Here is a 72,089-nt window from a genome sequence, read left to right as displayed (position 1 = left end):
CAACCATCCAATGATCGACCAAATTTAGAGCCACTATCAATCCTTATTAGAACTCTAAACTCCATGTAGTAAATTCAACGAATCCAACATACTTAGATAAAATAGGAAAACAATCATCTCGTTTAAATAGGAAGCACAAACCTACTCAAACAAACCTATTAACTTGGATCAATCCAAACAATACGGGTCAATGGTCTAAAAGAATTCAAAGAAATATTTGACATAAACAGTTAAACGTACCGGAACCAGGCTTAATACAACTCTAATCACGATATTCTAAATTAAAGAAACCCATCAAATTTAAAAAAATAGGAAATTTACTCAACTCTTTTAAAAAATGAAACCAGTCCTACTCAAATCAAAACAAAGCCCAGAAACAAGGATCAATACAAACAATCACACCGTTTAAACAACCTAAAACAACTCAACGCAGAAACCTGACATAGTAAAATCAACCGATAAGAATCATGCTTATTTCAACTCTAAAGTCACTATTCTACCTTAAAACAAACCCATCATATCTAGACAAGATATATCCAACCACTCATACTTATAACAGAAGCTTGGTAAGAAGTTATCCACATTATTTAACAAATCCATTGTAAACTATCGAGACATTAACTAAAAATCAACAACTACGCAAAGCGTCTCTGAAATCAACATAAAACAACCCAAGATAATCCAAACAAATGCAACCTATCAAGAAAAACCAAATTAAAGGCAACAAAGTTGAAAGTAGAAGCAGAAATTTTTTACGATTCATTTTCAAACGAACCAATCCAGATACAAGTGAAACCAACTCAACAAAGATAAACTCATCTGGTGAACATTGACTATACCTAAGGTTAATCAAACCATTCGATCAAATCCCACAAAACTGATTCTAGCCAAAGCAGGTAGAACCAACTAAACATTTTCCAAAATTGACCAAACCCTCACCAACCATCCAATGATCGACATAATCTATACCCACTAACAATCCTTATTAGAACTGTAAACTCCTTGTAGTAAATTCAAAGAATCCAACATACATAGATAAAGTAAGAATACAATAATCTCGTTTAAATAGCAAACCCAGACCAACTCAAACAAACCAATGAATTTGGATCAATCCCTACAGTACCTTGTCAACGGTCTCAAAGAATTCAAAGGAAATATTTTACCTAAACAATTTAACCTATAGGAACTGGGCTTAATACAATTAAACATTTTCCAAAACTGACCAAGCCCTCACCAACCATCCAATGATCGACGAAACTTTGTCACCATGTTAAAGTTTGCTACCATGTGAAAGGAAAATAGAGCTTCCTCGTTTTATGGGGAAATAAAACCTATTATGCACGCGAGAACTGAATATCATCGCATTCAGAAAATAATTCATTGCAGTTGGGCTTGTTAAGTTCCAATGTAGTTGAGAAAGTTAGATCCCTCCACATTAGCAGAAGTCGGGTTTTGTCGTGTTTGGGCCTACTAAAGTGTCATTGCATATGCATAATCAGTCGTATAAGTTTCATTGTTTACGTGAAAGTTAATCGCTATATTTCATGCGCTCTCGAAGAGGGCGCATTTGCATATACCGATAAATATAGATGATGTTCAACAAGTATGCGGGGTATAGATCAAGTCGTTCCTGGATTTTCTAGGGTAGTTTATCGCACATAAGAAAGTTGTATTGTTAAGATGCCTTATCATGTACAATGCGGTTAGATTTCTCCTATTTTAAGGGTAATCATATGTATTCACAAGGGTAATATACTCATAATTTATCATCATACCTGTGTCTGACATGCTTTTTCTTAGGAGTGCCAGGATGACTCATCACAAGGTGTAATGTACCTATCTTTCTTTGCCATTACTCCTGCATTTGCTTGGGTACATGAGTGTGCACCTGGGTTTGTTTGGGCCTTCGCATAGAGCATGCGACATCGTGTAACTGACCACGAGATCCTAGAACCATCCAGGGTAAGTATATATGTGCGACCAGGGTTTCCAGGGCCATCGCATGGTGCATACGACATCGTAGAACTGGCTATGACATCTTGGAATTGGCTAGGGTAAGTATATGTGTGCCTGGAGTTGCTAGCCTTCGCATGGAGCATGCGACATCATGGACCTGGCCACGACATACTGAAATTGCCAAGGTAAGTATGTGTGCACTTGGGGTTGCTAGGGCCTTTGCATGGAGCATGCAGCATCGTGGAACTAGCCACAACATCCTAGAACTATCTAGCATAAGTGTAAGTAGGAGGTGGTCAAGCTAGGTGGGGGATGGTCTCCTTGAAGGACAAAGGAAGACCGGGAGTAGAGGATCAACCGGGAAGGCTAAGGCAAGAGAGGGGAGTGACGAGACAGCTGAACAGGGAGTCCAATGATTGAGTGAATCAATGGTCGAATGAATCATCTCTCATTATGGGGAGAATCTCTATTTATAAGAAGGGATCCCAAGGTCCTAGAAGGGAGGAGCAAAAAGTGCTTGATTCCTAACAAGAAAGAGAATATTAGATTCGTTGTTGGTCATTAAGGAGCACTACTAGGGTTTCGCCACATGTCTTATGAGATCTCTCAAAGGTTGACTTCCCTTTCACCCGAGGATCCTCATAATCCACGCGTGCTACTTCCTTTCGCATCCTACTTAACCGACATGGTGCCAATGACGTCATTGCATAGCGGGTGGCCCCTTTACTAATCCTAAATGGCGCTTCACCATGTGTGTAATTTGAGGTTGTACGTGCAGTCGATGTTTGAGTTCGGTTCTTAGCGATTCGCAGCTCTGTAATGGTCTCGGGTTTATCGCAAGACCGCGCTCATTCAAAGTTCATCGCAGAACCGCCTGTATATGAGGTTTATCTTAAAGTCATGCACGACCAAGGTTCATCGCTGAAACACGTGCATATAAAATTCATCGCGGGTTCAACTAAAACCTGTTTTTGGGTTTATATCAGACACAAGTCCATTGCAAATGTGTGATTTACTATGTATTCATCGTGAGTTTGCGATGAATTATAAGTTCATCGCAGACGATCGATGAACTATGAACTGATCACAAGCGTTCATATGGTATCAATTTAGTGTCTTCTGTGCTCTAAAGGATTGACCGAGCACTATGTACCTACATTAGCCCCTTGCTATCAGTAAGTGGAACCTTATCGATAAGCATTTTTGTCCTAAGATTTGCCTTGAGGTTGATATGAATTGAAGTGTGAATTGGTCTATTTGGTCAGGAGATTGACCCTAATTGTTGGTTTGTTTTTTTGGGTCTTGGTTGGGTGGGAAGAGAAGTCTGTTTAGATCTTAGTCAACCCCCTACTTGTTGACAAGCTGAGAGTTGGTCAGTTTGGCAGCCATGTGTCTAGCCTATTAATGGATTTTGGGCAAAAGTTGGATGTTTCATCTCTATGTTTTTACCCATTGTATGATTTTTCCCCCTTGTCTTTTGATAATTTGTTTTCCTCCAGTGGGTAAACCGTCATCGAATTTGTGAATCTCAGCCTCCTACCCACTAGCAGGAAGGGAATTATCAAAAGACAAACAAGGTGCTCTTTAGGTGTGGGCGTTCAGCCCCCTTGTGTATAGGGGCACTGTTTCTATACCCGGTTTACTCCTATTCGAGTGCTCGGTGTCCTTACATATGCTGTCACTATTGAGGGATGGGAAGGATAATCAGGCGCTGATTATGTGGCAGCTATCATTAGCGCCTCTTTTAACTGTCGTATCTTATTAAATGCGATCCGTTCGCATGTGTGGCCCTGACATGATATCTGATATTTAAAGTGGCGGTTGATGTCATAGCACTATGTTTAAATTAATGCGTTGTTTTGTCCCGCCTTTTGGAGGGCATATTTGTAAATTTCATTATATTGCTTTCTTGTTAAGCGTTGGCTGAAGACCTGTACTCATGCCTACTCATCTTCCCTTGCGCTGTTTGTCATTCCCGACATGTGAGAGGCATGTATAAAAAGACAGCGAGCCCCCTTCAAATCTCTACTTCATCTTCTTGCCATCATCTTTCTGTTCACTCTCTGTGTCTGCTTTGTCTGTCCTACAACCCTTTTTGTGCTTTCATTCTTGTTTTCCAGTCCAGTCTAGCTATTGTCCTACAACCCTTCATCTACTTTGTCAGAGAGGTCAATAAAATAGAGCTGTTGTCAATGCACGAATTGGCCATAGCGGCTGATGGAGGACGGGGTTTCTGGCCTCCGATGCTCGTGACTAGGGGTAAAGGTGGTCCATTCAACGTTGTCGATGACACCGAGTTGATGTGTCTTTGTGGCCGGCCAGATCGGTTAGTTTCGTATAAATGTTAGGAACCTAGGATTGACAACTCGAAGTCCCCTAACAGTTATACCGCATAGACACAACACATATTGGAAAATCCAATGTATTGTCAAATGCTACAGGACTCTGGTCTTCTTCGGTTCATGGACTGCTACACGGGTCTTTGCAGTAGAAAAGGGGTAAAGTATGTAAAAACCCTTTTGGAACACTGGTGTTGTCGTACCCACACATTCGTGGGTGTGTTTGGTGAGTTCACCGTCATCGTGGAGGATGTCGTTGCCTTGCTAGCGTTGCCCATAGGTGGGTCTGTGTCTGCTCAGCATCTCCAACACCTAGAGTCTATTCTTGCCGAAAGTAGGCAGCTCTGTGATGAGATTGCCGTGTTGAAAGCACTAGTGGACCAATCGTTTGCCTGGGGTAAAATGCCATTGGAAGCGTGGTTGGAATATTGGTTCGAGTCCCATGGTAGGATGGATGTAATGGTGCGGGGACCTGATAGCCAATGTCACCTCTCCACTTTCATTCTCTATGTAGTCTCCCATTTCCTCTTCTCGGGGTTACCAGATTTTGGATTGTGCACCATTTTGGTGCCCCTCACCGTCCTTGTTGCCAGTGGCCACCAACTGCCCTTAGCTTTTATGTTCTTGGGTTATTTGTATGAGCAAATGGATGACACCATCTAGCAGATAATGGACCCAAGTTGCAAGAGGCATATTAGCTACATCTGTGTCCCCTTCCTGTGGGGATGGTTTTGTGTGAGCACTTTGACCTCAGCGTCACATCTTGCACTCTTTCCCCGATGCACGTTGTTGTTTCCACCATGGAGGGAGATGAGTCTAAAAATAAAGTGATCGAGGTCTACAAGGGGAAACGCTGGCTTCCTGCTAATAGGCATAACCAATTCAAAACAAGTGAAATTGACTAGAAGATGGCTTCCCTCGATAGGTTTGTTTGGAGGCCGTATGCTCAAGCTATGCATCATGCAATGCCGTCATGTATTGGCATTTTGGTTCCAAAAGGCGGTGATTAGCATTGCACCGTGGGGGTCAATAGTCCTGCTGCAGGCGTAACACGACTAATAACCTAGCCTAGTGTCATAGCGTACCTTGGTTACAAGGAGTCCCATCCCTTAACTATTGAAGCTTCAAAAGAGATTCGTCAGTGCCTCAAGGTTGTCGAATCGAATCTAGCGAAGGCCACAGAAAAGTTAGACGCCCTACTTGACGAGTGTGCTCGCCAAAGGAAGGTAGTATCGTAGTATGAAATGGAGCAAAAGGAGCTTTTAGAGAATGAAATGCAAAGGCAAAGTTTGGCGAAGATCGCCCGTATGAGGAGCAAGTGGTATGTTGATTGAGATGTATATGTAACATTATATCATGTAAAAAAACATTGAGATTTTTTAATGAAAGAGAATTTGGTTTTATTCTTGTGTGATTTGATTTCTCCTTAAATTTTTGCTAATTGTGGCCCCTTTTGGTTTTTATAACGCATGAGGCAAGAGCAGCAGTGTTAATGGGTCTATTAGGCTGAATGCAACACCAGTAGACCCTTTTGGGCAGAGAGCGTGATGCCAGTAGGCCATTTGGGCTATGTGTATGCTTAGAGGATTTGGGCTCCTATTTAGTGATGATGAGGCCCATGGATTCGCTTTGTGTGTGAGCTTGAGACGTTTTGTATTTGTGATGAGTAAAGTGCGCACCGTTTATTGGATGTGTAGTATATTTAGGGTAGCAGTTTGGTGTCTCTACCTAGTTTGTATTTGTTTGACTGTAGCAGTAAGTTGAGCGTTGAAGCTATCTTGTAGTAGGTTGTTGCTTGGAGTATTGTCATTTTGCTGTCGACAATTTACTACCTTGGCACAGCAGGTAGCTTAGCTTATCATCACAATTGCGAGTCATAATCAAGTTATTTTCATCGCATTTTGGGAATACTAGGTTTGTAATATTCCATTTCCCTTGGGTTTGCTAAGGGCTTTCTTTTACCGATATTCATGTGTAATTGTAGTGGTGAGACTACGTATGAGGGTCTCCTTGAAGGACAAAGGAAGACCAGATGCAGGAGGTGGGATAAAGGCTAGGGAAAACGTGGATGATAAGATGATCCCATTGTTATGAGATGGACCCCTATTTATAGGGAGAGATCCCAAGGTCCTAAAAGCAAGGAGCCAAAAGCATTTTATTCCAACTAGGAAAGGGAATATTGGATTTCCTGTCAATTGTTAGAGTTTCACCACATGTACTACGCGATATCCTTGGAATGAACTTTCCTTTTGTCTGAGGATTCTCATAATCCACGTGTGTTACTTCCTTTCATGATCCATTTAACCAATGTGGCACGAGTGACATCATCATTTAGTGGGTGCGCCTTTACTAGATCCATGGGGCATCCTGTTATGTGCGTAATTTAAAGATGCACGTGTAACTAATATTTATTCCCTGTCTACAGTGATTCTACATTTGTCACGACTTTGTAATGGCTTTGAATTCATCGCATCCCTGCATGTGTCTAAAGATCATCGCAAATCTGTGTCTAAGGTTCTTCATAGATTTATGCATGTCTAAAGTTCATCGCAAATTTATGTGTGTCTAAAGTTCATCGTAGGTTTATGCTAACCAAAGTTCATCACGACCCGTTTTGGGTACGAGTTTGTCGCAGTCATGCGATGAGTCATATATTCATCGCAGATGTCTGATGAGTTGTGAACTCATCACAAACGTCCGTATGGTATTAATTCGGTACCCTCTGCACTCTGATGGAGCCTGGACTCTAGTAGATCCGCCCTCCGGGGTAAAAGCAATTGATTGCAAATGGATCTATAAGAGAAAGAAGGGCCCCGATGGCAAGATCGAGACCTACAAAGCTCGTTTGGTGGCGAAAGGGTATACTCAAACAAGATGCAACTGATTATGGTATACTCTAAAAGCCTTCCTCCAAACCTTCTTAGTTTTCTTCCTCTCTTCTCTAAAGACTTAGCACTCATGGCTTCTTCAAGCAACGTCGGACGCACCACGAAGATGAATACCGCCAGGGAACAACCCCAGGTTCCTACCATCTGCATTGGGCAGTTCACCATTCCCCTCTCGGTGAACGGGGTCCCCAGCCTGAACGCGCCACGAGCAACGGCGCCTATGGGTGCCCCCCTTCCTCCCTTTGTTGAGACGACCTTCGTTGAACCGACCGTCGTCCCCCTGGCGGCCAGCCAAAACCAGTTTGAAGATCTGATGCAGTGCAAGCAAACCATGCAAGCACAGGTGCAGCAACTCCAGCAATACCAGCTCTACCAGCAACTTCACAATGTAGACACCTATACAGCACTATCTATACAAATCGGCGCCCTCAGCAAGAAGATAGATGAAATACAGTTGGCAGTCATGCATGTTCAAACCGTAGCCTGTGAATGGTGTGGGGGAGGTCATATCAGCACCGAATGCCAAGTTGGAAATTAGTTCGTGCAGTCCCCTGAGCAAGTAGATTTCGTAGGGAATCTTCAAAGGCATCAAGGTAATCATTACCCTCGTACATTTAACCCCGGATGGAGGAACCACCCCAATCTGTCTTTGGTCAAATGAAAATGCGGTGAAGCCCCTCTCTCAAAACTTTGCTCAGCTAGAAAAGAAATCTAATCTAGAGGAGCTGATGACCAAGTTCATATCAAGTGCGGAAATGAGATTTCAGAACCAAGAGGCATCGATCAAGAACTTAGAAACTCAAATGGGGCAGTTGGCACAGATGATATCCTTTAGAGTCCAAGGCACCTTACCCAGCAACACAGAAGCAAATCCAAGAGAACAGGTGCAAGCCATTACCTTGAGGAGCAGTAAGGAGCTATAAGAGGTGGAGAAGACAGCAAAGGAAGAAGGTAAGATGGGCACAACCCGAGAACCCGAAAGGAAGGAGGAAGAGCAGTCTAATTCCAGGAAAGAGACAAGTCAACTACCACAAGTACCATTTTCCAATAGGCTTAAGCGACACAAAATGGAAAAGGAATTCGGTAAGTTTCTTGAAATTTTTAAGAGTTTACATATTAACATTCCTTTTGCAGATGCCTTAGCCCAGATGCCGCATTATGCAAAGTTCCTTTAGGAAATCTTGGTGAACAAAAGGAAATTGGGAGACATGGCTACAGTTGCACTAAATGAAGAATGCTCAGCCATCCTCCTCAACAAGCTGCCTCAGAAACTGAAACATCCAAGGAGTTTTATTATTCCTTGCACTATAAATTGTTTATGTCAAATATTTGTTTTGAATTCATTCTTTTAGATCATTGACACGGTATTATTTGGATTGATCCAAGTTAATTGGTTTGTTTGAGTAGGTCTGGGCTTCCAATTTAGATGAGATGATTGTTTTCCTACTTTATCCAAGTATGTTGGATTCGTTGAATTTACTACATGGAATTTAGAGTTCTAATAAGGATTGTTAGTGGGTCTAGATTTGGTCGATCATTGGATGGTTGGTGAGGACTTGGTCAGTTTTGGAAAATGTTTAATTGGTTCTACCTAGTTTGGCTGGAATAATTTATGTGAGATTTGATTCAATGGTTTTATTTGTTTTAGGTTGTTTAAACGGTGGATTGTTTGGATTGATGCTTGTTTCTTGGTTTTGTTCTGATTTGAGTAGAAATGGTTTCGTTTTTTAAAGGAGATGAGTTGATTTCATAATTTCTCAAAATATGAAAGGTTTTTTTAATTTAGAATATCGTGATTAGAATTGTATTAAGCCCAGTTCCAGTAGGTTAAATTGTTTAGGTCAAATATTTTTTTGAATTCTTTGAGACAGTTGACAAGGTGCTGTATGGATTGATCCAAGTTCATTGGTTTGTTTGAGTAGGCCTGGGTTTGCTATTTAATCGAGATTATTGTATTCATACTTTATCTATGCATGTTGCATTCTTTGAATTTACTACAAGGAGTTTACAGTTCTAATAAGGATTGTTAGTAGGTGTAGATTATGTCGATCATTGGATGGTTGGTGAGGGCTTGGTCAATTTTGGAAAATGTTTAATTGGTTCTACCTGCTTTGGCTAGAATCATTTATGTGGGATTTGATTCAATTGTTTGATTAACATAAGGTATAGTCGATGTTTACCAGATGAGTTAATCTATGTTGAGTTGGTTTCACGTGTATCTGAATCGGTTCTTTTGAAAATGTGTCATCAAAAATTGTCTACTTCTACTTTCAACTTTTTTGTCTTTAATTTGGATTTTTCTTGATAGGTTGCATTTGTTTGGATTATCTTGGGTTGTTTTAAGTTGATTTCAGCTACGCTTTGCGTAGTTGGTCTTTTTTAGTTAATGCCTCGATAGTTTAAAATGGATTTGTTAAATAATGTGGATAATTCTTACCAGGCTTCTGTTATAAGTGTGAGTGGTTAGATTTATATTTTCTATATATGATGGGTTTGTTTAAGGTAGAATAGTGACTTTAGAGTTGAAATAAGCATGATTATCATCGGTTGATTTTATTATATCAGGTTTCTGATTTGAGTTGTTTTAGGTTGTTTAAACGGTGCGATTGATTTTATTGAAGTTGGGCTTCAATATATTCTATTAATATAAAGACAAAGCCCTTCCCAGACATGCCACTACCTGTGAATAGGTTTAATCCCAACTCAGACCCTAACCTGTTCATAAATTATTAATTAATGGAATAAATTAGTAAATTAAATAAATAGAAATCTATGGATAATAATTTACATAATTTTGTAAAATATATAAATGAATAATTTAATTTAATAAAATAAATAAAATATTCAAGCTACGTAGAACAAACCCCACCCATTGACAAACTTTAAATGTAGGACACAGAGCGGTAATAGAGAGAGGGAAATAATTAAATAATCTGGCACGCTCTAAATCTCAGTTTGATGGTTGGTCTAGGCTTAGACTTGGGCTTTAATAAGTTATGTTGATATAAAGGCAAAGCCCAAACTAAATGTGGCCCGACCAACCGATACCTATCCTATTGATAACCCAAAATATTGGGCTCAGGTTGGGGGGGGAGAGAGAGAGAAAGGGAGAAATAACATATTAGTTAAATGATTTATTAAGTATTTGAATAGTTTAATAAATTAAATAAATAAGAATCTGTGGATACTAATTTACTTAATTTTGAAAAATAGATAAATCAATAATTAACTTTAGCAAAAAATAAATAAATATTCACTTCTGATTGGTGTAAGACTTGTCCAAGCTATCGAAATCCAAACCCGCACCATTGACAACCGTAAATATTGGTCATGGATAGAATTAAATAAAAAAATTATGGAGAATAATTTATTTAATCTTATTAAAACAAATAATAAATAATTTAATTTAGTAAAATAAGTAAATAAAATTTCAGTTATTATTGTGACAAGACATGCATAGCCTATCCAAAATAAGAACTAATCCATTGATAGTCTTAAAAAGGGAGAGATAAAGAGAAATACTTTGTTAATAAATTAAATCATTAATTAGTTTAATAATTTAGTTAAGTAATAAAATAAATTCTATGGATAATAATTTACTAACTTTTGGTAAAATAAATAAATATCCAATCTGTCTAGATCTAACCCCAATCCATTGACAACCCTAAATATGTAACTCGCAAAGAAAGAGAGCGAGCAAGAGAGAGAGAACCCAAAGACATCCTCAAATTTGTTCACATGCTTTGGTGGGCTTCCTTTATGGCCACCATACTGTGGCCACTGTTGGGGAGGGACATAACCAACAGGAAATAAAGTTTATAGAGGATCCTGTTAGAGTAGGGCTTTTGTAGGACAAGTGAGGACTGGGCTCGGGTTTGACTCTCCGCCACCAGTCCTTGGACATACTCCTTTAATTCGTCGCGACTAAGTGGTGACTCTGCTACTGGGTCAACCTGAAGAGTGACCCGAGACTGTCTGATGGTGGGTTGACTGGTCTGTACGGGTATAGGGTGAAAGTGGTTTTAATTGGTGGAATGGTGGCTGGTGGGGACAGATGCAGGAGGAGTGGCTAGGGTGAAAGGGGACTGTTCAGTTCTGGCATTTGCTGGAGGAGAAGTTGCAGAGTGGCCATCATCTCTTGTTGCATCTGCTCTAAGTGATCAAAATGGGTCTCAAACTCGTAGACCTTGTTTGAGAGTATTTCGACGTCAACCTATTTGGTTGACTGCACACCATACAGGTCCTTAACTTTTGGGTTATCATTCTCCATAGTGTTGTCATGCTCTTCAGGGATGGGAGAGAGGTTAATCCTATAAGCAACCATCCTCTGTGATTAAGGAACTAACCAAAGATTCTAGTGTCTTCTAACCTGTCCGCACTCGAGCTGGTCGCCCCGCGCTATCCCTACACCGAAGTCTGTAGGGAACTTCATGGCCAAATAATAAGTGGAAACCACCGCCCGCAGGACATGAGTGATCGGCTGCCCTATTATGGCATTGTATGGGGAGGGGGTCACAACCACCAGGAAGTCGTGGTTGAGTCTGACCGCACGGGGCCATGTGCCGACTTCCACAGGTACTGTCACTTTTCCGAGGGGCCTGGCTTCTTCTCCACTGAAGCCCACCAGAGGAGTGTTTGCAGACTGTGTTCTACTATTTATTTTAGTAATATGATTACTGTTAAACGGAAAAATAAATTCATTGCATGTGGGGAACTAGAGAATGGTCTCTATGTTCTACATCTATCTCTAGAAACTAACTTAACCGAAACTACGTCGGTCGAAAATCCCAAGAAAAGAACTCGTGACACAATAAGTCCCACGTGTCTGTGGCATTACCTACTTGGTCATATCGGTGTTGACCGAATCACAAGGTTGGTAAAGGATGGTCCTTTAGATTTTCTAAACGTAGAAAATCTTCCCACTTGTGAGCCTTGCCTTCAAGGAAAGATGACTAAACGGCCATTTAACGGTAAGCCTGAAAGATGTACAGGCACACTTGACCTAATACATACTGATGTATGTGGCCCCTGAGTGTTAGGACTCGTAACCAACACGTATATTTCATTACATTTACCGATGATTATTCTCGGTATGGTTACATGTACCTAATGAGACACAAGTTTGAATCCTTTGAAAGGTTCAAAGAGTTCAGACAGGAAGTCGAGAAACAGTTAGGGAGAAAAATCAAGGCCCTTCGATCGGATCGAGGTGGCGAGTATCTCTCTGTTGAATTCAGGGACTACCTGATTGTCAATGGGATAGTGTCACAATTAGCTCCTCCTGCTACACCTCAACTTAACGGTGTTTCAGAGAGGAGGAATAGGACCTTGTTGGACATGGTCCGGTCACTTCTCATACGCTCAGAATTACCCACATCCTTTTAGGGATATGCATTAGAGACTGCTATCTACGTGCTGAATCGGGTACCAACCAAATACGTTTCGAAAACTCCATATGAACTCTGGACTGAAAGGAAGCCAAGTGTTAGACACTTGAAGATTTGGGGTTGTCCAGCGCACGTTAAAAGAACGAGTGCGGACAGGTTGGAATTCAGGACCAGTCGTTGCCTATTTATAGGCTACCCAAAAGACTCAGTGGGTTATCTATTCTATGACCCAAGTGAGCAGAAAGTGTTCTGTAGTCGAAACGCCCAATTCTAAGAGACCGATTACATCCTGGACACCCATTGTCAGGAAATAGTTCTTGATGAGGAGAGCTCAGGAGCCGTGGGAGATTTCCCGCAAGTTCCAGGTAGTGACCAACCTAGAAGATCCACCCGGGTATCCAGGCCACCAGTCAGATATGGTTATGACCAGGATAGTTACCTGGTGGAAACCTTGACTAGTGAGGAGGATTCCGTGACTTATGCGGAAGCTATGTTGGACATAGATTCCCAGAAGTGGGTGGAGGCCATGAGAGCTGAGATGGACTCGATGGAGACCAATGGAGCCTGGACTCTAGTAGATCCGCCCTCCGGGGTAAAAGCAATTGATTGCAAATGGATCTATAAGAGAAAGAAGGGCCCCGATGGCAAGATCGAGACCTACAAAGCTCGTCTAGTGGCGAAAGGGTATACTCAAACAAGATGCAACTGATTATGGTATACTCTAAAAGCCTTCCTCCAAACCTTCTTAGTTTTCTTCCTCTCTTCTCTAAAGACTTAGCACTCATGGCTTCTTCAAGCAACGTCGGACGCACCACGAAGATGAATACCGCCAGGGAACAACCCCAGGTTCCTACCATCTGCATTGGGCAGTTCACCATTCCCCTCTCGGTGAACGGGGTCCCCAGCCTGAACGCGCCACGAGCAACGGCGCCTATGGGTGCCCCCCTTCCTCCCTCTGTTGAGACGACCTTCGTTGAACCGACCGTCGTCCCCCTGGCGGCCAGCCAAAACCAGTTTGAAGATCTGATGCAGTGCAAGCAAACCATGCAAGCACAGGTGCAGCAACTCCAGCAATACCAGCTCTACCAGCACCAAGTGCTGCACCAAGTCTCTCAGTTCCACTATCAGCAGCAGTTCCCCCAACTGCCTAAATCTCAGCCCCAGTAGCCACAGCTCCCTCCGCGGCACCCGGCCTCACAGTGAGCTAGGTCTCGCCTCTAGGACGAGCATCCTCACCAGGGAGAAGCCTCCCAAAACCTCCCCAAGAGCCGGGCCTCCTCCCGTGGCAGACAAGAAAGACCGGCCACACCGGTCTCGCCACAGGCGGCCAGGTCGGGCAGACCCCAGCTCGCCAGATCTACAATGTCTCCGCAGTCGTGGTCCGAAGCTCCGCTCTTGGAGAATCAGTTCGAACCTTTGGCCACGGACTTTAAGCAGAACCCCTCTGTCTGCAGCCATCACTAGCAACCAGAGATGCTTCCGGCGCAGACGATCCCCGACAGTATGGAGGCGAGCAGCACCAACGCGGAGCCGATCAAGAAACAAAGACGCCGCCGCCGAGCTCGCCGAACTGCATCCTACAGCCTGCCCGAGCTCAAAGGCTGGGAATAGGTAAACTCGGATGAGGCTAAAGTTCCTCTCCTTTCAGTTCCCTCCCCCCTATCTCCCGAGCTCCTGGCAATCCCGATGCTTCAAGACTTCAAACTCCCCCCTCTTGACAAATATGACGGGTTATTTGACCCAAATGATCATGTGAACGCCTTCCAGTCGCAGATGCACCTAGCCAGGGCTAGTGAGTCCTGCATGTGCGTGGCTTTCTCCACCACCTTCAGAGGAGTGGCGCGCACATGGTACCAGAACCTTGCACCCAGCTCGATAAGGAGCTGGGCACAGTTCGCACTGGCCTTCACGTCCCAGCTCGATAAGGAGCTGGTTACAGTTCGGGAACGGAGGAGAGCCTCCTCAAAATAGTTCAGAGAGAGGGTGAGTCCATCCGAAGCTACATCAAGCGGTTCAATGATGCATGCATGCAGATACCGCGCCTTGACCCCGCGGTATGGATCGCCGCAGCCAAGAAGGGTGTGACCCATAATCAGTTCAAGTGGCATATGGGTTTGAACCAGCCGGAGACCATTACAGCCTTCCTCAAGCTCACAGACAAGTTCATAGCTATAGAGGAGGAAGTCAACCAGAAGGGTGAGGGCGCACCCAAAAAAAGAAAAAGGGAAGGGGAACCCCCCATCCAAGGGGACAGCCGAAAGGACTCAACTCGGGGGGCAATGCCAAGTCAGCCATACCGAGCTCCTACAGCAGACCGAGCTGATTACACCCCACTGAATGTGAGGCGGACCGAGATCCTGATGGCGATCAAGGACGCCCCTGATGTGAAGTGGCCACCTCACCTGAAGGGGAATCCAAACGAGAGAAACAAGAACTTGTATTGTAGTTTTCACAGAGATACGGTCATAGTACCGAAAATTGTAATTACCTCCGCGATGAGATAAAGGAGCTCATCCGTCACGAATATTTAAGGAATTTTATACAAAATAATAACAATAATAATAATAAGACAAGTCAGCAAGAGGAGCACAATAAGGACACTCCCGAGTCTAGTAGCAGGCCGGCCGAACAGTCGTAGAGACAGCCTCCGGAAGAGAGGCCATTTCGGGGAACCATCCATGTGATAGTGGGAGGTTCATTTGTAGCAGGTTGTAATTCGGCAGTGGCCCAGACGTCAGTTCGCGAAGCTGCCCGAGAAGAGCAGAATCCTCCGAAGAGGCAGAGGATAGAAGAACCAATTTTCTTCATACTGCAACACTTGCAGTCGTTCCCAAGAACAATGTTACTTCACCTTCGCTCAGTCTTCTGCTAACTTTGAACCCCTGCTGTGAGTTACACGCATGAGTTAAAGCCCCGGAGTTAACACACTAGGACACAGAAGTCACTAACATATTAGTTTCTATGACACAAATTTCGAAGTTACCTTTCTTAGATTCCAGGTAGGTAGGACAGTTCCTCTTCCAGTGGCCGGTCTGCTTGTAGAAGTGACAGGCATCAGATGCCTTGTTCTTCTTCTGCTTCTTGGGCTTGGCAGCTTTCTTCTAGGGTTTCTTTGTCTTTCTCTTTTTCTTGTCCGATTTGTTAGTTTCAACAAGCATAACAACAGGCTCATCCTTCTTAAGTAAATCCTCGGATCTCTGCAACATATTGCTGAGCTCCTAGACACTGACGTTCTGTTTGTTCATATTGTAGTTCAATATGAACCCATTGAAGGAAGAGGGCAAGGAGTTCAGGATGGCATCTACCTGTATGCCAAGATCTAGCTCGGATCCAAGGGCTTTTAGCTCGTTATAATAACCCATCACTCGAAGACAATGGTCGTGAACTTTCTGCCCCTTGGACATCTGCGTGGTCATGAACAGTTTCAAGACCTTCTGTTGAGTAGAACGATTCTGCTCTTCATACATTGTCTTCAGACTGTCCAATATGTCCTTGGCAAGTTCGATCTGATCGAACTGCCTCTGTATTGAGTTGTCCAGTGAGGAAATGACAAAATAGCGGGCTAGGGAGTTCTTATCCTCCCAATCTTGGTACGCCCTCCTTCGGGCCTCAGATGCCGTGTCACTCGGATGCTCCGGGGTAGGATTTTTCATTACCTTTTCTAACTTTTCAGAAGTTAGGACCAGCATAAGTTTTCTGTACCAGTCGGCATATTTGGTCCCTTAAACTTGTTATTGTCTAGAAGCTTTGTGAATTGACTGTTTGCCATTTTCTAGTAAAACAGCAAAACGTTAGTCCACAACCTTAGTTTGATTCATGTTACCTACATAGATATGGCTTTTAATCTATGTTCCATTCATCTCTGAGACTTCCCTCCCATCTCAGTGACGGTGACAGCGACTTGTCTCTAGAAATGTGGGAGACCACATAGGGTGCATGGAGCCAACTGTTTCTGCTGCAAAACCCCACCACCTTTCTGTGACAGATCATATCCACTCATCATATGAGTTTCCCTTTGGCCTCTGTCAGACAAAGTTCAGAGCCGTTTTTAGGTAAACCTTTCTGTCCAGTGAGTGCTTACCCATCATATTCAGGTTACGCCAAGGTACCGTGAGAGAGTTCCCATTTTCTAGTGAAGCCCCTCTCACATCGGTCTATGACGCCCCTATCATCTCATGAAACACTTTGGCAGATCCAACAGCAAATGGATAGCCCAATTTTATGGTGCGTTTCCTCATTACTGAAGGACCCATCATCGTGCTAATGATGAAAGGCCTTTAGAAAGTCAATCACATAGATCTCCCTATCACATGCACTCATATTTGCTGAAGGGAACAAAATTACGCCCTAGTTAATTTTAGGTCAAACTAGAGTGGCTCCCACTAACTTTCATAAAGTCAGATTTCTGGTGGGCCTTAAGTTGGCTAGGGTTTCCGCACGCATCCCTTTTCAGGGTTGTGGGGCCCACCATGCAAAGAAGGGGTCATCCAATGACCTTAGGGAGCACCATGGCAATGATGTGCATTCAGCCATGGTGTGCGTAAGAGCCACTAACGATTCATCATGAGCCAAGTGCTTATGGCCCATGGTCGCAACACATTAAACATCCACACATCACATGTAATGGAGGAAAAGATCTAATCATAATAATTACTGTAAAGCCCATTAATCAGCCCTTTTAATAACAAAACATTAACTATTAATGTATTCTAGGTATATGGGCTGAATCGCAGTTAGCAGTTCGGCCCATATTGCTTTTCTCACAAAAGTGGGCTTTTGTAGTTTTAACCCTTTAAAACTGGGCTTTACAGATGGGCCGAATTAATCCCTGCAATTGAACATCAGATTTGGACTTGATTATGTGAGACGAATGGACTGAATACAGTCCCCTTTGAACCCTAGATTCGGTCCGAATAGTTTTGGTTCAATCTAGTCCGAAATTGTTCGAAACTGACTTTCAATTCAAGAGTTAATTCATGAATGATCTGAAATTAATAATTTTAATTTTAGACAAACATAAATCAAATATGGACTGTTCGCACCACCTGCAAAATAGAGGTTAATCAGTAGGGTTGCAGTTTCACAAACTGCAAATCGCAGAAAGCGATCTCTCCATCTGCAAATCTCTAGCGCTGCCTTCTTCAATCAAGAAAATAAAAAACAGAAATCCTATTTCTATTAATTAATTTCATTCTTGATCAAATCCTATACATTCAGCCTAAAAAAATAAAATAAAATAAAATTATTTACAGACCAAATTGAATAAATAATAAAGAAAATGGGTGCGCAGACTATCTGCACCAAATCTCCACTGCGATCTCCAGATTCGAACAGTCCATTAAATCAAAATAAATAAAGAACTATTCTAAATAAATTTTGGTTTTAACAGAAATTAATTTCAGATCAATCTTCCTTAACAAGAAACAATTTCTTGAAATAAAGAAAATAATCTGTGCAAATCTTGGCAGAACATCTTCTGTCCATCTGCGCAGGTTCAGATCTGATTTTCTTTTGGTTCAAGATTCGAACCTATGGCTCTGATACCACTAAAAGAATGGTAGGATCCATCTTATGGATGCCAAAAGGGTTGCGGAATGGGTGGGCGAATTTCAAAAATTTCCTACATTCTTCCAACTGGGAATCATATTCCCTAAATTTAGAATACAATATTCAAGGATTCTATTTGAACCATAATCGAACCAGATCTGAACCAAAAGGCAAAGGGAGGATTATACCTGATCCAGAGAAGCAATATCTCCCAAAGTTGGTGTTCACGCCCAAAGAGGACACCAAGAACCGCTTCTGCTGAAGATGACACAGCAATGAATGGAATGAAACCAGCAGAGTGCATCCTACACACTGAATCCTTCGCAAGAATCCTCTGGAAGATTGGAGCACCAAAACCGAATCAGTCCTTTCTGCAAAACTGACGTCAAGAACTGATTTCTTGATTTCTTTCTTCATAGATCGAATCTTGTCAGAGAGAATGGCAGCGGCTGCTGGAGGAAAATGTTAGAGAGGAAGATGGCGAACTGCTATTTTCTTCCCTAGAGTTTTTGAGATTCCATCTCAAGATTGCAGAAGAGTCCTTCTAAAACCCTAAGCGTTCGAATTCTTGTAATTCGAATGGGGTTTCTCCTCTTTCTTCATGATCAAGAAACCTCCTAATCTCATTAGGAGTTATCCTAATCCAAATCTGTATTTGGATAGGGAGACTTCTTGATCCTATCTGTAGATCAGATCAGCCTACTCCTGATCTCATCAAAAGATTACCAGATTCAAATTAGGATTTAAATCTGGTCTCCAAGAGTGGATAGGGTCAAGACCCAATCCTTTTGGCTTAACTTAATCCCAGATCCGCCCCTATGTATGACTGATTAAATCAGCCCAGTTCGAAATGGGCTTTAGGCACATTATGTATTAAGTGCTCAATAGTCTTCCAAAACTGCTGCCCAGTTGGGCTTCTTTGTATGGCGTGGGACCCAAGCATTGATCTACACACCAACCACATGGGTTCGGCCCAGCCTTTATTACAAGGCCTAACCGAATTCACTAGAAAGTCCCAGTGAACCCCTGAGCCCATCACATGGACCCTATGGGCCCAACACTTACACTAAGTGGTCCCTAGGCCAAGCCATCTTATAAAAACCCAAGGATTGTGGGCAGGTGCAAGATTAAGATCCATTAGAACTTGGGCAGAAATGCAACAAGAATTCCTTAGGAAGTTCTATCCTATAGGAAGAACCAATACCATTTCTAGAAAGTTGGATAGGGTAGACCTTCTAGCCCAAAAATTCGACTAGTTTTTCACTCTTAATCAACAATCAGGCCCATCTACCTCTTACCCTGAAGTATGTTCCATTTGTTTCAGCCTGACCCACCAGGTTGATGATTGTCCTACTGTGGCCCAACTTCCATCTTTTTATCCAAGAACAAGTCGAGGCAACCTAGAGTTTATCAAAGCCCACTAATGATCCATATTCTAACACTTATAACCCTGGGTGGAAAACCATCCTAACTTTTCTTGGGGGACACATCAACCTAATGTACAGTCCCATCAGCATCTATCCAACTCCATCGCCTAACAGTTTTAAAGGCCAGTAGTACAAAACCAGTTCCATCAGGTGTACCCTAGGAGTTAACCGGCCCGACCATATCAGGGCTACCCGCAACCCCCTCAATCTCGATCAGTAGACGATCAATTTATGCAGTTGTAGCAGTTGATCCAAAATCAACAGAAGTCCATTGCTAGGTTAGAAAACCAAAAAGGACAGCTAGCTGAAGCTAATGCAAGGAGGGCAGTGGAACAACTACCATGTCAACCGGTTGCAAACCCTAGGAATCAGCCACCGGGTTTTTCTCAGCAAATTCAACCACCTCCTCAGAATCCCCAATTTGAAAATGCTAAAGCTATGACAACTTTAAGGAGTGGGAGAATTTTGGAAGACCCATATGAGAAAGAAAGTAAAGAAGAAGAAAATTTGTCAGAAAACCCTAAGTTGGAGGGGAAGAAGAAGAAAGGGAAAACTTAGAAAAAGAGCCTAAAGTGAACCAATTTGTAGTCCCCTTTCCTACAACACTCACAGTCGGGCCGTCACAGAAAAAGAAAGAGATTCGTAATGAGGAGATCAGGGAACTTTTCAAACAAGTATACATTAACATCCCACTCCTTGATGCGATTCAACATGTCCCGGCTTATGCAAAGTTTCTAAAAGAGCTAAGCACCCAAAAGAGGGAGCCATGATCGACCCCACAAAATGTGATGCTCTTAGCAGAAGTGAGTGCGGTCCTCCTGAACCAACTTCCCCAAAAAATGAAAGACTCGGGTGCTCCTCTTATTAGCTGTGTAAATTTTGGAATCACCTGTGATAGGGCCCTATTGGATCTAGGGGCTAGTGTGAACTTGCTTCCGTCCATTATTTATGAAAGGTTCAGGGTCGGCGAGTTGAAGCCTATCCTAGTAATTTTGCAACTCGTTGATCGATTGGTCAAGACTCCTTGAGGTGTCATCGAGGATGTCGCTGTCAGGATAGAAAACTATTATTTCCCTATAGATTTTGTTGTCCTAGACATGACCCCAACTGAAGAACTGAACCACAACACGATAATCTTAGGATGGCCGTTTTTAGCAACGACTAATGCAAATATCAACTATAAATCCGGGGAAATGGACATATCATTTGGGGAGTAGAAGGTCCAATTGAATATTTTAATGCCTCTAAGTATCCAAACCTAGGGAAAGATGAAGGTAGTGTGGGCATAGTGGACAATCTCGTGAATGACCTATCTACCCATTGGTTAGCCCAATCTAGTCTTAGTTGGTATGAAAACGAAAGTGAATTTGAGAGTTTAGATGAGAGAGATAAATAGTTGTGTCTGGCTGAAGACGTTAAACTTAGCGCTGGTTGGGAGGCAACCCAACGTAATTTTTTTTAGTTAATTTCAGGATTAGAGTTTTTTTTTTATTTTCTTGATTCAAGACCAAGTGGCAAACTTGGAACCCCTTAAGAAAACCCTATTCATTGTTCGCTTTGGCCTAAATCCTCTTTGCATCATTCTAATCACGCCATTAGGATCATGACATTTAAGTTGGGGGTGAGGAAAGAGAGAAATTTTTGAAAAAATATTAAGAAGCTAAGCCTTTAAATATGTAGAATTAAAATTTCATTGAAAATTTTAAATTGTTTTCCACTAAAAGGGATTCCCAAACAGAAAAAGTTGAGTAAACTAATAGAAGAATATTGAATTTTGTAGAAATTGGTAGCAAGTGATAGGAGTCAAAATTGGTCTTATTTGAATATTGTTGAAACCGTTTAGAAATTGGAAAATACTCCTAAGTTTGCCCCTGCCAAGATAAGAAGGGAAAGAGTGAGAAATTAGACAAAAATTCTTCAAATTGTTAGAAATAGTGGACTACCCTGAACAATGGTTTCAAAAAAAAGAGAGAGAGAGAATAAAAAGTCAATGGACACCCTAGACTTAGTAATCGGGCCTCTTCACCTAGGCAAGTGTCGAGATTCGCGTAAAACGATGGATGGTAACAAAAAATCAAGTTTAGGGGTAGAAATCCACTATCAAAAATGATAAGAAGAATACATGTCTGATTTTAAAAATCAATCTCAGATTATCAAGACAGTTTGCAAATGGAAGGGTATAAAAGATTTTTAAGCCAATTTTCGATAATATTCAAAGTAAGATAGTTTTACCCCTTGAGCCCAATACCGATCTATACAAAGTTTGAGAATGTTGGAATGAGGATGCTTGACTCATTCTGGGGAGTGTGATAACCCTGCATTTTGATGCCTTAAGGGCATCAATTCAGGGGTATTTTTGGCCTTAGAGAAGTGAAAGTGCACCATTTTTCCAGTTAAAATCAATTATGTGACCTCTGAGGGTCTTTGTAGAAAATTGGGAAGTTTTCATGGCTAAAGTGCAGTTTTGGGGAAGCTGGTGTGAAGACAAGTTGAGAAAGGTGTGTTTTTGTAAATAATTGAGAACAAGATGGTGTCTCCTATCTTTTAAACCCAGTTGGCGTCAATCCTACTGTATTACCATGCTCCCCTCTCCTTAGCAAACCCTAGGGAGCATTTTTAACCTAATCTTTTCCTCCTTAGCTAACCTAGCCGCCCAAGATGTGAAATCTCCACCATCCATTTTAGGGCTCTCCTTTGTAGCTTCTAAACCCTAGGGCGCCACCTGATGTATGAAGAGCATAATCGTTCTACTCGACAAAAGGTCTTGAAACAGTTCATGACCGCACAAATGTCCAAGGGTCAACAGGTTCACGACCATTGTCTTCGGATGATGGGTTACATCAACGAACTGGAGGCTCTTGGATCCGAGCTGGACCTTGCAACTCAGATAGATGCTATCCTTAATTCTTTGCCTCCTTCCTTTAATCCGTTCATCATGAACTATTAACATGAACAAGCTGAATGTCAGTTTGCAAGAGTTCAGCAATATGTTGCAAAGAGCTGAAGAACTGATTAGAAAGGATGAGCCTATAGCTATGCTTGTTGAAGCTGGCAAGACAGGCAAGAAAAAGAGGAAGGCAAAGAAGCCTCAGAAGAAAACCACTAAGAGCAAGAAGCAGAAGAAAGACAAAGCATCGGATGCCTGTCACTTCTGCAAGAACACCGGCCACTGGAAAAGGAATTGTCCTGCCTACCTGGAATCCAAGAAAGGTAACTTCGAAACTTGTGTTATAGAAACCAATTTATTGGAAGCTTCTGCGTCCTAGTGTATTGACTCCGGGGCTTCAACTCATGCGTGTAACTCACTGCAGGGGTTCAAAGTAAGCAGAAGGCTGAGTGAAGGAGAAGTCACACTTTACTTGGGGACTAATGCAACTGTTGTAGCCGCGGCCATAGGAACCGTGGAGTTATTTTTTAGAGAATGAACAATTGTACTGAAAAACTGTCTTTATGTACAAAATTTAAGGAGAAATTTGATTTTTGTCTCAAAACTGTGTGCACATGGTTATTCTGTCTTCTTTAGTAATACGGTTACTATTAAAAGAAACAATAGATTCATTGCATACGGGGAACTAGAGAACGGTCACTATGTTCTACATCCTTCTCTAGAAACTAACATAACCGAAACTACGTCGGCTGAAATCCCCAAGAAGAGAGCCCGGGATACAATTAATCCCACGTGTCTATGGCATTACCGACTTGGCCACATCGGTGTTGACCGAATCACAAGATTGGTAAAGGATGGTCCTTTGGATTTTCTAACTGTAGAAGATCTTTCCACTTGTGAGCCTTGCCTACAAGGCAAGATGAAAAACAGCCATTTAACGGTAAGCTGAAAGATGTACAGGCACACTTGACCTAATACATACTGATGTATGTGGTCCCCTGTGTGTTAGAACACGAAATCAACACGTGTATTTCATCACCTTCACAGATGATTTTTCACGATATGGTTACGTGTACCTAATGAGACACAAGTCTGAATCCTTTGAAAAGTTCAAAGAGTTTAGACAAGAGGTCGAGAAACAGTTAGGGAGAAAAATTAAAGCCCTTCGATCAGATCGAGGTGGCGAGTATCTCTCTGATGAATTCATGGACTACTTAAAGGACAATGGGATAGTATAAGTTGGATATTATCTGGAACTTGTGGGACATCTCCCACTACTCCTGAGCTCTCCTCATTAAGAACAAATTCCTGATGATGATCATTCAAGATATAATATTCCATCACGAAGTTGGCATTTCAACTATAAAATGTCTTTTGTTTTCTTGGGTCATAGAATATATATCCTACTAGTCCTTTGGGGTAGCCTATGAATAGGCAATGACTGGTCTTGGATTCTAATTTATTTGCACTTGTTCTTTTAAAATGTGCTAAACAACCCCAAATCTTCAAGTGTCTTACAGTTGGTTTCTTACCGGTCCATAGCTCATAGAGTCTTAGGAATGGATTTGGTGGAACCTGGTTCAGTACGTATATAGAAGTCTCCAATGTGTGTCCCCAAAAGGATATAGGTAGCTCTGAATGCACGAGGAGTGGTCAGACCATATCTAATAGTGTCTAATTTCTCCTCTCTGATACAATAATCTCGTTTAAATTGAAAACCCAGACCTACTCAGACAAACCAATGAACTTGGATCAATCCATACAGCACCTTGTCAACGGTCTCAAAGAATTCAAAGGAAATATTTGACCTAAACAATTTAATGTATAGGAACTAGGCTTAATACAACTCTAATCACGATATTCGAAATTAAAAAAACCCTTCATCTTTTGAGAAATTAAGAAATCAACTCAACTCCTTTAAAAAACGAAAGCAGTTCTACTCAAATCAAAACAAAGCCAAAAACAAGCATCAATCCAAGCAAACAATCCACCGTTTAAACAACCTAATACAAATCAAACCATTGAATCAAATCTCACATAAATGATTCTAGCCAAACCAGGTAAAATCAATTAAAAATTTTCCAAAACTAACCAAACCCTCAACAACCATTCAATGATCGACCAAATCTAGACCCACTAACAATCCTTATTAGAACGCTAAATTCAGTGTAGTAAATTCAACGAATCCAACATACTTAGATAAAGTAGGAAAACAATCATCTCGTTTAAATAGGAAGCCCAGACCTACTCAAACAAACCAATTAACTTGGATCAATCCAAATAATACCGTGTCAACGAGCTAAAAGAATGAATTCAAAGAAATATTTGACATAAACAGATAAACGTACACGAACCAAGTTTGAAACAACTGTAATCACGATATTCTAAATTAAAGAAACCCATCAAATTAAAAGAAATTAGGAAATCAACTCAACTTTTTTTAAAAATGAAACCGGTCCTACTCATATCAAAACGAAGCCAAGAAACAAGGATCAATACAAACAATCGCACCGTTTAAATAACCTAAAACAACTCAAAGTAGAAACCTGACATAATAAAATCAACCGATAAGAATCATACTTATTTCAACTCTAAAGTCACTATTCTACCTTAAACAAACCCATCATGTCTAGATAAAATAAATCCAACCGCTCACACTTATAAGAGAAGCCTGTAAGAATTTATCCACATTATTTAACAAATCCATTCTAAACTATCGAGGCATTAACTAAAAAAGACCAACTACACAAAGTTTAGCTGAAATCAACTTAAAACAACCCAAGATAATCCAAACAAATGCAACCGATCAAGAAAAAGCCAAATTAAAGACAACAAAGTTGAAAGTAGAACCAGACTATTTTTTATTTTCAAACGAACTGATCCAGATACACATGAAACAAACTCAACATAGATAAACTCATCTGGTAAACATCGACTATACCATAGGTTAATCAGACAATTGAATCAAATCCCACATAAATGATTATAACCAAAGCAGGTATAACCAATTAAACATTTTCCAAAATTGACCAAGCCCTCAGCAACCATCCAATAATCGACATAATCTATACCCACTAACAATCCTTATTAGAATTGTAAACTCCATGTAGTAAATTCATAGAATCCAACATACATAGATAAAGTAGGAATACATTAATCTCGTTTAAATAGAAAACCCAGACCTACTCAAACAATCCAATGAACTTGGATCAATCCATACAGCACCTTGTCAACGGTCTCAAAGAATTCAAAGGAAATATTTGACCTAAACAATTTAACGTATAGGAACTAGGCTTAATACAACTCTAATCACGATATTCTAAATTAAAAAAACCCTTCATATTTTGAGAAATCAGGAAATCAACTCAACTCCTTTAAAAAACGAAAGCAGTTCTACTCAAATCAAAACAAAGCCAAAAACAAGCATCAATCCAAGCAAACAATCCACCGTTTAAACAACCTAATACAAATCAAACCATTGAATCAAATCTCACATAAATGATTCTAGCCAAACCAGGTAAAATCAATTAAACATTTTCCAAAACTAACCAAACCCTCAACAACCATTCAATGATCGACCAAATCTAGACCCACTAACAATCCTTATTAGAACGCTAAATTCAGTGTAGTAAATTCAACGAATCCAACATACTTAGATAAAGTGGGAAAACAATCATCTCGTTTAAATAGGAAGCCCAGACCTACTCAAACAAACCAATTAACTTGGATCAATCCAAATAATACCATGTCAACGAGCTAAAAGAATGAATTCAAAGAAATATTTGACATAAACAGATAAACGTACACGAACCGAGTTTGAAACAACTGTAATCACGATATTCTAAATTAAAGAAACCCATCAAATTAAAAGAAATTAGGAAATCAACTCAACTTTTTTAAAAAATGAAACCGGTCCTACTCATATCAAAACGAAGCCAAGAAACAAGGATCAATACAAACAATCGCACCGTTTAAATAACCTAAAACAACTCAAAGCAGAAACCTGACATAATAAATCCATCATGTCTAGATAAAATAAATCCAACCACTCACACTTATAACAGAAGCCTGTAAGAATTTATCCACATTATTTAACAAATTCATTCTAAACTATCGAGGCATTAACTAGAAAAGACCAACTACACAAAGTTTAGCAGAAATCAACTTAAAACAAACCAAGATAATCCAAGCAAATGCAACCGATCAAGAAAAAGCCAAATTAAAGACAACAAAGTTGAAAGTAGAATCTGACAATTTTTTATGACACATTTTCAAACGAACCAATCCAGATACACGTGAAACAAACTCAACATAGATAAACTCATCTGGTAAATATCGACTATACCATAGGTTAATCAAACAATTGAATCAAATCCCACATAAATGATTCTAACCAAAGCAGGTAGAACCAATTAAAAATTTTCCAAAATTGACCATGCCCTCACCAACCATCCAATGATCGACATAATCTATACCCACTAACAATCCTTATTAGAACTGTAAACTCCTTGTAGTAAATTCAAAGAATCCAACATACTTAGATAAAGTAGGAATACAAAAATCTCGTTTAAATAGAAAACCCAAACCTACTCAAACAAACCAATGAACTTGGATCAATCCATACAGCACCTTGTAAACGGTCTCAAAGAATTCAAAGGAAATATTTGACCAAAACAATTTAACGTACAGGAACTGGGCTTAATACAACTCTAATCACGATATTCTAAATTAAAAAACCCTTCATATTTTGAAAAATTAGGAAATCAACTCAACTCCTTTAAAAAACGAAACCAGTTCTACTCAAATCAAAACAAAGCCAACAAACAAGCATCAATCCAAACAATCCGCCATTTAAACAACCTAAAACAAATCAAACCATTGAATCAAATCTCACATAAATGATTCTAGCCAAACCAGGTAGAACCAATTAAACATTTTCCAAAACTGACCAAGCTCTCAACAACCATCCAATGATCGATCAAATCGACCAAAACTAACAATCCTTATTAGAACTCTAAATTCCATGTAGTAAATTCAACGAATCCAACATACTTAGATAAAGTAGGAAAACAATCATCTCGTTTAAATAGGAAGTCCAGACCAACTCAAGCAAACCAATTAACTTGGATCAATCCAAATAATATCATGTCAACGATCTAAAAAAATGAATTCAAAACAAATATTTGACAAAAACAATTTAACGTACAGGAACCGGGTTTGAAACAACTCTAATCACGATATTCTAAATTGAAGAAACCCATCAAATTAAAAGAAAATTAAGAAATCAACTCAACTTCTTTAAAAAATGAAACCAGTCCTACTCATATCAAAACGAAGCCAAGAAACAAGGATCAATACAAACAATTGCACCGTTTAAATGACCTATAACAACTCAAAGCAGAAACCTGACATAATAAAATCAACCGATTAGAATCATGCTTATTTCAACTCTAAAGTCACTTTATACCTTAAACAAACCCATCATATCTAGAAAAGATTGATCCAAGTTCATTGGTTTGTTTGAGTAGGTCTAGGTTTTCTATTTAAACGAGATTATTGTATTCCTACTTTATCTATGTATGTTGGATTCTTTGAATTTACTACAAGGAGTTTACAGTTCTAATAAGGATTGTTAGTGGGTATAGATTATGTCGATCATTGGATGGTTGGTGAGGGCTTGGTCAATTTTGGAAAATGTTTAATTGGTTCTACCTACTTTGGCTAGAATCATTTATGTTGGATTTGATTCAATTGTTTGATGGGTTTGTTTAAGGTAGAATAGTGACTTTAGAGTTGAAATAAGCATGATTCTCATCGGTTGATTTTACTATGTCAGGTTTCTGCTTTGATTTGTTTTAGGTTGCTTAAACGGTGCGATTGATTTTATTGATCCTTGTTTCTTGGCTTTGTTTTGATATAAGTAAGACTGGTTTCATTTTTTAAAGGAGTTAGTTGAACCAATTAGAAAACAAAACTGATTCTACCCAAAGCAGGTAGAAACAACAAAACATTTTCCGAATAGATGAAGTAGAAAACAATCATCTCGTTTAAATAGGAAGCCAAGACCTATTCAAACAAACCAATTAACTTGGATCAATCCAAATAATATCGTGTCAATGATCTAAAAGAATGAATTGAAAACAAATATTTGACATAAACAATTTAACGTATAGGAACCGGGTTTGAAACAACTCTAATCACGATATTCTAAATTGAAGAAACCCATCAAATTAAAATAAATTAGGAAATCAAGTAACTCCTTTAAAAAATGAAACCAGTCTTACTCATATCAAAACAAAGCCAATAAACAAGGATCAATAAAATCAATCGCCGTTTAAACAACATAAAACAACTCAAAGCAGAAACCTGACTTAGTAAAATCAACCCATGAGAATCATGCATATTTCAACTCTAAAGTCACTATTCTACCTTAATAATCTTGTTTAAATAGAAAACTCAGACCTACTCAAACAAACCAATGAACTTGGATCAATCCATACAGTACCTTGTCAACACAGTCTCAAAGAATTCAAAGGAAATATTTGACCTAAACAATTTAACCTACAGGAACTGGGCTTAATACAACTTTAATCACGATATTCTATTTTAAAAAAAAAAAAAAAACTCATCAAATTTTGAGAAATTAGGAAATCAACTCAACTCCTTTAAAAAACGAAACTAGTTCTACTAAAATCAAAACAAAGCCAAGAAAAAGGCATCAATCCAAACAATCCACCATTTAAACAACATAAAACAAATCAAACCATTGAATCAAATCCCACATAGATGATTGTAGCCAAACCAGGTAGAACCAATTAAACATTTTCCAAAACTGACCAATCCCTCACCAACCATCCAATGATCGACCAAATCTAGACCCATCAATCTTTATTAGAACTCTAGACTCCATGTAGAAAATTCAACGAATCCAACATACTTAGATAAAGTTTAAATAGGAAGCCAAGACCTATTCAAACAAACCAATTAACTTGGATGAATCCAAATAATATCGTGTCAACGATCTAAAAGAATGAATTGAAAACAAATATTTGACATAAACAATTTAACGTCCAGGAACCGGGTTTGAAACAACTCTAATCACAATATTCTAAATTGAAGAAACCCATCAAATTAAAATAAATTAGAAAATCAAGTAACTCCTTTAAAAAATGAAACCAGTCTTACTCATATCAAAACAAAGCCAAGAAACAAGGATCAATAAAATCAATCGCACCGTTTAAACAACCTAAAACAACTCAAAGCAGAAACCTGACTTAGTAAAATCAACCCATGAGAATCATGCATATTTCAACTCTAAAGTCACTATTCTACCTTAAACTAACCCATCATATCTAAATAAGATAAATCCAACCACTCACACTTATAACAGAAGCCTGGTAAGAATTATCCACATTATTTAACAAATCCATTTTAAGTTATTGAGGCATTAACTAAAAAAGACCAACTACGCAAAGCGTAGCTGAAATCAACTTAAAACAACCCAAGATAATCCAAGCAAATGCAACCTATCAAGAAAAAGCCAAATTAAAGACAACAAAGTTGAAAGTAGAAACATGCAATTTTTGATGACACATTTTCAAAAGAACCGATCCAGATACACGTGAAACCAACTCAACATAGATTAACTCATCTGGTAAACATCGACTATACCATAGGTTAATCAAACAATTGAATCAAATCCCCCATAAATGATTCTAGCCAAAGCAGGTAGAACCAATTAAACATTTTCCAAGATTGACCAAACCCTCACCAACCATCCAATGATCGACATAATCTATACCACTAACAATCTTTATTAGAACTCTAAATTCCATGTAGTAAATTCAACGAATCCAACATACTTAGATAAAGTAGGAAAACAATCATCTCGTTTAAATAGGAAGCCCAGACCTACTCAAACAAACCAATTAACTTGGATCAATCCAAAAAATACCGTGTCAACGAGCTAAAAGAATGAATTCAAAGAAATATTTGACATAAACAGTTAAACGTACAGGAACCAAGTTTGAAACAACTCTAATCACGATATTATAAATTAAAGAAACCCATCAAATTAAAAAAAAATAGGAAATCAACTCAACTCTTTTAAAAAATGAAACCATTCCTATTCAAATCAAAACAAAGCCCAGAAACAAGGATCAATAAAATCAATCGCACCGTTTAAACAACCTAAAACAACTCAAAGCAGAAACCTGACATAGTAAAATCAACCGATAAGAATCATGCTGATTTCAACTCTAAAGTCACTATTCTACCTTAAACAAACCCATCATATCTAGATAAGATAAATCGAACCACTCACACTTATAACAGAAAGCCTGGAAAAAAAGTTATCCATATTATTTAACAAATCCATTGTAAACTATCGAGGCATTAACTAAAAAAGAACAACTACGCAGTTCGGTGTCTACCTAGTTTGTATTTGTTTGACTATAGCAGTAAGTTGAGCGCTGAAGCTATCTTGTAGTAGGTTGTTGCTTGGAGTATTGTCACTTTGCTGTCGACAATTTACTACCTTGGCACAACAGGTAGCTTAGCTTATCATCACAGCGAGTCATAATCAAGTTATTTTCATCGCATTTTGGGAATACTAGGTTTGTAATATTCCATTTCCCTTGGGTTTGCTAAGGGCTTTCTTTTACCGATATTCATGTGTAATTGTAGTGGTGAGGCTACGTATGGGGGTCTCCTTGAAGGACAAAGGAAGACTAGATGCAAGAGGTGGGATAAAGGCTAGGGCAAACGTGGATGATAAAATGATTTTATTGTTATGAGATGGACCCCTATTTATAGGGAGAGATCCCAAAGTCCTGAAAGCAAGGAGCCAAAAGCATTTGATTCCAACTAGGAAAGGGAATATTGGATTTGCTGTCAATTGTTAGGGTTTCACCACGTGTACTACGCGATATCCTTGGAATGAACTTTCCTTTTGTCTGAGGATTCTCATAATCCACGTGTTACTTCCTTTCGTGATCCATTTAACCAATGTGGCACGAGTGACATCATCATTTAGTGGGTGCGCCTTTACTAGATCCATGGGGCATCTTGTTATGCGCATAATTTAAAGACGCACATGTAACTAATATTTATTCCCTGTCTACAGTGATTCTACATTTGTCATGACTCTGTAATGGCTTTGAATTCATCGCATCCCTGCATGTGCCTAAAGCTCATCGCAAATCTGTGTGTCTAAGGTTCTTCATAGATTTATGCATGTCTAAAGTTCATCGCAAATTTATGCGTGTCTAAAGTTCATCGTAGGTTTATGCTAGCCAAAGTTCATCACGACCCGTTTTGGGTACGGGTTTGTCACAGTCATGCGATGAGTCATAAATTCATCGCAGATGTCCGATGAGTTGTGAACTCATCACAAACGTCCGTATGGTATTAATTTGGTACCCTCTGCACTCTGATGGTCTGAGCGATTGATAAGCATCTTTGCCCTCGATTCATCTTCAAATTTTGAGATGGAGAGGGATTAGTATGCATTGTGGCACATTGATCTTTGTGTGTTAAGTCAGTGATCGTCCCTGTCTTGATTGGATCTTTCGCGACCAGGGAAAATTCATTTGGATCTGTTGTCAACCCCCTGTTTATTGACAAGTTGTGAACTAGTCAACAAGCTATCATACATTCGGCTTAGTAGTATCTTCAGATGGGAATTGAGGTGTTCTTTTTGGGCTAGCTTTTCGTTCATTCTGTGATTTAGCCCCCTTGTTTATTGATAATGTGTTTTTTGTTAGTAGGCAACTCTATGCTTAGTTTGTTAGTGAAATTCTCAGCACCCTGCCTATTGACAGGAAGTAAATTGTCAAAAAACAAATATGAAACGTTAGAGTATAGACATCCAGCCCCCTATCTTTGGCGAAGTAGTGCCCGTTGCGAATATACAATTTGAGTTGATTGTGTTCCATTTAGGTGGCTTTTCATATTCAATCACAATTGAAGTGATAGGGAAGATGTTATGCGCCTGTGACGTGGCGGTCATCATTAGGGCTTTTTCGTAACTATCGTCTCCACATAAATGCACTGTGTTCGCGTGTGTGGCTCAAAGGGAGGATGTAACTTTTAAAGTGGTGGTTGCCAACGCGACGCTACTTTTAAATTAATGCCCCAGTTTGTCCCGCCCGACTAGGGGTATGACTGGAATTTTATATAGTTTACTTTTCTATTAAGCATCAATGGGGAGATTTGTAATCATATCGTTTCGTCTTCCACGATGCCATTTAGCATTTCAGACACGTGCGAGGTTTCTATAAAAGAGCGCTACGCCTTCAACTCTTCTTTTCTACGTTCTCTATTATTCTCAATCAGTTTGCCCTCTTTGTTTCCGTCTTTACCTCTATAACAATCGTTCTCAATCCATTTCCTCCATTACTCCCTCCCTATCTTTTTACCATGGCCCCTCGCAAAATGAAAACCGAATGTCCATTTCTTGAGTTCGTCAGAGTCGTGGATACAACAAAAATACAGTCCACAGTGCCAGTTCCCTAGCCAAACTTGTTTCTATCTGTGTCTCAGGCGGACGTGTGAAGAAAATGGCTCCTCTCGTCCGCGTAGGAGGGAGCTTAGGAAAGTTGATTTAGTAATAATTTATATCTTTGATGCATTTGTTTTACTACTATTGCAATTACCATGGATTATATTGATCTATTTATAGTCGTTTGTGTTGAAGTGAGTGGAGTCGATGGCGTTTAGCCTGATGCAAAGACCCCATAAGTCTCATCTGAAGGTGTTGTGGGTGAAAAGGTATGAATAATATGGGAATTTGTATGGTTTTCTTATTACGATTATCTCATTGTACTAATCATTTGTGGTTTATCTCATTGTAGATGATTTTCGATGTGAATCCTTCTACGGTGCCAATTTCGCCCATTATCAAGCGGCTGGTGTGTGAGTTGCAATCCTCGATGCCGCTGTTAACAACGTTGCGCCTGTCTCTAACGCACGAGAAGGGGTAGAGACCCTTGTAGGTCTACAAAATCAGCCCCCTAGCGAGCTCGTGGGCCAAACGAAGTTTATTGAAAGGGGTCTTCTAGCGATTGGGACACATGAAGAGCCGATTTTTGGATTAGGGTAGTCTACCAAGGAGGGGCAGGAACGAACTGTAATGGAAATGCTGTCTAAGCCTGCACACAAAGCAATGACAACAGTCACTAGTCATGATGAAGAAGTTGCGCCTACCGCTCCTGCCAAGGCTGATATCATTGGGGCTGCACCTGTAGAGGACATGGGGACTCAGCCTGAAGTTGAATCTGTGAGCTCAGACATAGCATCACCACACAAGGTTCTGTCGCATGACGAGGAACTCACATTAGTGCGGCAAGAGCTCAGGGAGTATTGTGAGAAGCATGAGGTCGCTCATCTCGGTTATTCCGTCGTGGACCCAAACGGTGGATTGTTTGGATTGATGCTTGTTTCTTGGCTTTGTTTTGATTTGAGTAGAACTTGTTTCGTTTTTTAAAAGAGTTGAGTTGATTTCCTAATTCCCCTAAATATGATGGGTTTTTTTTAATTTAGAATGTCGTGATTAGAGTTGTATTAAGCCCAGTTCCTGTAGGTTAAATTGTTTAGGTCAAATATTTATTTTGAATTCTTTGAGACCGTTCACAAGGTGCTGTATGGATTGATCCAAGTTCATTGGTTTGTTTGAATAGGTCTGGGTTTGCTATTTAAACGAGATTATTGTATTCATACTTTATCTATGTATGTTGGATTCTTTGAATTTACTACAAGGATACAGTTCTAATAAGGATTGTTAGTGGGTATAGATTATGTCGATCATTGGATGGTTGGTGAGGACTTGGTCAATTTTGGAAAATGTTTAATTGGTTCTACCTGCTTTGGCTAGAATCATTTATGTGGGATTTGATTCAATTGTTTGATTAACCTAAGGTATAGTCGATGTTTACCAGATGAGTTAATCTTTGTTGAGTTGGTTTCACGTGTATCTGGATCGGTTCTTTTGAAAATGTGTCATCAAAAATTGCATGTTTCTACTTTCAACTTTGTTGTCTTTAATTTGGCTTTTTCTTGATAGGTTGCATTTGCTTGGATTATCTTGGGTTGTTTTAAGTTGATTTCAGCTACGCTTTGCGTAGTTGGTCTTTTTTAGTTAATGCCTTGATAGTTTAAAATGGATTTGTTAAATAATGTGGATAATTCTTACCACGTTTCTGTTATAAGTGTGAGTGGTTGGATAAATCTTGTCTAGATATGATGATGGTTTGTTTAAAGTAGAATAGTGACTTTAGAGTTGAAATAAGCATGATTCTTATCGGTTAATTTTACCATGTCAGGTTTCTACTTTGAGTTGTTTTATGTTGTTTAAACGGTGCGATTGTTTGTATTGATCCTTGTTTCTTGCCTTTGTTTTGATATGAGTTGGATTAGTTTCATTTTTTAAAGGAGTTGAGTTGATTTCCTAATTTCTTTTAATTTGATGGGTTTTTTTAATTTAGAATATCGTGATTAGAGTTGTTTTATGCCCTGTTCCAGTACGTTAAATTGTTTATGTCCAATATTTTCTTTGAATTCTTTTAGATCGTTGACAAGGTATAAGTTGGATTGAGAGAGAGAGCGAGATGAGAGAGAGAATCAATTTATAAAGTAAATAATTTAGTAAATTCAATAAATACTTTTTTTAACTTAAAAGAATAACAATATAAATAATTCGATGACAAAATGAGAGAGAAACAAAGAATTTCCTCACCGTGCTTTGGGCCCTATATGAATGTCGGGCTCATGCTCAAGATCTAGGCCCGAAGTTCGATCCGGACTCAAACTTGGGCATAAATATGTTATATTGATATAAACGCAAATCACAATCCTAGCCCGACCAATTTATAATTGTAATCCCAAATGAGACCTAACCTATTGAGAGCCCTAAATATTTGGCTCAAGGAGAGAGATTGAAATATCTTCATAGTTAAATAAATTATTAATTACATGAATAATTTTGTAAGTTCAATAAATATAAATATATGGATAATACCTTACTTAATTTTGTAAGATAAACAAATCAAAAATTGAATTTAATAAAATAACTAAATATTCATTTATTATTGGTTTAGTAAAATAAATAATTAAATAAAATTTCATTAATTATTGGGACGGGACAGATACATGCTTCCACACTAGACCTAACTCGTTGATAACCAAAAAAATAACGATCAAGAGAGAGCAAAATAAATTATTAATTAATTTATTAAATTAAATAATAAAATCTATATATAACGACTAAATTCATTTAGTAAAATAATAAATAAATATCCAATCAATCTAAAACCTAGCCCGACCCATTGATAACCCAAAATATTAAACTTGGGGAGGGAGAGATATAGTGAAATAATTTGTTGATAAAATTAAATCGTTTAGAAAATTAAATAAATAAAATTTTTAAATTACTAAATTAAATATATAAATTAACTAGTGAGGAAATGAGAGAGTACTAAAGAATAACAATTTCCTCGCTGGGCTCGACCCAAAAGATAGACCTGATGCTTGAGTTGGGCTTGAAGTTGGGCTTCAATATATTCTATTGATATAAAGACAAAGCCCTTCCCGAACATGCCACCACCTGTGAATAGGTTTAATCCCAACTCAGACCCTAACCTGTTCATAAATTATTAATTAATGGAATAAATTAGTAAACTAAATAAATAGAAATCTAGGGATAATAATTTACATAATTTTGTAAAATATATAAATGAATAATTTAATTTAATAAAATAAATAAAATATCCAAGCTATGTAGAACAAACCCCACCCATTGACAATCTTTAAATGTAGGACACAGAGGGGTAATAAAGAGTGGGAAATAATTAAATAATTTGGCACGCTCTAAATCTCAGCTTGATGGTTGGCCTAGGCTTAGACTTGGGCTTTAATAAGTTATGTTGATATAAAGGAAAAGCCCAAATAATCAGTACTTGATTAATTTGTTTTAGTAAAATAAATTAATAAAATTTCATTTATTATTGGGACAGGACAGGTACATCCTATCACACACCTGACCAAACATACTGATTGCCCTAAAAATAGGGTTCGAGATGAGATAAAATAATTTGTTACGAAAATAATTCATTAATTAAAAATTTAGTAAATTAAGTAAATAGAAATCTATGGATAAGAATTTACTTAATTCTTAAAAATAGATAAATCAATAATTAACTTTAGCAAAAAATAAATAAATATTCACTTGTGATTGGTGCAAGACTGGTCCAAGATATCGAAATCCAAACCCGCACCATTGACAACCATAAATATTGGTCACAGATAGAATTAAATAAAAAAATTATGGAGAATATTTATTTAATCTATTAAAACAAATAAGAAATAATTTAATTTAGTAAAATAAGTAAATAAAATTTCAGTTATTATTGGGACAAGACATGTATAGCCTATCCAACACAAGACCTAATCCATTGATAGTCTTAGAAAGGGAGAGAGAAAGAGAAATACTTTGTTCATAAATTAAATCATTAATTAGTTTAATAATTTAGTTAAGTAAATAAATAAAATCTATGGATAATAATTTACAAACTTTTGGTAAAATAAATAACTATCCAAGCTATCTAGATCTAAACCCAATCCATTGACAACCGTAAATATGTAACTCACAAAGAGAGAGAGCAAGATGAAAGAGAGAATCTATTTATAAAGTAAATAATTTAGTAAATTCAATAAATAATTTTTTTTAACTTAAAAGAATAACAATATAAATAATTCGATGACAAAATGAGAGAGAAACAATATTTATATTGATATAAACGCAAAAAACAATCCAACCCTAGCCCGACCAATTTATAATTTTAATCCCAAATGAGACCTAACCTATTGAGAGCCCTAAATATTTGGCTCAAGGAGAGAGATTGAAATAACTTCCTAGTTAAATATAATTACATGAATAATTTGGTAAGTTCAATAAATATAAATATATGGATAATACCTTACTTAATTTTGTAAAATAAACAAATCAAAATTTGAATTTAATAAAATAACTAAATATTCATTTATTATTGGTGTCGGGTTGAATTGAATAAATAAGAGCGTATAAATAAGAGTGTATCTAATGTATTAAAATATATAAATGAATAATTTGGTTTAGTAAAATAAATAATTAAATAAAATTTCATTAATTATTGGGACTAGACAGATACATGCTTCCACACTAGACCTAACTCGTTGATAACCAAAAAAATAACGATCAAGAGAGAGCAAAATAAATTAACAAAACTAAAAAATCAAATCTATATATAACGACTCAATTCATTTAGTAAAATAATAAATAAATATTCAATCGATCTAAAACCTAGCCCGACCCATTGATAACCCAAAATATTAGACTTGGGGATGGAGAGATATAGTGAAATAATTTGTTGATAAAATTAAATTGTTAGGAAAATTAAATAAATAAAATTTTTAACATACTAAATTAAATATATAAATTAACTGGTGAGAAAATGAGAGTACTAAAGAAAAAAATTTCCTCGCTGGGCTCGACTCAAGAGATAGACCTGATGCTTGGGTTGGGCTTGAATTTGCGCTTCAATATATTCTATTGATATAAAGACAAAGCCCTTCCCAAACAAGCCACTACCTGTAAATAGGTATAATCCCAACTCAGACCCTAACCTGTTCATACATTATTAATTAATGGAATAAATTAGTAAATTAAATAAATGTAAATCTATGGATATTAATTTACATTGTTTTGAAAAATATATAAATGAATAATTTAATTTAATAAAATAAATAAAAAATCCAAGCTACGTAGAACAAACCCCACCCATTAACAACCTTTAAATTTAGGACACAGAGCGGTACTAAAGAGAGGGAAATAATTAAATAATCCGGCACGCTCTAAATCTCAGCTTGATGGTTGGCCTCGGCTTAGACTTGGGCTTTAATAAGTTATGTTGATATAAAGGAAAAGCCCAAATTAATGTGGCCCGACCAACCGATACATATCCTATTGATAACCCTAAATATTAGGCTCAGGTTGGGGGGAGAGAGAGAGAGAAAGAGAGAAATAACTTATTAGTTAAATGAATTATTAAGTACTTGAATAGTTTAATAAATTAAATAAATAGGAATCTATGCTTAACAATTTACTTAATTTTGTACAAAAATTATTGATTAATTTGTTTTCGTAAAATAAATTAATAAAATTTCATTTATTATTGGGACAGGACAAGTACATCCTATCACACACCTGACCAAACATACTGATTGCCCTAAAAATAGGGTTCGAGATGAGAGAAAAATAATTTGTTACGAAAACAATTCATTAATTAAAAATTTAGTAAATTAAGTAAATAGAAATCTATGGATAAGAATTTACTTAATTCTTAAAAATAGATAAATCAATAATTAACTTTAGCAAAAAATAAATAAATATTCACTTGTGATTGGTGCAAGACTGGTCCAAGCTATCGAAATCCAAACCCGCACCATTGACAACCGTAAATATTGGTCACAGATAGAATTGAATAAAAAAATTATGGAGAATAATTTATTTAATCTATTAAAACAAATAATAAATAATTTAATTTAGTAAAATAAGTAAATAAAATTTCAGTTATTATTGGGACAAGACATGTATAGCCAATCCAACACAAGATCTAATCCATTGATAGTCTTAAAAAGGGAGAGATAAAGAGAAATACTTTGTTCATAAATTAAATCATTAATTAGTTTAATAATTTAGTTAAGTAAATAAATAAAATCTATGGATAATAATTTACAAACTTTTGGTAAAATAAATAGCTATCCAAGCTATCTAGATCTAAACCCAATCCATTGACAACCCTAAATATGTAACTCGCAAAGAGAGAGAGCGAGATGAGAGAGGATCTATTTATAAAGTAAATAATTTAGTAAACTCAATAAATAATTTTTTTAACTTAAAAGAATAACAATATAAATAATTCGATGACAAAATGAGAGAGAAACAAAGAATTTCCTCACCGTGCTTTGGGCTCTATATGAATGTCGGGATCATGCTCAAGATCTAGGCCCGAAGTTCGATCCGGACTCAGACTTGGGCATAAATATGTTATATTGATATAAACGCAAAACACAATCCAATCCTAGCCCGACCAATTTATAATTTTAATCCCAAATGAGACCTAACCTATTGAGAGCCCTAAATATTTGGCTCAAGGATAGAGATTGAAATAACTTCATAGTTAAATAAATTATTAATTACATGAATAATTTGCTAAGTTCAATAAATATAAATATATGGATAATACCTTACTTAATTTTGTAAAATAAACAAATCAAAAATTGAATTTAACAAAATAACTAAATATTCATTTATTATTGGTGTCGGGTTGAATTGAATAAATAAGAGTTTATACATAATAGTGTATCTAATGTATATATAAATGAAAATTTTGGTTTAGTAAAATAAATAATTAAATAAAATTTCATTAATTATTGGGACGGGACAGATACATGCTTCCGCACTAGACCTAACTTGTTGATAACCAAAAAACTAACGATCAAGAGAGAGAAAAATAAATTATTAATTTATTTATTAAACTAAATAATAAAATCTATATATAACGACTCAATTCATTTAGTAAATTAATAAATAAATATCCAATCGATCTAAAACCTAGCCCGACTCATTGATAACCCAAAATATTAGACTTGGGGAGGGAGAGATATAGTGAAATAATTTGTTGATAAAATTAAATCGTTTAGAAAATAAAATAAATAAAATTTTTACCTTACTAAATTAAATATATAAATTAACTAGTGAGGAAATGAGAGAGTACTAAAGAATAACAATTTCTTCGCTAGGCTCGACTCAAGAGATAGACCTGATGGTTGGGTTGGGCTTGAAGTTGGGCTTCAATATATTCTATTGATATAAAGACAAAGCCCTTCCTGAACATGCCACTACGTGTGAATAGGTTTAATCCCAACTCAGACCCTAACTTGTTCATAAATTATTAATTAATGGAATAAATTAATAAATTAAATAAATAGAAATCTATGGATAATAATTTACATAATTTTGTAAAATATATAAATGAATAATTTAATTTAATAAAATAAATAAAATATCCAAGCTACGTAGAACAAACCCCACCCATTGACAACCTTTAAATGTAGGACACAGAGCGGTAATAAAGAGAGGGAAATAATTAAATAATCTGACACGCTCTAAATCTCAGCTTGATGGTTGGCCTAGGCTTAGACTTGGGCTTTAATAAGTTATGTTGATATAAAGGAATAGCCCAAATTAATGTGGCCCGACCAACCGATACATATCCTATTGATAACCTTAAATATTAGGCTCAGGTTGGGGGGAGAGAGAGAGAGAAAGAGAGAAATAACTTATTAGTTAAATGAATTATTAAGTACTTGAATAGTTTAATAAATTAAATAAATAGGAATCTATGCTTAACAATTTACTTAATTTTGTACAAAAATTATTGATTAATTTGTTTTAGTAAATTAAATTAATAAAATTTCATTTATTACTGGGACAGGACAGGTACATCCTATCACACACCTGACCAAACATACTGATTGCCCTAAAAATAGGGTTCGAGATGAGAGAAAAATAATTTGTTACGAAAATAATTCATTAATTAAAAATTTAGTAAATTAAGTAAATAGAAATCTATGGATAAGAATTTACTTAATTCTTAAAAATAGATAAATCAATAATTTACTTTAGCAAAAAATAAATAAATATTCACTTGTGATTGGTGCAAGACTGGTCCAAGCTATCGAAATCCAAACCCGCACCATTGACAACCGTAAATATTGGTCACGGATAGATTTAAATAAAAAAAATTATGGAGAATAATTTATTTAATCTATTAAAACTAATAATAAATAATTTAATTTAGTAAAATAAGTAAATAAAATTTCAGTTATTATTGGGACAAGACATGTATAGCCTATCCAACACAAGATCTAATCCATTGATAGTCTTAAAAAGGGAGAGATAAAGAGAAATACTTTGTTCATAAATTAAATCATTAATTAGCTTAATAATTTAGTTAAGTAAATAAATAAAATCTATGGATAATAATTTATAAACTTTAGGTAAAATAAATAACTATCCAAGCTATCTAGATCTAAACCCAATCCATGGACAACCCTAAATATGTAACTCGCAAAGAGAGAGAGCAAGATGAGAGAGAGAATCTATTTATAAAGTAAATAATTTAGTAAATTCAATAAATAATTTTTTTAACTTAAAAGAATAACAATATAAATAATTCGATGACAAAATGAGAGAGAAACAAAGAATTTCCTCATCGAGCTTTGGGCTCTATATGAATGTCGGGCTAATGCTCAAGATCTAGGCCCGAAGTTCGATCCGGACTCAGACTTGGGCATAAATATGTTATATTGATATAAACGCAAAACACAATCCAATCCTAGCCCGACCAATTTATAATTTTAATCCCAAATGAGACCTAACCTATTGAGAGCCCTAAATATTTGGCTCAAGGAGAGAGATTGAAATAACTTCATAGTTAAATATATTATTAATTACATGAATAATTTGGTAAGTTCAATAAATATAAATATATGGATAATACCTTACTTAATTTTGTAAAATAAACAAATCAAAAATTGAATTTAATAAAATAACTAAATATTCATTTATTATTGGTGTCGGGTTGAATTGAATAAATAAGAGTTTATAAATAATAGTGTATCTAATGTATTAAAATATATAAATGAATAATTTGGTTTAGTAAAATAAATAATTAAATAAAATTTCATTAATTATTGGGACTAGACAGATACATGCTTCCACACTAGACCTAACTCGTTGATAACCAAAAAAATAACGATCAAGAGAGAGCAAAATAAATTAATAAAACTAAAAAATCAAATCTATATATAACGACTCAATTCATTTAGTAAAATAATAAATAAATATTCAATCGATCTAAAACCTAGCCCGACCCATTGATAACGCAAAATATTAGACTTGGGGAGGGAGAGATATAGTGAAATAATTTGTTGATAAAATTAAATCGTTAGGAAAATTAAATAAATAAAATTTTTAACATACTAAATTAAATATATAAATTAACTGGTGAGAAAATGAGAGTACTAAAGAAAAAAATTTCCTCGCTGGGCTCGACTCAAGAGATAGACCTGATGCTTGGGTTGGGCTTGAATTTGGGCTTCAATATATTCTATTGATATAAAGACAAAGCCCTTCCCAAACATGCCACTACCTGTGAATAGGTTTAATCCCAACTCAGACCCTAACCTGTTCATAAATTATTAATTAATGGAATAAATTAGTAAATTAAATAAATGTAAATCTATGGATAATAATTTAAATAGTTTTGTAAAATATATAAATGAATAATTTAATTTAATAAAATAAATAAAAAATCCAAGCTACGTAGAACAAACCCCACCCATTAACAACCTTTAAATGTAGGACACAGAGCGGTACTAAAGAGAGGGAAATAATTAAATAATCCGGCACGCTCTAAATCTCAACTTGATGGTTGGCCTCGGCTTAGACTTGGGCTTTAATAAGTTATGTTGATATAAAGGTAGAGCGCAAACTAAATGTGGCCCGATAAACCGATACCTATGCTATTGATAACACTAAATATTGGGCTCAGGTTGGGGGGGGAGAGAGAAAGAGAGAAATAACTTATTAGTTAAATGAATTATTAAGTACTTGAATAGTTTAATAAATTAAATAAATAGGAATCTATGCTTAACAATTTACTTACTTTTGTACAAAAATTAATGATTAATTTGTTTTAGTGATATAAATTAAGAAAATTTCATTTATTATTGGGACAGGACAGGTACATTCTATCACACACCATACCAAACATATTGATTGCCCTAAAAATAGGCTCCGAGAAGAGAAAAATAATTTGTTATGAAAATAATTCATTAATTAAAAATTTAGTAAATTAAGTAAATTGAAATCTATGGATAATAATTTACTTAATTTTGAAAAATAGATAAATCAATAATTAACTTTAGCAAAAAATAAATAAATATTCACTTGTGATTGGTGCAAGACTGGTCCAAGCTATCGAAATCCAAACCCGCACCATTGACAACCGTAAATATTGGTCACGGATAGAATTAAATAAAAAAATTATGGAGAATAATTTATTTAATCTATTAAAACAAATAATAAATAATTTAATTTAGTAAAATAAGTAAATAAAATTTCAGTTATTATTGGGACAAGACATGTATAGCCTATCCAACACAAGATCTAATCCATTGATAGTCTTAAAAAGGGAGAGATAAAGAGAAATACTTTGTTCATAAATTAAATCATTAATTAGTTTAATAATTTAGTTAAGTAAATAAATAAAATCTATGGATAATAATTTACAAACTTTTGGTAAAATAAATAACTATCCAAGCTATCTAGATCTAAACCCAATCCATTGACAACCCTAAATATGTAACTCGCAAAGAGAGAGAGCGAGATGAGAGAAGATCTATTTATAAAGTAAATAATTTAGTAAACTCAATAAATAATTTTTTTAACTTAAAAGAATAACAATATAAACAATTCGATGACAAAATGAGAGAGAAATAAAGAATTTCCTCACCGTGCTTTGGGCTCTATATGAATGTCGGGATCATGCTCAAGATCTAGGCCCGAAGTTCGATCCGGACTCAAACTTGGGCATAAATATGTTCTATTGATATAAACGCATATCACAATCCAATCCTAGCCCGACCAATTTATAATTGTAATTCCAAATGAGACCTAACCTATTGAGAGCCCTAAATATTTGGCTCAAGGAGAGAGATTGAAATAACTTCATAGTTAAATAAATTATTATTTACATGAATAATTTGCTAAGTTCAATAAATATAAATATATGGATACCTTAATTTTGTAAAATAAACAAATCAAAAATTGAATTTAATAAAATAACTAAATATTCATTTATTATTAGTGTCGGGTTGAATCGAATATATAAAAGTTTATACATAATAGTGTATCTAATGTATTAAAATATATAAATGAATAATTTGGTTTAGTAAAATAAATAATTAAATAAAATTTCATTAATTATTGAGACGGGACAGATACATGCTTCCGCACTAGACCTAACTTGTTGATAACCAAAAAACTAACGATCAAGAGAGAGAAAAATAAATTATTAATTTATTTATTAAACTAAATAATAAAATCTATATATAACGACTCAATTCATTTAGTAAATTAATAAATAAATATCCAATCGATCTAAAACCTAGCCCGACCCATTGATAACCCAAAATATTAGACTTGGGGAGGGAGAGATATAGTGAAATAATTTGTTGATAAAATTAAATCGTTTAGAAAATAAAATAAATAAAATTTTTAACTTACTAAATTAAATATATAAATTAACTAGTGAGGAAATGAGAGAGTACTAAAGAATAACAATTTCCTCGCTAGGCTCGACTCAAGAGATAGACCTGATGCTTGGGTTGGGCTTGAAGTTGGGCTTTAATATATTCTTTTGATATAAAGACAAAGCCCTTCCCGAACATGCCACTACGTGTGAATAGGTTTAATCCCAACTCAGACCCTAACTTGTTCATAAATTATTAATTAATGGAATAAATTAATAAATTAAATAAATAGAAATCTATGGATAATAATTTACATAATTTTGTAAAATATATAAATGAATAATTTAATTTAATAAAATAAATAAAATATCCAAGCTACGTAGAACAAACCCCACCCATTGACAACCTTTAAATGTAGGACACAGAGCGGTAATAAAGAGAGGGAAATAATTAAATAATCTGGCACGCTCTAAATCTCAGCTTGATGGTTGGCCTAGGCTTAGACTTGGGCTTTAATAAGTTATGTTGATATAAAGGAATAGCCCAAATTAATGTGGCCCGACCAACCGACACATATCCTATTGATAACCCTAAATATTAGGCTCAGGTTGGGGGGAGGGAGAGAGAGAAAGAGAGAAATAACTTATTAGTTAAATGAATTATTAAGTACTTGAATAGTTTAATAAATTAAATAAATAGGAATCTATGCTTAACAATTTACTTAATTTTGTAAAAATATTATTGATTATTTGTTTTAGTAAAATAAATTAATAAAATTTCATTTATTATTGGGACAGGACAGGTACATCCTATCACACACCTGACCAAACTTATTGATTGCCCTAAAAATAGGCTCCGAGAAGAGAGAAAAATTTGTTACGAAAATAATTCATTAAGTAAAAATTTAGTAAATTAAGTAAATTGAAATCTATGGATAATAATTTACTTAATTTTGAAAAATAGATAAATCAATAATTAACTTTAGCAAAAAATAAATAAATATTCACTTGTGATTGGTGCAAGACTGGTCCAAGCTATCGAAATCCAAGCCCGCACCATTGACAACCGTAAATATTGGTCACGGATAGAATTAAATAAAAAAAATTATGGAGAATAATTTATTTAATCTATTAAAACAAATAATAAATAATTTAATTTAGTAAAATAAGTAAATAAAATTTCAGTTATTATTGGGACAAGACATGTATAGCTTATCCAACATAAGAGCTAATCCATTGATAGTCTTATAAAGGGAGAAATAAAGAGAAATACTTTGTTCATAAATTAAATCATTAATTAGTTTAATAATTTAGTTTAGTAACCCTAAATATGTAACTCGCAAAGAGAGAGAGCGAGATGAGAGAGAGAATCTATTTATAAAGTAAATAATTTAGTAAATTCAATAAATAATTTTTTTAACTTAAAAGAATAATAATATAAATAATTCGATGACAAAATGAGAGAGAAACAAAGAATTTCCTCACCGTGCTTTGGGCTCTATATGAATGTCGGGCTCATGCTCAAGATCTAGGCCCGAAGTTCGATCCGGACTCAGACTTGGGCATAAATATATTATATTGATATAAACGCAAAACACAATCCAATCCTAGCCCGACCAATTTATAATTTTAATCCCAAATGAGACCTAACCTATTGAGAGCCCTAAATATTTGGCTCAAGGATAAAGATTGAAATAACTTCATAGTTAAATAAATTATTAATTACATTAATAATTTGGTAAGTTCAATAAATATAAATATATGGATAATACCTTACTTAATTTTGTAAAATAAACAAATCAAAAATTGAATTTAATAGAATAACTAAATGTTCATTTATTATTGGTGTCGGGTTGAATTGAATAAATAAGAGCTTATACATAATAGTGTATCTAATGTATTAAAATATAAAAATGAATAATTTGGTTTAGTAAAATAAATAATTAAATAAAATTTCATTAATTATTGGTACTGGACAGATACATGCTTCCACACTAGACCTAACTCGTTGATAACCAAAAAACTAACGATCAAGAGAGAGCAAAATAAATTATTAATTAATTTATTAAACTAAAAAATAAAATTTATATATAACGACTCAATTCATTTAGTAAAATAATAAATAAATATTCAATCGATCTAAAACCTAGCCCGACCCATTGATAACCCAAAATATTAGACTTGGGGAGGGAGAGATATAGTGAAATAATTTGTTGATAAAATTAAATCGTTAGGAAAATTAAATAAAAAAAATTTTTAACTTACTAAATTAAATATATAAATTAACTGGTGAGGAAATGAGAGAGTACTAAAGAAAAACAATTTCCTCGCTGGGCTCAACTCAAGAGATAGACCTGATGGTTGGGTTGGGCTTGAAGTTGGGCTTCAATATATTCTATTGATATAAAGACAAAGCCCTTCCTGAACATGCCACTACCTGTGAATAGGTTTAATCCCAACTCAGACCCTAACCTGTTCATAAATTATTAATTAATGGAATAAATTAGTAAATTAAATAAATAAAAATCTATGTATAATAATTTACATAATTTTGTAATATATATAAATGAATAATTTAGTTTAATAAAATAAATAAAATATCCAAGCTACGTAGAACAAACCCCACCCATTGACAACCTTTAAATGTAGGACACAGAGCGATATTAAAGAGAGGGAAATAATTAAATAATCTGGCACGCTCTAAATCTCAGTTTGATGGTTGGCCTAGGCTTAGACTTGGCTTTTAATAAGTTATGTTGATATAAAGGCAGAGCCCAAACTAAATGTGGCCCGACCAACCAATACCTATCCTATTGATAACCCTAAATATTGGGCTCAGGTTGTGGGGGGTGGGGGGGGGGGAAAGAGAGAAATAATTTATTAATTAAATGAATTATTAAGTATTTGAATAGTTTAATAAATTAAATAAATAAGAATCTATGGATAATAATTTACTTAATTTTGAAAAATAGATATTAAATTTAGCAAAAAATAAATAAATATTCACTTGTGATTGGTGCAAGACTGGTCCAAGCTATCGAAATCCAAACCCGCATCATTGACAACCGTAAATATTGGTCACGAGTAGAATTAAATAAAAAAATTATGGAGAATAATTTATTTAATCTATTAAAACAAATAATAAATAATTTAATTTAGTAAAATAAGTATATAAAATTTCAGTTATTTTTGTGACAAGACATGTATAGCCTATCCAATATAAGAGCTAATCCATTGATAGTCTTAAAAAAGGGAGAGATAAAGAGAAATACTTTGTTAATAAATTAAATCATTAATTAGTTTAAAATTTTAGTTAAGTAAATAAATAAAATCTATGGATAATAATTTACTAACTTTTGGTAAAATAAATAAATATCCAATCTATGTAGATCTAACCCCAATCCATTGACATCCCTAAATATGTAACTCGCAAAGAAAGAGAGAGAGAGAGAGAGAGAGAGAGAGAGAGAGAGAGAGAGAATTTGTTTATAAAGTAAATAATTTTTTTAACTTAATAGAATAATAATATAAAATAATTAGGTGGCAAAATGAGAGAGAAACAAAGAATTCTTCACCGTGCTTTGGGCTATATATGAACGTCGGGCTCATGCTCAAGATCTAGGCCCGAAGTTCGATCTGGACTCAGACTTGGGTATAAATATGTTATATTGATATAAACACAAATCTCAATCCAACCCTAGCCCGACCAATTAATAATTTTAATCCCAAATGAGGCCTAACCTATTGAGAGCCCTAAATATTTGTCTCAAGGAGAGAGATTGAAATAACTTCATAGTTAAATAAATTATTAATTACATGAATAATTTGCTAAGTTCAATAAATATAAATATATGGATACCTTACTTAATTTTTTAAAATAAACAAATCAATAATTGAATTTAGTAAAATAACTAAATGTTCATTTATTATTGGTGTCGGGTTGAATCGAATAAATAAAATTTTGTACATAATAGTGCATCTAATGTATTAAAATATATAAATGAATAATTTGGTTTAGTAAAATAAATAAATAAATAAAATTTCATTAATTATTGGGACGGGACAGATACATGCTTCCACGGTAGACCTAACTCGTTGATAACCAAAACAATAACGATCAAGAGAGAGAAAAATAAATTATTAATTGATTTATTAAACTAAATAATAAAATCTATATATATAATGACTCAAGTCATTTAGTAAAATAATAAATAAATATCCAATCGATCTAAAACCTAGCCCGACCCATTGATTACCCAAAATATTAGACTTGGGGAGGGAGAGATATAGTGAAATAATTTGTTGATAAAATTAAATCATTTAGAAAATTAAATAAATAAAATTTTTAACTTAATAAATTAAATATATAAATTAAATGAGAGAGTACTAAAGAATATCAATTTCCTCGCTGGGCTCGACTCAAGAGATAGACCTGATGGTTGGGTTGGGCTTGAAGTTGGGCTTCAATATATTCTATTGATATAAAGACAAAGCCCTTCCCGAACATGCCACTACCTGTGAATAGGTTTAATCCCAACTCAGACCCTAACCTGTTCATAAATTATTAATTAATGGAATAAATTAGTAAATTAAATAAATAGAAATCTATGGATAATAATTTACATAATTTTATAAAATATATAAATGAATAATTTAATTTAATAAAATAAATATAATATCCAAGTTACGTAGAACAAACCCCACCCATTGACAACCTTTAAATGTTGGACAGAAAGTGGTAATAAAGAGAGGGAAATAATTAAATAAACTAGTAAATTCAATCAACAAAATCTTTTTACTTTTCAAAATAAGTATATAAATAAATAGGCAAGAAAATAAGAGAGAATAGTTAGCTCTTCATTAATGGCATCATTGTAAATAATTTCAAGTTAGCAACAAATATGAAAGAGAGATTTATAGGAAATGAGATAAACAAAGAATAAAACTTTCCTTATCGCAATTCGAGCTTTATATGATCAAGCACGCTCAAAATCTCAGCTTGATGGTTGGCCTAGGCTTAGACTTGGGCTTCAATAAGTTATGTTGACATTAAGGCAAAGCCCAAACTAAACGTGGCCCAACTAATCGATACCTATCCTATTGATAACCCTAAATATTGGGCTCAGGTTGGGGGGGGGGAGAGAGAATAGAGAAATAATTTGTTAGGAAAATAATTCATTAATTAAGAATTTAGTAAATTAAGTAAATAGAAATCTATGGATAATAATTTACTTAATTTTGTAAAATAGATAAATGCAATAATTAACTTTAGAAAAAAATAAATAAATATTCACTTGTGATTGGTGCAAGATTGGTCCAAACTATCCAAATCCAAACCCGCACCATTGACAACCGTAAATATTGGTCACAGATTGAATTAAATAAAAAAAAAATTATGGAGAATAATTTATTTAATCTATTAAAACAAAAAATGATTAATTTAATTTAGTAAAATAAGTAAATAAAATTTCAGTTATTATTGGGACAAGACATGTATAGCCTATCAGACACAAGAACTAATCCGTAAATAAAATTTCAGTTATGATGTCTTTGAAGGCATCATAGGAAGGGTGATTCACTGGGTAAAAATACTAGGATATTTTCTTGTCATATTCCCATGATGATAAGGAATTGGAGGGAGGTGGCTTTATCCATTTTACGGAAGAGTAAATCACAAAAAGATTAGGATCCACCTGAAGACTATTACATAATATTAAATTTTGATGGAAGTAGCTCAGGCAACCGAGGACCTCTAGGCATGGGAGGTGGTTCCAGGTTAGAAAAAGCAAAAGATGAGAAAAAGCACAAGATGGATAAGTGGGAAAAAGCAAAAGATGAGAATGCAGAGTAATCGTTGAAGGAAACTCTCAAGTGTTGATAGGGTGGCTAAAAGATGAGAAACAACAGTGTGGAGCTATAGAGATGTATTAAAAGCAAATTAGTAACAATAAAGAGAAAAAAGTTAAAATAGCCAATAATTGACATATAAAGAAGAAGAGATGTCTATAGACCAAAACATATAGTAACAAGTTAGAGTTCTATGATATTTGTGCTCCAACTTGAAGGGGAGTGTTGAAGTGTCTATTATTTTTTTCTTTTCTATTTATCTTCAACGGGGGTATAGTTGGTAATTTACTTATATTATGTAATATAATTTATCTCTTTTCTTAGTTAAGAGCAAAGGTGTGATTTGTCATTTCATTAGTAAATCAATAAGAGAGGCAGCAATTAGAGAGACAAACCGACTCTCGATCTCTACTGCTTTCGGCCCTAGTTCTTCTCATATCTCTCTCTGGAACACAAAGAGTTACTCTATGAAACCACAGGTCATATGAATATTCTTAAGTTACAGGCATTATTGACCACTTTCAGGCCCACAAACTCCATTTCACTTTCATGAGGTGGAGCACTCTCCCTCTCCATAGGAGTCCTTTCTAATCTCTCAAACCTCTCAGCAATGATGAATATTCAGGAAAAATATTAAATATCCGCAAAAGCTTGCCAAAAAACAGCTTACCAGCATCAGGTCTCAATGACTTAAAGTGCAAGGTTTTCCCCAAAAGGCAGTATAAAGAATCGGAGAGAACCCCATGCGTCTCACTCATAAATAAAATCCATCAATATATTCACCATAAATAACATCTACCAGTACAGAAGATCATTTTTGTTCTCAACTGTTTTATCTTCAGATGGAACTTCATACCCTCCCAGTTAACCCTTGGGTTATTCTTTGTCCAGCACTCCCTAACTTTTTCTTTGAATCCTGGGTGATAAAGCCACAGATTCTCAAACTGGAAAGGAGATGGACCCCTTCCCCTTAAATTGTCCTTGGACAAAGAGATTGGCTATTACATAATATTAAATTTTGATGGAAGTAGCTCAGGCAACCCAGGACCTCCAGGCATGGGAGGTGGTTCAAGGTTAGAAAAAGCAAAAGATGAGAAAAAGCACAAGATGGATAAGTGGGAAAAAGCAAAAGATGAGAAAGAAGAGTAATCATTGAAGGGAACTCACAAGTGTTGATAGGGTGGCTAAAAGATGAGAAAGCAGCAATGTGAAGCTATAGAGATGTATTAAAGCAAATTAGTAACAATAAAGAGAAAAAAGTTAAAATAGCCAATAATAGACCAAAACATATAATAACAAGTTGGAGTTCTATGATATTTGTTCTCCAACTTGAAGGGGAGTGTTGAAGTGTCTATTATTTATTTCTTTTCTATTTATCTTCAACGGGGGTAATCTCTTTTCTTAGTTAAGAGCAAAGGTGTAATTTGTCATTTCATTAGTAAATCAATAAAAGATGCAGCAGTTAGAGAGACAAACTGACTCTCGATCTCTACTGCTTTCTTTTTAGGAATAAAATTTATTAAGAGAAAAAAAGAAGATTGCAAGAAAGGTGACTAGAAGTAAACCAAGAGAAAAGGAAAAAACAATAAACCTTCGAATCACAACTCCAACCAAACAAGATAAAAAAGCACCTCATATACATCAAAGAAAACAACCACAAGAAACAACCAAACCCAACCAGCCAAGACAAATCCACAACCCTTTTATCTTTCCCATACATGCAAATCCTTGGCTCCAACTACAATCTGTGACACCCCTAATTGTGAGAATATAATGTATTCCTACTGGCAATAAAAGACGGGTTGTCCAAAAGTTGGACACTACATAATATACCTTTGATTTCAGAAAATTGGCTGATCACTATATAACTTATAAGGACTTGGGCGAATTCCCTCACATGGCAGTAATCTAAAAGTCGCCCTGTCACCATTTCCAACATCAGTTTCTACACACCAGTAATTCAGGAATACAAATAATTACTCTATGAAACCACAAGTCATATGAATATTCTTAAGTTACAGGCATTATTGACCACCAACCCATATTCTTAACTTACAGGTCATATGAATATTTCAGGTTAGAAAAAGCAAAAGATGAGGAAAAGCACAAGATGGATAAGTGGGAAAAAGCAAAAGATGAGAAAGCAGAGTAATCGTTGAAGGGAACTCTCAAGTGTTGATAGGGTGGCTAAAAGATGAGAAAGCAGCAGTGTGGAGCTATAGAGATGTATTAAAGCAAATTAGTAACAATAAAGAGAAAAAAGTTAAAATAGCCAATAATTGACATATAAAGAATAAAAGATGGCTATAGACCAAAGCATATAGTAACAAGTTGGAGTTCTATGATATTTGTGCTCCAACTCGAAGGGGAGTGTTGAAGTGTCTATTATTTATTTCTTAAGTTATAGGCATTATTGACCACCAACCCATATTTATCTATAATAACTTCCTCCATAACACCTTCCTACTTTCTTTCAGCTCTATATAGTCAAATGCTAAATGGTGATTTTCAGGCCCACAAACTCCATTTCACTTTCATGAGGTGGAGCACTCTCCCTCTCCATAGGAGTCCTTTCTAATCTCTCAAACCTCTCAGCAATGATGAATATTCAGGAAAAATATTAAATATCCGCAAAAGCTTGCCAAACAGCTTACTAGCATCAGGTCTCAATGACTTAAAGTGCAAGGTTTTCCCCAAAAGGCAGTATAAAGAATCGGAGAGAACCCCATGCGTCTCACTCATAAATTAAATCCATCAATATATTCACCATAAATAACATCTACCAGTACAGAAGATCATTTTTGTTCTCAACTGTTTTATCTTCAGATGGAACTTCATACCCTCCCAGTTAACCCTTAGGTTATTCTTTGTCCAGCACTCCCTAACTTTTTCTTTGAATCCTGGGTGATAAAGCCACATATTCTCAAACTGGAAAGGAGATGGACCCCTTCCCCTTAAATTGTCCTTGGACAATGAGATTGGCCAATGATCAAAAGTTATTCTTGGTAAAGGCTGCCAAGGAGCATTGTTTCATCAAGGACTGCTATGAACAGATTGGAAATAATGTAGTTGGAGCTACCAAATTCAGAAGGAACGCAAACAACTAGGAGTTGGAAGAGCTGAAGAGGTGGAGAGACTGTTAGAATTGAAAGATCCACCTATTTTATTGCCATGGGAAAGGGTATCTCGTGTTAACTATTTTGGATTAGTCCACCATAATTCCACAAGGAAAAATTGCGGGAATCTAGTGAGTACAGACAACCATAAGTTGTTGAATCAAATTTTTATAATAAAGATACACCACATTCTTGCAATCTGGAAAGATGCTTGCAAATCATATGGGTAAAGTATATGAATTGCTATCAAAGTTCACACTTACAAGAGATTGGGCACCCATATTGACAAGAAAAGCAATGCATACTACACCTGATGATTCATTATAAAGATGAGTCTTAAACGAAATAAATCCATTTAAAGTAATCAAATAATAACAGCATTAGAAGATATTTACACTTGCAACAACAGATTGAGTGCCCATATTGACAAGAAGATATTCACACAACATTAAACAAGAACAAATCCATTTCAAAGCATGTGGTAAACTTTCAAATGTTTCTTTGCTGGTGTTGGTATGGATTAAAATTCTAGTACTTCGTCAAAACCAGCATGTGAGCACAAATTCATGACAGATTGCATTTTCTTGGTCTTTTACAAGCTAACAACCAAGCTGAGCATATCTCCAATTAATAACTAATTGCATTCAATCTCATCCAAAAACCCAATAGAAAAGATTTATGTTTCAATTGGTAATTTTTTGAGGAGTTAGAGTAATGTGTCCAACATTGATTTGTCAGAGAGGTGAATAAAGTTTTGGACAGGGCCATTATTGCTAAAAATTCATGATTGTTGGCAAACTGCAAACCTTTTCCTTCTGAACAATTAAATGACCAATGAAAATTAAGAAGCACCGGTGAGAAAATTGGACATACTGATTTGTACTCAAAAGGGAGCTAGAAAGTTAAAAATCTGCGCAGGGAGAGGAAGAGAGAGAGATTGCACGAATGAACCAAAATTCAAAGGGAAAATAAAAGAAAAAAACCACAATATTCAAGCATCTAACAAGTCCCTAAAAATCTGCCCAGGGAGAGAAAGAGAGAGATTGCACGAATGAACCAAAATTCAAAAGGAAAATAAAAAAGAAAAAAAACCATGATATTCAAGCATCTAACAAGTCCCTAAAACTATCTCAAACATCTATTAATTATTGCAAAATTCAACCAACAACAATTCTTTGTCTAATTAGGAAAAAAAAAAGCTAAAAAAGGTATTATAAAAGATTTATTAAATTTAGGCAAAGCACATCAATCTGAACCAACTCAGATTACAAAGAAAGAGAGTACTTGCCTATCAAAATAAAATTGAGAATCAAAAGCATTACCCGATAACCTGATTCCATCATCACCAACAAGAATAATAATCTCCTTAGCCAGGCTGGACTCAATATTTAGGGCCAATGGTTGGGCTGGGCTTGTACTTGGGCTTGAATATGTTCTTTTGCAGGGGCGGAGCTAGGAAATTTTCATGAGGGGGCCAAAACCTAAGGTGGAATTTAGGGGGCTGGGGGGAATAAATATGGATGGTTAAAAGGAGGGACACCCCACTGGGGTGGAGAGTGGGGGAGGGGAAATTTTAGGGGTGCAAGTCGGGTTGTCCTGAATTAACAGTTTACACTGTTTCGGGCTTCGGCTTCAGGTTGGGCCTATTGAAATTTTGACAAAATCCCAACCCTAACAAAGCCCAGTCTGAACCTGGCCTAAATTAGATTAATATTTTTTTAACTTAATAAAATAATAGATGTTTATTAATGACATCATTACAAATAATTAGATATTTAGCAACAATTATGGAAGAGGGATTTTTAGCAATTTTTTTTAATATGAATAAATAAATAAAATTATTTAACTTAATAATATAAATATATAAATGATTAGGCAATAAAATAAGAGAAACAAAGAATTAAAATTTCCTAGTCATGCTTTGGGCTTTATATGAGGGTCGGCCTCAAGCTTAAGGTCTAGGCTTGATGGCCAGCCCAAGCTTTTTGCTGATATGAAGGCAAAGACCGACTTGAACCTAGCACAGCCCGTGGACCGGTTTAATCCCAACTGAGACCTAACCTATTGATAGCCCTAAATATTAGGCTCGGAGAGAGAGAGAGAAATAACTTATTAGTTAAATAAATTATTAATTACTTGAATAATTTAGTAAATTAAATAAATAGAAATCTAATTTACTTAATTTATTAAAACAAATAAATGAATAATTTGGTTTAGTAAAATAAATAAGTAAAATTTTATTATTGAGATGGGACAGGTACAGGATATCCCACACCTTGTAACAAAAATACACCACATTCTAGTAATCTTGAAGGATTCTCGCTTTCAAAATTCTGCATGCATTAAGATCTAGACATTCTAGGGCATCATTCAGCTTAAATGATCACCAACCGAATTGTGCAAGTTATCTCTAACCTTCACTCAATTCGGTTCTTGATTAGCAGATCCGAATTTCTAGAGTCTTTCTCAAGTACTCTAGAACTTCCAAGAATCAAGAATAGTTCAACCAAACAGAATTAAGATTGCCTAAATTCTTTCTCAAGCAATTCAGACATTACAAAAATCAAGAAATTCGGCTAGCAGTTCTAACAATGAAATTTCTCATCAAGAAACATCAAGATTGCATCTAATCCATTCGAATGAACCTACAAGCAAAGACATCAGCCATAAACTAATCATCCCCCCTTATTCTCACCATTTATCGGATGAATTTTTAGGAGGAGAATACTATGAATAGTCGGGAAACTTGTATAAGTATTCTGATCAATTCCTATGAACTACCATTCTTATCGCATACATAAGAGCCAAGGAAGGGGAGAATATGAAATTCTTCAAGTTCCAACATTTACTTCCATTCAATATGTAAATCAGCTCATTGACCGCCAAAATTAACCATCACTTTGCTAGGTCTCAAATTTGTCACTGCACCTCATTGAATGTTCAACTAACTTTTGTCCCTTTGAACCTCAGCCGTCACCGAATTTTTTTTCTTTTCTTTCCCCTTTATTTTTGGTGTGAGTGCATTTTATGCTCCATCTCACACGGGGTATTTTCTTCTTTCTTCTTTTTTTTTCTTTTGGTGTGAGTGCATTTTATGCTCCATCTCACACGGGGTATTTTCTTTTCTTTTTCTTTTTCTCTTTTTTTTTTTTCTTTTGGTGTGAGTGCATTTTATGCTCCATCTCACACTGGTCACAGGCTTGAGGCAGATAACAATACTCGTATTCCAACTTGCTAGTTTTACTATTCAGCTCGGAATAGCGGAGTTGGGACTAAACTCGTATCATAAACCGCTAGTTTTACTATTCAGTTCATGACAGCGGAGTCGATTGGACTTTGTCCTTTTTCTTTTTTTTTTCTTTTGCCTTTTTCAATTGTTGAACCTCATGCATTAGCAATTCAGATATGGACTAGCTTGAGTGATCATTAATAAATCAATCAAGTGCATCATACACATGAAGGTAGTTAGGGCTGGTCATGATGAAAGTCACATTCAGCTCCCTTAACTTCATGCATTGTGCTCAGTTGGATCATTCACAATAATAAAAGCTAACACATACAGTGGTCTCCCTCAACTCATTATATTCCCTCTTTGAATTCACCTAATAAACAGCAATGATCTCGAGGGGATTTTCAGTCTATTTGGCCTGTCAATGCATGTATATAAGTGTTGGGCTGATTGAAGTGCATAGCCACAGTCTAACTCCCCCACACTTAAGATGAACATTGTCCTCAATGTTCCTAGTGTTAGAGAGCAACAATAAATCGGAACTTATTTGGGCTAGATCTCTTTTGAGTGAGATTAGGGTGAAAGTAGTCTAACTCCCCCACACTTAAGATGAACATTGTCCTCAATGTTCCTAGTGTTAGAGAGCAACAATAAATCGAAACTTATTTGGGCTAGATCTCTTTTGAGTGAGATTAGGATGAAAGTAGAGGAACCTATGATGTTATACTATGACAATCAGGCTGCAATCAATATTGCCCACAATCCAAATCAACATGATAGGAAAAAACACATTGAAGTTGATAGACACTTTATAAGAGAAAGGATAACAACCGGAGAAGTTTGTTTGCCTTATGTCTCTTCAGAGTTGCAGCTGGCTGATGTTCTCACTAAAGGGGTGGCAAAGATTAATTAGTTTTATGATGTTGCAGCTGGGAATGTGTGACATTTACTCCCAACTTGAGGGGGAGTGTTGAAGATTAATTAGTTTTATGATGTTTTTCTATGTAGATGTTTTATGTTAGTTGTTAGATAGGACGTGGAGACCATAGTAGTTATGTGAGTCCAAATTTTATTATGTTTTTGAGTGTTATATATATTGTTTTATGTTTTGCCGCCCTATAAGGGCATAATTGTCTTTGTACTGTTCTATTATTTTAGTATAAATAACAAGTGAAGGGGGCGGCCAGATTATTGCTCTCTTTTCTTTTCAACTTCTCTTCTTCTCTTCTTCTCCTTCTCTCTTCAAGAAACTACTTTCTTTCATATTATTTTTTAGTTCAGAAGATTCCTACTAAGACAACTCAAGACTGGAGTTACAACAATGAAAAAAGGAAATATAAATGGTTGACCAAGGACATGGAAGTTCAATGCACGTGGATAAAAAAAAGTGTTAATTCTTTTATGGATTATCTAGACAAGGGGTGAATAGGAATTCTATTTTTTGGGCTCAATTGTAACTGTTGTTGTATTTTGGGTGACAGTTGTGGGGAGTTAAGATATTTTAGCTCCCCTTCCATGTACTCCTTTTTTAATCATTTAATGAAATCTCATTGTAACCGTTGTTGTATTTTGGGTGACATTTGTGGGGAATTAAGATATTTTAGCTCCCCTTCCATGTACTCCTTTTTTAATCATTTAATGAAATCTCGGTTATTGACCAAAACAAAATATATATGATTGCAAAACAGACAAAATCACCTAGCTGTGAATTGTATCTATTTTCCTATTAAATGACGTCCCCAGAAAGTAATCTCGGTATCTATAAAACACTTATCTAAACTAAAATTCCAAATAATAGTCATAAGGAGATTTACATAAAACTCATTCAATTAAAGAAAAAATCAACAGATATATAAATCAATAATAGATGTATAATGACACTCCCTCTGCAAGCATGCAAAACTTACCTGGATCTAAGATTATCAAAGGCTTATACTAAAAGATTGTATCCTTGAGAACTTTTGACATATATAAAATTAATCAAATTGGGGATATAATAAACAGGTAAAGAAATTGATAATAGAATAGTCTACTACACCTGCTTTCCATGTACAATGTTCAAACCAATTAAAATTAAAAGTATATATAACAAAACCTAAAGCATTGATTAAAAACCATACCATCAATACAGACGATTTTACTCATCAAAAGCAATGCTAGAAATATGTTTTGGTAAAGGCATTAATGGAAATATGTTGCTGGCTGAAAACTTGTAATCCAACCAAAACTACAAGCTAATTAAGGCTTACCAAGAAAAAGGGGAAAAAAAGTCATCATAAAGAATGTAAATTTCTCCTTACATGGTCTCCTGTGATTGTAGTAGTTGCTTTGCTCAACAATATTAAAAATACAGAGTTAAATTCTTCAAATCAGGTGTGTGACTTGCAGCCCTATTACAATGTCCCACTTCTTCCACAAAGCAGCCCACTAAACAGCACTTGAAGCATTTTCTTTCCTCCACCACCTTAGAACTAGTGACAATGCACATGGTAACCATGGCCAGATCCTAACTCACTGTGATTGTAGTAGTTGCTTTGCTCAACAATATTAAAAATACAGAGTTAAATTCTTCAAATCAGGTGTGTGACTTGCAGCCCTATTACAATGTCCCACTTCTTCCACAAAGCAGCCCACTAAACAGCACTTGAAGCATTTTCTTTCCTCCACCACCTTAGAACTAGTGACAATGCACATGGTAACCATGGCCAGATCCTAACTCACTGTTTCAACAAAGGATTATTTAGATGAACCCTGCAACCATTATAGCCTGGCCCACTGTTTTGGTCAACCCTTTGACAACACCGGCTGCCAATTGTAGGCAACCATGGCACAACCATTGAATCCTAAGTCAGGGCTACTGCATCAAATCTGTTTAGATACAAACAAGATACAAGAAGTGAATGCCATGACCTTTGTATCCGTTCAGTGTGAACTGTTGGTTGCTGTTTTTTCTGAATTAGCCATTATCATCTTGAGGAAGTGGTTGCAAATATTGTAACTCTAAAAGTGATATTTAAAGTTACAATTTTCTTATATTGGTAAATAGCTTTAAAGTATGTATGGAGCACATGTTTTATTGCTCATATAACTTACTAACCCAAGCCCGTCCAAGTTGCACCCCCTAGATTGCAGGCAGGTGGTAAGTTGGGTGGTCCAAAAAATGGGGAAACACCTCGGTGATGAGGGTCAAACATCTAGTAGGGGTTCTTTTCCTCTTCATCTTTCCCTTGAGCAGGGAAGCAGACACATCCAAGGTCTCCTCTCAATGGTGTAGGTGTGCTACTAAACTACTGGAGCTTGTGTGCTGGAGTGTCCAATAATGACACTGAAGAGGTGGAAGACAATAGGTTCCTGTGGCTACATATATATGGTCTTTCCCTCTTCTTATGGAACCTAAAAATTATTAGAACGATGGTAGGGGTGCAACTTGGGCAAGCTCGGCTTGGGCTTTTGCAAAACATGAGTTCCAAGAAGGCTTTCAAACCCCCACCAACAATGTTTTTAAAATTGAACCGGACAATGAACCGATCGGGGGTCCGATTGCCAATTCAAGGTTCGACCATTCGAACTGAATGGATGGCCCGTTTTGACAAAAAATAAAAAATAAATAAATAAATAAATAACAGACAAACCGTTGGACGGTTCGACCACTTGGGTCAGTGGTTTGCTGACCAAATCAACGTTTTTTGGGGAAATAATGGTTCTGGGGTAAAACAGAACCGGTCACCTGACTAGTTCCTAGTTTTTGCAGTTTGATTGTCCAGTTCGGTCCAGTTTTGAAAACCATGCCCACCAATTTCCCTAGGTCATACCTAGCTCATAGAAGCCCAAGCCCAATACCAAAAATTAAAAATAAAAGACTATAAAACCTAAATTAAAAGTTAAAATGCAAAACATAAGTTCCAGGAAGGTTTTCAAGGCCAACCAATTTGCCTAGACCAGACCAAGCTCACATAAGCTGAAAGTGGTGATAGGATTAGCTTGAACTAAGCTTGGGTTGGTAAACTTGGGCATTGACTTTGATTTTAAGGTTTAGGTCATGGGGTCAGGCCTAAACTTGGTTCAACCCCCCCCCCCCCCCCCCCCAAAGTTATAGGTCATATTTGTTTCTGCTTCATAATAACTCATAGAACATAAGAGTAGAATATCATACATAGACAAGAGATAACAGCAGAAAGTACTCACAGATTGTGCTTCTTCTTGATGTGTCAATGACCGATTGGGGCGATCAGTATGGTTTTGACGCTTTGCCCAAAGCCAAAAACGCTGGAACTGCACTGGTATACCAAACTCTTTTGCAACCTCCTCCTGTTGACAGTTATATTAGGTTGACAACCACCAAATCATCAAGGAAAGACCACAACTCTAACAGTTATATTAGGTTGACAACCACCAAACGCTGGAACTGCACTGGTATACCCCCTTTCTAGCATCCTGAAAGAATCAAATAGTAGTAGTCCCTTTAATAACCATCTTCAAGCAGCATACTTAATCCAATCCAAATGAAAAGAAAAGATAAATAAAAAGATGCTAAATGTCATAATTTTTTGTTCAATTACCAGAATTAAGCATTAAACTAAATCAGTTCACATGGCTAAAAGCTAAAAAATTTTATTATTATTTTTAATAAATCACAAGTTATTCAAACAAATCACTGCATCAAAAATTAAGACATTTGTATTTTCTCATTTAATACAATGTAGATTTTTATTTTGATTGACAAATATAACTAGATAATATTGCATGCCACCACCATCACAACCTATTATCCACCCCCCAAAAAAAAGAATAAAAATGCTCAAACAACCAGCAAACCCTCTACGCAAGGAGGGACTCATAATACAAGAAATTCCAAATGAATAGAATTATTTGTGGGGAAAGCAACTGTAGGGTACAATATGTGCATGGAGGATTTTGGTTTGAGGCAAGGTTCAAAATATTGCAACGTTGAGGGGGGGGTCTCCTTATGTTCAAACACTAAACACCCCCCATCATTAAAAAACTCAGACAGAAAAAAAAAAGTTTCAACTATTTGAATTACATTATGTGAAAAAAAAAATGTGCATCATGCATGTCAGTATTTTAAACCATGGTCATTGGAGAAGAATGAAACAAGAGATATAGTTTTAAAATCTGTAACAGCTAATAATATGACAATACTAAAGACATTTTAAAAAGAATGAACATTTAACAACATTTTTTTGATAAATGAACATTTAATAACATTTTTTAATAATAAGAAGAATAAAATAAGGCTTTCATTAAATATAAAAAAGGTTACAATTTCACATGAATGAACACTAAATAGCATTTAAAAGTGGGTCAAACTCAAGTCAAATAGATTTTTCCTTACTACAAGACTAAAATAAATCAGGTGTAAAGACTTGTTATTCCAAAAGAAAAGCTACCAAATGGAAGAAAAATAGAAAAGAAAATAGATGCCCAAGAAATGTTTTAAGGACTCACAATTTAAGGGCCCATAATTTGAAAAGGCTAGAAGAACATGGATTGTAGTAGTAACTAGTAAGAAATGATTTAAGGGCTCATAATTTAACATGTATGAAACTGAAGAAAACGGAATAATGAAACAGGATTCATGTAGCCAACCCCATATGGTTGAAACTTGAAACAAGGCTTAGATAATGATGACTACAACAACTATAACAATGTTCTCCCTTTATCCTCTTGTTCAATTTCTGCAACAAAGGAAAACTATTTCATTTGAAACTATTTCTATCTTTCAAATCAGAGTAATCCACTCAAAGAAGGCAAAAGCACAAGGGAGGAATACCATGACCTAATGAGAATGGAAAGAGCTTATTAATAAACTGTATAGCTGGTGCAATGGCAAAACAAGGGGCAAATGGGATTCAACTATTTTGCAGTCAATTGTCTGAATGTTGAATGTAATGAGAAAAGGAAAGGACTAGGTGGCAAATACAGGTCTAAAGCTAAGGAATATATGGCATGCATTATATGTGACATTTTTTGTTCCATGTTTAATAAAATTTAACAGTTACCCATCAAATGAATAAGATAAATTAATATGCTATCAATGGTATGTTAGCATTTAACGTACCATTTGCTTGGGGAAAAAATAAAATGCTGCATTTTGGAGGGGATGGGAAAAAGGTCATCAAAAATCAAAAACAACTAATTGCCTTAAGATTTATCAAAAAAACAACTAATTGCCTTGAGCCACTTTTTATTCACGTATTTAGACACAGAAATTCTATAAGCTTTTCACATAAATTGTTATCCAGCCTTTATACCTGTAGCCCATGTTGCTCAGCATGATACTTGTTATCACCTTCAAGACGTTCAACTTCTACATACTTATCAAAAAAAGCATAAACATCTTTACAGCCTTTGACATCAAGCTGAAGATCTGTCATTTATACATGGGCACTTCAGCACCACAGGAGATTGGCAAGGGCAATAAAATCCATTCTACAATTCAGATTGAAATTAAAACAAAAATACCATAAAATGACTCCTTCCTTGTAGACTTGTAATCTACATTGATGCATTCAATGTAGTTCATATGGTGCCCTTCAAATAATTGCTGTATTGTACCCTCTACAACAGTCCCCTGAACACCCAAGCAAAAAATCAAAATCAAAATAGTCCTGGCAATGAGATGAAACTTTCTAAAAAAAGATTATGTTCACCAAAAAACACCTTCATTTTGTCTTCAAGCTTTTCACACAAAACCCTATTAAGTTCTTGCACATCATGCTGCATGAAATAATCATGTGTCCCATCCAAAAGACTTGGTAAGCTCTTTTGTTGCAACACTGTTGTCACTGTACTGGAGCTTGTAGAATAAGCTCTGCAGAGCCAGAGGGATGCTTCCCGATGGCATATCATTCTCAGTTGTTGGCATGTGGTATACAGCCTGATATATAAATTCCAGACAAAAAAAAAGGTTTTCTTCTTCATAAGATGATAAGTTACCCTGAACTAGATACAGAGAATTTCTGCATGTATACTAAGTTTCTAACCTTTCTGAAGTAAGGAATATGGTACAGAGTCTGGAGCAGAGAATTCATGTAACAGGTTGCTCCTTGGTTCTTAAGTCCAACATAACCCGTTTCCTTTTTTGAATCATATGTCCAATAATCCACAACCCTACGGACTGCAACCTCAGCTTCAACTATACATGTATCATTCACAAGATACCCTCTACTTGGGTCATATAGCTCACTGAGAGGTATGAATGATGTGCACTACAACAGCACCAAACATGTAACTTAACATTGTACTTAACAAGCATATGGTATCGACTATTGTACAAGCAAGGGCAGAATAATGAAATAAACAAAGATAGCAAACTCCAATCTTGTTTGAAGTTTACAGGCTTTATCATGCACTTTTTAGATAATCTTCAGGGTTCATATGAAAAGAACCTAATAGAATATTAGGTTAATAGGTTTTACTTCTTTGTACTTTGGCATGGAACAGAATACTGAGAAAACTATCAAAAAACTAGTGACAGGACCAAAATATTCTTGAAAACTGAAAAGAACTAACAACTGAAACAACATGTATACTGTACACCCAATATTGACTACTGTACACCCAATAGCCTTAGCAGAAATGAGGGATAGTGTAAGATTTTCATTCCTTTCCCAAGGGTTCAGCACCCTCTTTGTATTGATTGCCCGTTCATCGGTGGTCCCAGGGACTGCCACATTGATAAGTTTACTACATCAAAGAATATGCCTTCAGATTACAAAGCCCCAAAACCAAGAAAGAAAAACCATCTCCAAATTCAAATTAAAGCAAAGGGCTTAACAGGGAAATCACCATAGAAGAACGCCATCTTTTACAATCTCAAAGAGATCATTAGTGGAAGGATCTATAGGAAGGTATCTCTTCAAGAACTGATCTTCTGCTAGGTAGTTGTTTATAAGAGCAACATAGGACGTTTTCTCAGATCCACTGATGGTGTGAAGCAATGTCATCGTAGCAGCCTTCAGAAATGCAGTCGAATTCTTTGCTCCGCTACCAATTCCAGCATTCACATGCGATTGCAGTTTCAAATAGACCTGTAACGATATGATTTGCTCACTCTACTTAAAATCCTTAACCCCAGTACCAATTTCTCAACCCAAAACCATAAACTGCATAAAAAAAAATGAATTCAAATTCAACAGTTACGCATTCAAGCTGCAGATCCTATAATAGTACTCACCCGAAGGAAGACTTAAAAATCCTCTGCCTCCTCGTCCATGTCCCGATACGATTCAAGCAAACACGCAGCCCTCTCTTCCTCAGTCAAAGACTCTCCAACGGTTTTCAGCTTCGGCGTCCTGGAAGGCAAGTGTCTAATTGTCACTCGCCCGAGCTCCCTCCTCATTGAGAGGAGCTGCAGAAACCAGTCGCCAACGTTGCAGGTTCAAATACAAGACCAAGAAAACAGACAAAACATCGAAGTAACCCACAAACAAGAAAGCTACTTGGGTTTTAGGGTTTTTGAGGATTACTCACATAGGAATTCAAGCTGCGAAGCTCCACCTGAGTGAACTGGCTCTGGAGCCATGGATCGCCATTCGCAGGTAAGTCTGAGGAAATCGAGTGGTTTTGTTCTCTATTTTCTCTTTTCTAGAAGCATGATATCGACCTCTTCTCTGAATGGAAAACACCAACTCTTTTATAGTAATTACTAGATGATCACGTCGATTGATAGGGATTTAGACCGTTACAAAATCAATTTAAAAGACAGGGCAAAGCGTAACAAAGGTTGCAGAATAACTACCACGATTCTTACAACGCTATGTTTAAAATTCTAACAGAAAGAAATGAGCGGTGGTGGCCTTCGGCAATTACCACGTCCTTCACCTCCATCCAAAGCAGCCGGACAGAAATACTTATCAAAACGGGAATAAGCAGCCAGACAGAAAAAGAGACGGAATTTTTAGAACGTCCGAAACCTGTTGATGGGTCGGGCTCGGGCTAGCTTTTGTCAAAATTCTAATGGACCCGGCCGGAAGTCCAAGCCGAGATAGTGTAAAGTTGGGTCCCAAGCCTGGATTATGAAAGTCCACGTTCTGTGCACCTGTGGGTTCACGGGATATTTGAACCCGCCAATCACAAGCGACCACATCGGCATTTCGAAAAAAAAACACTAATATTTACGGGTGTTCAGCTGTTAGCTGAACAAATCCGGTTCAACCACCCACGAAAAGACTATGGGCTTTATTTCGAGGAGGGGTAGTTTGGGTATTTCTTGACAATAAAACTCAGAGAAGGTCTATTGCACATGCTAATACTTCACTACTTCCCATTCATACCAGGAGCAGATCTCATAGACTACCCTCAATGGTAGACCCAACAGACGGTCTACCGTCTTCGGAACTATCCACGTTAAGGTGGGGACTGGGGAAGCCCACACTACCCGATCGAAGGTCTTCACTCTTCAAAGATACCGGTCCGGTTCGATTTGATCGGTCCAGTATAACCCGATTAAACAAAAGAACTGAAAGTGTCAGCTGGACCAGTCTGGTCTTGCCCACTGGTCAAGCAAGTACAGTGTTGGCGCTTTCAACACCCACGAGGAGGCTCAGCTTAGCAGATTGACAATCAGGTCCAGCCGGGTTTTCGGAAAAGAATGATTTTGTGTTTCGATGTAATTAAGGTGCACGGTTTTATCGGTATCCGATTATCTGTCCAAAAAATCTGGATTATCCAACGGTAACGTAATCATGCAATAATATGGGGAGCTCTTCTTTTTTCTTTGGAACGATGAGAAATTAGAAAAAAAAAAACGCACATGATCGACGAGTATGGACGTCATGTGGGTCTCAAATTTGGGTCTACACGAGATTCCTTGTACATTATGCTTCATGACTTCCGTTTTTTTTTTCTGCAGAAATGCTTCATGACTTAATTCATCAATGCTTGCGCCATCCGAATGAACTGGTAATTGTGCATAATTTCAACCCACCATCAGACAGTCTCGGGTCACTCTTCAGGTTGACCCAGTAATAGAGTCACCACTTAGTTGCAACGAATTAAAGGAGTATGTCTAAGGACTGGTGGCGGAGAGTCAAACCCGAGCCCAGTCCTCACTTGTCCTACAAAAGCCCTACTCTAACAGGATCCTCTATAAATTTTATTTCCTATTGGTTATGTCCCTCCCCAACAGTGGCCACAGTATGGCGGGCATAAAGGAAGCCCACCAAAGCATGTGAACAAATTTGAGGATGTCTTTGGGTTCTCTCTCTCTCGCTCGCTCTCTTTCTTTGCGAGTTACATATTTAGGGTTGTCAATGGATTGGGGTTAGATCTAGATAGATTGGATATTTATTTATTTTACCAAAAGTTAGTAAATTATTATCCATAGAATTTATTTTATTACTTAACTAAATTATTAAACTAATTAATGATTTAATTTATTAACAAAGTATTTCTCTTTATCTCTCCCTTTTTAAGACTATCAATGGATTAGTTCTTATTTTGGATAGGCTATGCATGTCTTGTCACAATAATAACTGAAATTTTATTTACTTATTTTACTAAATTAAATTATTTATTATTTGTTTTAATAAGATTAAATAAATTATTCTCCATAATTTTTTTATTTAATTCTATCCATGACCAATATTTACGGTTGTCAATGGTGCGGGTTTGGATTTCGATAGCTTGGACCAGTCTTGCACCAATCACAAGTGAATATTTATTTATTTTTTGCTAAAGTTAATTATTGATTTATCTATTTTTCAAAATTAAGTAAATTATTATCCATAGATTCTTATTTATTTAATTTATTAAACTATTCAAATACTTAATAAATCATTTAACTAATATGTTATTTCTCCCTTTCTCTCTCTCTCTCCCCCCCCCCCCCAACCTGAGCCCAATATTTTGGGTTATCAATAGGATAGGTATCGGTTGGTCGGGCCACATTTAGTTTGGGCTTTGCCTTTATATCAACATAACTTATTAAAGCCCAAGTCTAAGCCTAGGCCAACCATCAAACAGAGATTTAGAGCGTGCCAGATTATTTAATTATTTCCCTCTCTTTATTACCGCTCTGTGTCCTACATTTAGAGTTTGTCAATGGGTGGGGTTTGTTCTACGTAGCTTGAATATTTTATTTATTTTATTAAATTAAATTATTCATTTATATATTTTACAAAATTATGTAAATTATTATCCATAGATTTCTATTTATTTAATTTACTAATTTATTCCATTAATTAATAATTTATGAACAGGTTAGGGTCTGAGTTGGGATTAAACCTATTCACAGGTAGTGGCATGTCTGGGAAGGGCTTTGTCTTTATATTAATAGAATATATTGAAGCCCAACTTCAATAAAATCAATCGCACCGTTTAAACAACCTAAAACAACTCAAATCAGAAACCTGATATAATAAAATCAACCGATGATAATCATGCTTATTTCAACTCTAAAGTCACTATTCTACCTTAAACAAACCCATCATATATAGAAAATATAAATCTAACCACTCACACTTATAACAGAAGCCTGGTAAGAATTATCCACATTATTTAACAAATCCATTTTAAACTATCGAGGCATTAACTAAAAAAGACCAACTACGCAAAGCGTAGCTGAAATCAACTTAAAACAACCCAAGATAATCCAAACAAATGCAACCTATCAAGAAAAATCCAAATTAAAGACAAAAAAGTTGAAAGTAGAAGTAGACAATTTTTGATGACACATTTTCAAAAGAACCGATCCAGATACACGTGAAACCAACTCAACATAGATTAACTCATCTGGTAAACATCGACTATACCTTATGTTAATCAAACAATTGAATCAAATCCCACATAAATGATTCTAGCCAAAGCAGGTAGAACCAATTAAACATTTTCCAAAATTGACCAAGCCCTCACCAACCATCCAATGATCGACATAATCTACACCCACTAACAATCCTTATTAGAACTGTAAACTCCTTGTAGTAAATTCAAAGAATCCAACATACATAGATAAAGTATGAATACAATAATCTCGTTTAAATAGCAAACCCAGGCCTACTCAAACAAACCAATGAACTTGGATCAATCCATACAACACCTTGTCAACTGTCTCAAAGAATTCAAAAAAAATATTTGACCTAAACAATTTAACCTACAAGAACTGGACTTAATACAACTCTAATCACGATATTCTAAATTAAAAAAACCCATCATATTTAGGGAAATTAGGAAATCAAATCAACTCCTTTAAAAAACGAAACTAGTTCTACTCAAATCAGAACAAAACCAAGAAACAAGCATCAATCCAAACAATCCACCGTTTAAACAACCTAAAACAAATAAAACCATTGAATCAAATCTCACATAAATTATTCTAGCCAAACTAGGTAGAACCAATTAAACATTTTCCAAAACTGACCAAGCCCTCACCAACCATCCAATGATCGACCAAATCTAGACCCACTAACAATCCTTATTAGAACTCTAAATTCCATGTAGTAAATTCAACAAATCCAACATACTTGGATAAAGTAGGAAAACAATCATCTCATCTAAATAGGAAGCCCAGACCTACTCAAACAAACCAATTAACTTGGATCAATCCAAATAATACTGTGTCAATGATCTAAAAGAATGAATTCAAAACAAATATTTGACATAAACAATTTATAGTGCAAGGAATAATAAAACTCCTTGGATGTTTCAGTTTCTGAGGCAGCTTGTTGAGGAGGATGGCTGAGCATTCTTCATTTAGTGCAACTGTAGCCATGTCTTCCAATTTCCTTTTGTTCACCAAGATTTCCTTAAGGAACTTTGCATAATGCGGCATCTGGGCTAAGGCATCTGCAAAAGGAATGTTAATATGTAAACTCTTAAAAATTTCAAGAAACTTACCGAATTCCTTTTCCATTTTGTGTCGCTTAAGCCTATTGGGAAATGGTACTTGTGGTAGTTGACTTGTCTCTTTCCTGGAATTAGACTGCTCTTCCTCCTTCTTTTCGGGTTCTCGGGTTGTGCCCATCTTACCTTCTTCCTTTGCTGTCTTCTCCACCTTTTATAGCTCCTTACTGCTCCTCAAGGTAATGGCTTGCACCTGTTCTCTTGGATTTGCTTCTGTGTTGCTGGGTAAGGTGCCTTGGACTCTAAAGGATATCATCTATGCCAACTGCCCCACTTGAATTTCTAAGTTCTTGATCGATGCCTCTTGGTTCTGAAATCTCGTTTCCGCACTTGATATGAACTTGGTCATCAGCTCCTAAAGTTTTGAGGGAGGGGCTTCACCGCATTTTCATTTGACCAAGACAGATTGGGGTGGTTCCTCTATCCGGGGTTAAATGTACGAGGGTAATGATTACCTTGATGCCTTTGAAGATTCCCTACGAAATCTACTTGCTCAGGGGACTGCACGAACTGATTTCCAACTTGGCATTCGGTGCTGATATGACCTCCCCCACACCATTCACAGGCTACGGTTTGAACATGCATGATTGCCAACTGCATTTCATCTATCTTCTTGCTGAGGGCGCCGATTTGTGTAGATAGTGCTGTATAGGTGTCTACATTGTGAAGGCCGGGTTGTCTCCTAACTTGGGCTCTCTTGGAATGCCACTAATAATTATTTGCAGCCATTTCCTCAATGAGTGCATGGGCAACTTCAGGGTTCTTGTTCTTAATGGATCCCTCAGCTGCAACATCCATAATAGTCTTATTGCTTCAGTCAAACCATTGTAAAATGTCTGAACTTGGAGCCAAACGGGAAGTCCATGATGAGGGACCTTCCTCAGTAATTCCTTGTAGCGCTCCCATGATTCATATAATGATTCCCCGTCCTATTGAGAGAAGGTGGTGATATCATTCCGCATCTTTACAGCCTTGGACAGAGGGAAATACTTGGATAGGAAGCGATTGGCCATTTCATCCCATGTAGAGACCAAAATAATCTGAGAACGGAAATAATCTGAGCCTCACTGCATCATCACTAACTCCATTGTGCTTGAATGTGTCGCATATCTCCAAGAAGTTGGCAATGTGAGTGTTTGGATCTTCATTAGCCAAGCCGCAGAACTGAACTATGTTCTGGATCATCTGAATAATTGCTGGTTTGATCTCAAAGTTGTTAGCAGCTATTGCTGGTCTCACAATGCTCGAGGCTGCCCCGGTGAGGGTTGGCATGGCATAGTCCATCATGGTCCTTTGCTCGGCCATCTCTGTACTTTCAGCTTTCCCTTTCTTAGAAGCTCTAAGGCGGCAGCGGAGAGTTCGTTCAATCTCTGGATCATAGATGATGCTCTCCTTTTCACTTTTGTGTGTCATATATTGTACAAGTCAAAGTCGAAAAGATACTAATACACACATATCATAAACATATTATACAAAATCAGATTAACAACAGTAGATGGTTCATAATATTGTTGTGATAATCCCCGGCAACGGTGCCAAAAACTTGATGCGTTTAGAAGACACTAGCAAGTGCACTAACCGATCAAGTAATATACTGATGAGTAGAGTATCCTTCCCACAAGGATTAATCCAACAACTACTAGTACCGAATCAGCCATTTGTTATCTGACCATCCAAAAGGTTAAACAGAAATAAACTTAACTCCTAATTAGCAAATTACCTTAAGTATTCAAGGATCAAACCGCCTTAAGTAATGAGAGGAAGTGCTTCATGCAAATACTAGCAGAACAGGTTCAGCAGTTACACCATTAAGCTATCCAACCGAAGTTGAATTCAGTCATGGGTTGGCTAATTCCTCGTTGTATGAGCAGCCTCTTTCGAGCACAGCCCACTCTATCTATGCACAACAACACTTATATTTCTATCAAGAATTTAATTGCCATAGATGCATTAAGAACAAAGAATTTGAAGGAAATCAATTCTTGTTGAATGAATGCCAAACGAATCATGCATATTATCTCTAAGATCCATTCAATCCATTTTCATGATTAGTTGATCTGATTACCTAAACCCTTTCTCAAGTAATTCAAGTAATCCAAGCACTTTTCTGAAGGGATGAGAGATCCATCCCATGGATGCCCAAATCCTGCGGAATAAGGGGGTGAATTTCAAATGCCGATTTGAAGAGAATATCTGCCGAGCTACCCGAGTCAACAAGTATATGCCTGACTTCGAAGTCGTTGATCCTCAGCT

The 72,089-nt window shown here is 36.2% G+C and overlaps 1 protein-coding gene and 1 non-coding gene across 6 annotated transcripts; one reads left to right on the top strand and one right to left on the bottom strand.

The window, feature by feature from the left end:
• Positions 1-59,139: 59,139 nt before the first annotated feature.
• Positions 59,140-65,890, bottom strand: LOC148803259 (ubiquitin C-terminal hydrolase 12-like). 5 transcript variants are annotated; one of them, XM_088896730.1, is made up of 10 exons: positions 65,737-65,890; positions 65,469-65,608; positions 65,173-65,346; positions 64,785-65,026; positions 63,980-64,682; positions 63,657-63,873; positions 63,459-63,567; positions 63,248-63,363; positions 61,161-61,409; positions 59,140-59,843 (listed from the first exon to the last, which is right to left on the bottom strand). In XM_088896730.1, exons 6-9 carry the CDS (start codon positions 63,843-63,845, stop codon positions 61,353-61,355), a joined length of 471 nt encoding a protein of 156 aa, XP_088752856.1. In that variant the 5' UTR covers positions 63,846-63,873; positions 63,980-64,682; positions 64,785-65,026; positions 65,173-65,346; positions 65,469-65,608; positions 65,737-65,890; the 3' UTR covers positions 59,140-59,843; positions 61,161-61,352. The 5 variants fall into 5 exon arrangements, with proteins under 5 accessions (XP_088752856.1, XP_088752857.1, XP_088752858.1 ...); XM_088896731.1 differs by having other exon boundaries at positions 65,808-65,826; XM_088896732.1 differs by having other exon boundaries at positions 64,785-65,101; positions 65,469-65,856.
• Positions 65,891-70,693: 4,803 nt separating this feature from the next.
• Positions 70,694-70,800, top strand: LOC148803258 (small nucleolar RNA R71). The gene has a single exon (XR_016081660.1). It is a non-coding gene; the product is annotated as a small nucleolar RNA R71 (small nucleolar RNA).
• The last annotated feature ends 1,289 nt before the right edge of the window (positions 70,801-72,089 follow it).

This window comes from Nelumbo nucifera, chromosome 1 (genome assembly GCF_055504915.1).
Source record: "Nelumbo nucifera cultivar China Antique chromosome 1, China Antique-T2T, whole genome shotgun sequence".
Taxonomy (NCBI): Eukaryota; Viridiplantae; Streptophyta; class Magnoliopsida; order Proteales; family Nelumbonaceae; genus Nelumbo; species Nelumbo nucifera.
Note: the sequence above shows the minus strand (reverse complement) of the source record. Positions and strands in the feature narration are given on the sequence as shown.

What these genes read in the sequence shown, in the direction of transcription:
- LOC148803259 (XM_088896730.1), bottom strand. Translation starts at nt 63,845, where the DNA reads ATGATATGCCATCGGGAAGCATCCCTCTGGCTCTGCAGAGCTTATTCT. An exon ending in AGCTTGAAGACAAAATGAAG is followed by an intron (nt 63,568 to 63,656) that starts GTGTTTTTTGGT and finishes TTGGGTGTTCAG; the next exon opens with GGGACTGTTGTAGAGGGTAC. An exon ending in AAGGAAGGAGTCATTTTATG is followed by an intron (nt 63,364 to 63,458) that starts GTATTTTTGTTT and finishes TATAAATGACAG; the next exon opens with ATCTTCAGCTTGATGTCAAA.